The sequence below is a fragment of the Colias croceus genome, chromosome 28 (assembly GCF_905220415.1).
Source record: "Colias croceus chromosome 28, ilColCroc2.1".
Classification (NCBI taxonomy): domain Eukaryota; kingdom Metazoa; phylum Arthropoda; class Insecta; order Lepidoptera; family Pieridae; genus Colias; species Colias croceus.
Window position 1 is genome coordinate 2,188,031 of NC_059564.1, and position 72,089 is coordinate 2,260,119.

A 72,089-nucleotide genomic window follows, 5' to 3' on the forward strand; every position below is an offset into this window, starting at 1 on the left:
GGCATTAGCCTCCCAAATGACATCGCGGCTTGCATTATTATTTGATAGCCATAAAATGAGAACAATGGATCATTATTGGCATTACCGCGTTGATGAATGAATTATTCGCATCGAATTATAGTTCTCTTTGAGCTGTGTGATAATTGTTTTTGTATTGTGAATACGTAATGTTGTGGAATATTTTTATGTTTCCGTGAAGAATATGAGGAAATAATTTCAAAAAATGATTTCTTATGAATAATACCTACTAAACTTAAAAAAATGCGTGTGTGCCGAGCACACGTGTCAGAAGTGAAACTTTGGCAAGATTCAAACATTCCATGACTAAACGCGCCTAAAGAAGTTTCACTTCAAAAAAATTTTGTGTAAATAATTTTATTTCCGTCATGGTTTATTCAATGTTAACTTGACGATTTTCGCACCGTAATGATAACAAAAAACAAAATAAATTAACTATAAACTCATTAAAGCAACGAATCATCAAAATGGAGCGAACAATTTACTTAACAAATCGGATTTCCAGCCATTAATCTCGGAATCGCATCGCACCATTACCGCACCCCCTCATAAATCCACCATAATAGAATATTATTCATAACAATGTTAATATGACCGTAAAATTAAATAAACACACTGTATATCGTACGAAATTTAATCGAATTATCTCATCCCGCTCTCGTTCAGAACTCGTGCAATACGAGAGAACGGGATGAATATAGTTTGTTTATGCGTTTCGAATTCACTCCAGTGAGTAATGTTTGTCGACACGCCCCGCAATCAAGACTCTCTACTCTGATTGGTGGACGTTAATAGGGCGCGAAGTTGTCAAAGTTTTTTTTTAATTTTCTTTCATTAGCGTCGAACATTCTGTATTCAGCCGAATGTCATTCCCGAAACGCTTATGATTCCCCAGCGAGCGACGCTAGAAATAATCTAGTTGTATTTGACACTCAACGTTCCCTTGTTTATCATCATCATATTTTATTCATGAACTAAATTGACCTCTAATGAAATTTTAGAACGCAATTTTATTTTATCTATGATATCTAAATTTGAAGATTTTATTTTTGTTTAAATGTTGTTTTTAGTTTAAACCTAGTGGATGTTATGTAAACTTCAAATTAATCATTTAGAATATTAAAATTTACACTGTAAGTGTAGTTACCATCTATTAAAATAATAAGAAAGCCTTTTTCATTAAATAGGTTCTGTAATCTTTTCAATGAATGTGTGATCTAACACACATTCCTTACTGATATTTAGGTATTACTAGCCTGGAATCTAGATAATTACCAATAGTTAGGTAATTAGTGTAGGTACATAATGTTACTATGTAAAAGCACATAATTTCTTATGAAAGGTAAAATACTTAGTACCTACCTATCTAACTAAGTAAATTATTATACGTTGTACCTACTTTGTAGTTGCCACACTTAGGTACGTGCTAACACGGACGGACGGTCAAAATTACATTTATTTTATGGTTGGTAATAATTCATATTATTTTTTATAAAACGTAAATTAATTCAAAGTAAGTATTCATAAACAATTGTATTACAAAACACAAATTCCCCACCCCCGTTTCAAAAGCACAAAGATCCATTATAAATTAGCATACAAAACATCAAAATCGCATCACTACATTATAACGAATGCTTCCGAATCAAAATTCACCCTCAAATCTCAACGTATCGAATTTAGCTGTCCAACACTACGCGAATGCGTCACTAATATCCGAACAAATTAAAAAGAAACCAATATTCTATTAACATAACACGTATTGCATTGAAACAAGGTTCAATTTCGCTTAACATAAATACTGTAGATGTAAACGTTAAATTTGTTGACGTGTAACAACAATTTATTTATAATAGTCGTTAATCTAAATTTGTCTTTATCATAACGGGATAAAGGTTAATTCAGCTAATAGTTATTGAAGTAGTAATTTAGATACGCTTGTCATAATCGCGCGCCACATTTTGAAAATGGAAGTAATTTGACGTTTTTGACAGTTCAGAAGAAGGGCGTGAAAATAAAACGGTAGATATTGTAGGACAAAAAAAGCAAACAGTTACTTTATACTACTTAAATCGGCTGATGTTTTTAACCGACTTCAAAAAAAGGAGGAGGTTATCAATTCGGCCGGTATATTTTTTTTTTTATGTATGTACACCGATTACTCCGAGGTTTCTGAACCGATTTACGTGATTCTTTTTTTGTTCGATGCGGGATGGTGTCGAATTGGTCCCATAAAAATTTCATTTGGATAGGCCCAGTAGTTTTTAATTTTTATTTTATGAGCATTTTGTCTGTAGGTATTTGTAAATTTTGCAAGTGCAAGTTTGAAGTCGGTTGTTTTTAACGCAGTTATCACTTGTAAAATACTTAGGTGATAGGTCATCTTGACTGACCGGTTGGCTTGGTACTTGGTAGTCATGGCCCTACCTTCCAAGCCAGAGGTCGAGGGTTTGATTCCCACCCAGAATAATTAATATTTCTGTGATGAATATAGATGTTTGGTCTGTGTCTAGGTGTTATTTATCTATATAAGTATTTATTTAAAATTATATATTAGGTATGTATGTTTATCAGCCATCTGGTTTCCATAACACAAGCTACCTAAAGCTTCGTATGGAATTAGATCGTGCAGTGTATGCAATATATCCTGAAATATTTATCTATTTATCTGATGTTAGGTAAGTAAACATCTAGCCTCTAGGTACTTAAATGCGCTCGTCAGGGCGCTTACGAGTTTGATGAAATTGTACTACCTACTACCTAGATACCTACGCGTTAATACTTATATGACAATATGTTTACTCATGTGATTTTGAATGAATGAATGAATGAATGAATGAATGAATGAAACATTAATTGACAACAAAGTATACAAGCCGCACAGAAACAGAAAAAAAGTAAGAACAAAAACATGGTGAAAAAAAAAACAAACTTAAAAACTAAAACAATATACCTATTACACAATCAAAAACTTACAACCTAAAAATTAGATAAGTACTGTGCGGCAACGTCTGTTGTCAAAAGGGGCTTCTCAGTATACAGCTGCAGTGACTTTTGAGTCAACTAGCAACACTGATTTTCAGAAACCCCTATTGACAGTCGGAGTTACAGCCTGTGTGATGTGTGTGCGTGAGTGAGTGAATGTGTGAGTGTGTATGTGTGTGTGTGTGAGTGTGAGTGTGTGTATGAGTGGGTGTGTGTGGGTGGGACGGTGCGTAGGTATATAAGAAAATAAAAATAAAAATAAACGTAAACATATAAATAAGTGAGAACTATATAGCATTCAATAGGACAGGAAATTAAAAATACAAATAAATACATATTAACTATAAATACTTAGGTACTATACTTACAATATTATCAGAAATATGGTGACAGACACTACAACGCGGGTACTAAGGCTGATTCGTAGAACTTAGAAGGTAGTTTCGATACTTAAAACGAAAACTACTTATATTAAAAAACTACGTATATTTTAATACCTACTTATATTAAAAAGTAAATAGTATAGACATAAACAACCGATACAATACCGATAGGTAGTAAATATGTAGTACAGACCAAAATGACCCTGAAATATTTATTTACTAGCTGCGCTCCGCGGTTTTACCCGCAGTGCTGTTGGTCTTAGCGAGCATCGAGATTATATACCTACTATAATTATAGCCTATAGCACATAATATAATCTCGCTAAGACCAACAGGACCCACACTGAAAGAATTTTTCAAATCAGACCAGAGTAGTTCGTGAGGTTAGCGCGTTCAAACAAACTCTTCAACTTTATAATATTAGTACTTACAGATTAAAGCCTCTTAAGAACTTGGTCGAGGTCGTGTCATGGCAATACCGTCACATAATGGAGTAAAGCAACGATTTTGGTATCTTTGAATCTTGCCAAAAAGTTTCACTTCTGAAACTTTTTATTCACTTGTTGAAATTCAAAATCGACTCCCTATAAAAAAATTAATTGTGACAAGATTTTTGCGCGCTGTCACATTTAAGAGGAAGGGGCGTGGCTTCCGGCCGCGTTCCGTTCCACGCAAATTGACGAGATCCATTAACTTACACTGTTATATTAAGTCTCCGTACAACGAAAATAAGTTAACAATTTGTGATGTGGTTGTAGCAACAATGCAAATATTTCGAATTTTATAATAGGGTTGTTTTAACATATTCATTTTATAAGCCTTTTGTAAACGGTAAAGTTTCAAAATCAACATACCATATTTTTACAAACCTATAAACGTGGATATATTTGGCGAGTTACATTAGTTTATCTGTGAATATTGAGAAGTTCTTTTAATATTATATTTGTATTATACATGATATACTTATTTTTTTCCAAGTCCATCAACAAAAATATACTAGAATTTCAATCCTGACAAAACTTACCTACATTATAAAAACTAACAGTTTTCCAAATAAAATCGATGAAAACTAACAATAGATAGAGGGGTTGCGACCCCTTATTCGATGCCCAAGTAACGTAACCACGAATTATCGAATTATATGTTTGTTACCATAGAGTTAGTTAAATATAGACAATCAAGTTATTTATAAATTTAAGCTTAGGATATTAAATTATTTTTTTTGAGCTATACAGTATACTCGATAATAATTATCGAGTATAGCTCAAATGAAATGAATATGAATTAAAATGAATATGAAATATGAATTATTCATACAATTTGTTAACGCAAATATAGGCATGACATAAAGCTTTATTATTTCTTTACTAGCCCTACAGTCTGTAGTCGCGTGGTCTACACTTGTAATCCAGTGATACAAAATTTCAAATTTGTAAAAATATAATAGCTCAAATTATATCATCCCTCGTGTACTCTAAGTTGAATAATTGCCGCATGCACTCAGTGCAGCGTGGATAGTCGGGTGCGCGTGGTTGTGCAACTGGAGCTCCGTAAAATTCGCGGTCTACGTACGTGTACCATGCAAAAGCCATGCAAACGCCATGCAAATACCATGCAAAAGCCATGCAAATGCCATGCAAAAGCCATGCAAATGACATGCAAAAGCCATGCAAATGACACGCAAATGCCATGCAATCGCCATCCAAACGCCATGCACGCATGCATGTTGTAGTTGTTTTTTCTAATCATAAAAGATATGGTTGCATGTTGTGTTGATTATTTTAAATAGAAAATATATAGTAATGAGATTTTATAAATAAACTTTTTATTTTATTTGTGTACTTTTCTTGTTTTAAAAATGGTATACCCTTGTAGACCACGCGACCTAACACGTCACTTTTAGATACGTGACTACTGTAGGGTTAAATGTTTTTTCTATGCCATTCAGTTAGGCGACAATTTTGATATCTTTGAATCTTGCCAAAGAAGTTTCACTTATGACACGTGTGCTTCGCACATATGCTCTTTTTTATTCAGTAGGTATATACATAGGTCTCTGGTACAAATTCGGCTCGAAGGACCAGTAAATGTACAAGCTATTTACATTTCAATTATCGGTGCTGAGCAGGAATAGATGAACAGTGAAACAATTACAACACAACTCAATTACTATTGATAAATATTTAAGTCGTAGCAAATCTAATGAAGATTAGCAAAAATTACAATTTCAAGCACGTTTCAAGAACAGTTACTTAGAAATAGTGACACGTGGTAGATTGTTTTAAAATTAAACATCATTTCAAATAGATCTAGAATCTAGATGGAGGATCATGAAAATGAATATGTATATTTTATTATCATACTTACCTAATACCTACTTTGTATTTAAAATACAGTAATAAAAAAAAATACACTAACTCGTTATTTCTACTACCTTATTTGAGAATTGAATATTGCTCCTTCTAAATATAAGTAACTCTATGGTTAACAAAAGCAAACATTCAATTAAATTTGTTTGTAATCGCCAATAACCAGCCATTAGGAGCAATAGGTACTGCTTATTAGGTGTTATAGTTATACCACAGATTATTTACGAAATAATTAATTACTTCGTAAGTAATTACACTTGCACAATATCAATTGGTGTCAGAAGTGAAATTTCTTTAGCAAGATTCAAAGATACCAAAATCGTCGCCTTACTCCATGACGTGAGGATATTGCCATACGACCTTGTAATTTTACTCTCAACGCACCTAAAGAAGTTTCACTTTTGTCAAGTGTGCTCGGTACACGCTCTTTTTTTAACCGACTTCAAAAAAAAGGAGGAGGTTATCAATTCGGCCGGTATATTTTTTTTTTTTTTTTTTTTATGTATGTACACCGATTACTCCGAGGTTTCTGAACCGATTTACGTGATTCTTTTTTTGTTCGATGCGGGATGGTGTCGAATTGGTCCCATAAAAATTTTATTCGGCTAGGCCTAGTAGTTTTTATTTTATAAGCATTTTTGTCTGTACTCGATGACTTAATTTCAATGTAGCAAGTAACTTTGATTCACTTCCCGGTAACCGATTGAGCTGAAATTTTGTATACGAATGTAAATTGGATAGCGATGAAACATTATCATGACATGGAGCTGATCTGATGATGGAATCGGAAGGTGGCCATAGGAACTCAGTAATATATTGACTCAACTTTATCGAGTTTGGGCTCGTTTGATTCGTGTTGAAAAATACACTAAAAAGTATTAAATAAAAATAACTGCGTTAAAAACAACCGACTTCAAAAACGGAAAAGTAAGAAATAAAAAAGATTTGATATTATTAATTACTACATATAATTTTTATGTGCTATTTATTAAATAGGTTTGAAGTCGGTGCCAAACACTAAGCACTTAGTATTAAGCCCATGCACCGACATCAAACCTTTTTAGTAAATAGCACATAAAAATAATATGTAGTAATTAATAATATCAAATCTTTTTTATTTCTTACTTTTCCGTTTTTGAAGTCGGTTGTTTTTAACGCAGTTATTTTTATTTTCTTTGTCTGCATCGGGAATCGAACCACTCGTTCACGTGTTAACCACTGTACCAGATTGTAAGTATGTAGGTACTATTTCAAACTCAAACATTTATTTATTCAATTAGACTTCTTATAAAAACACTTTTGAATGGACATCAAACTTTGAAATATTTTTTATGTACCTAATACGGCGAAAGAGATTGAGCCCCACAACACAGGGAATCCTAGTGTGGGGTTCAATGCAGCACATGTAACTATATTATGTAACATTTCTTGTAACTAATAAAGAAATTTTTCATTTTTCATTTTCACATAACATTTTTACAATTTACCTAAGTACCACTTCGGAAAGCAGTAGGTAGATATCTATGGAGAAGAACCAGAAGCATTATAATATTATTATTGATAAAATAATAACACGCCATACAATAAATAATAATTGGCCAAACTTATGGCCAAACATTTGTCATTGAATGAATATTCATTTGATAATGACACACCAATTACGAAGTATTGGCCCTCTAATTCGTGTATTTTGAAAATTATAGCCCGTTACAAAATTGCCAGTTATCAAAATTACCTCTAAATTATGGGGTCTTCAAACATTATTTCTTTAATCGATTTGGAATTATCGAGAACAATAAATATTGTCAAATATGTAAGTCCGTTCTTTGAATTATCTAATTTATCAATAACGTCAAATGATCGTCAACAATTATTTTTCTGACATTTGGATTAGGTAAAAACAAGTAAAAATGAAAATATCTAATTTTTATAACAATATTTTGATAAGTACCTATATAAGCATTAGGTATAGGTACTTATTACTAATAAGTTATTAGTTATAAGTTATAAGCACAATATACAGATACATACAGCATACAGTAAGGAAACTTCATACAAAATGTTCGAAATGGCTCCCCCCCCCCATCAAGCGTGTTTTCGAGGGTATTGAGGGGGATCGATAGTAGCGGGTGACACATCCACAGATTTTGAATATAGTATGGAAAAAAGTTTAAAGTGATGTCATTTCACATTAAATAAATATCGATTGTTTCAGTTTGTAGCCCTTTCAATAAATATATATCTGTATCGTATCTGACTACAAGTTAAAAAGAGACTATTTTTTAATTTCTATAGATATGGCAGTATGAGTTTTAAATTATGTTGACATATTTTCTACCAAAATGATAGCTACAAATAGTACCTATTAGGAGTCCAGTCTGTTTAAAGACCGCATCTATTTTTTACGCAATCTAGAAGAGCACGAAAATCTAAAAAATGGAAACCTTAAAAAATCTTGTTTAAATTTATGTGCATAATTACGTAAATATTAGGGAAGAAAAAGATAGATATTATAATAATTATTGTATTTTTATCGATACGTGACTTTACCACTTTGTCAAGCACTAAGCCTGTCAAACTATTTTCTTTTTCATCCTAAAACAAAAAGGTTATATAAATAGGAGGTTCTATGTTCGTATAATAATAATAATTTTAATTTATTTTTGAATATTTTGTGTTTTTAAAAATAATTTAGTAGGTATACCTACATACAAGTATTGTTAATTCTGGTTTTAAATAATTATTGAATACTTATATGTATCATACAAATATCAAGCATTATAAATAATAATTTAGGTAGGTACCTTTTTTTTTTTTTTTTTTTTTTTTTTTTTTTTTTTTTTTTTTTTTTTTAAGTGGGGAAATCTTGCATAGATACCCACGGCGTCCGGGGAAAGGGCCGCGGGTTATGTCGGATTCCTACCGACCAAAACCCCACTGTGTTCCGTCAAGCCACATAAACGACGGGGCCACGGGTATAGGTAGAATTCTTCCGTGACCCCATCAGCAGCTGCCCGTCTCCAGGCCGACACAAACTATGAGCCCGCCAGCTCTTACCTCATAGGGCGGCGTGAACGGAGCACGTCTCACGCCGCCTCATCTCACCGGACGATGGACTAAATCCCCGCTCCATCGCCCGGCGCCCCTCGGTACCTACATTAAAATAGCCTTCGGCGTCCAAAAAAGACAAGATTTCGAAATATAGCACTGAAAAAAACGTACCTATTTACTTTTACAAGGTATATATTTTATTGAGATTGTTTCTTCTTGTAAATTCATATTTAGGCTACACCATTTTTTAATTTTAACGGGTTTTAATCTCAAAATTACCACAAAGTCAACTGTGAAAAAAAGCAAACAGAAATATACAGGCCGAATTGATAACCTCCTCCATTTTTGAAGTCGGTTAAATATCAAAAAGGTAACAGCCCTATAGCTATACGTCATAATTTCATCGCAGGGGCTTAGTTTCCTAACTGTATGTACGTAGTATATAGGTATCTGTCAACTGTGTTATAAGTCTATCTGCTCCTAAATGAATAATAAAAAATATATAGGTATCTACAGTTAATTAACAATTAATTTCATTTTTAATTTCATCGCTAAACAAGAATATGATAACAAGTTTATATATTTTTTTTAATTTCGAACGATTTCGGAGCCCGGGCATGGTAAATGAATCGAAAATCTTTAAATGCAGTTCTTTATAAAAATAAAGGAAAGTTTCCTTTCAGCATTTTTTTATCTCCAGTATGTTAAGTAGGTATTTTCCCTCCAGCTAGCATATATCAATTTTGACTGGGACTTACAGATATAATTACATTGTCAATCCTTAACTGCAATAGCCATAGAATCTATATAATTAAATGCAACGACAACACACTGAACTTTAAAGCTAATATTAATTATTCACGCGTCTATTTGTCGGTATGTTAACACGAATTCTTGGCTGTACGGATGTGGGCCGCGCGCCTCGCATTCGTACCGTGAAAAACAAATGATTGTCTCTGGTTTGAAAAAAATGGGCGCTAAATTTGAAAAGAGAATGTCGATTGGAAAAAAGCGCGGGAAACTTCGAACGAGGCGGGAGCGAGTTTTAAATTTTAATTTTAAATTAAACTTAATTTTATGATCAGAGGAGTAATTTGTTGTAAATATTATAGTATTTAATGTAAATAGTTATAGTTTTTATATTATATTGGTAAGTTTTATTGTTAATATTATTTTTAATAGGTACCTATGTAAATTGTATATTTCAATTGAGTCTCCTTCATAGAAATCTATGAAGGATCCTCCTGATCCTTTGAATGAGGGATCAGGTCTGGGACCTGGTCCCTCCGTCGCTAGCTATGTAACAATATGTAGCAATGATGATAATTTCGATAAAGATCTACTTGATTGGGAACAAGAAGGTAATAGAAAAAGGAAGCGTGGTAAAAATATAAATACTATTAATAGCCTAGAGAATTTAGATAGTGGTCGCCAGAGTGTTAACTCTAATAGCAACTCTATATCAGCTAAGGAAAATGTTTCAATTGATTTACAGTCTAATTCTTTAATTAGAAATATATATACTGAACATGACTCTTATCCATTTGTTGTTCATGTACAAAGATGTGAATCATCACCTGGTGATGGTTCTACGTTGCATCCAATTACATTTGGCAATTTTTTGAAAAAAAATAGTTTTAAAAATATTGTAGCAGGCAGTGTCAAAAGAATAGGCAGGAATAGATGCGTTGTTGCTTTTTCAACTGCTCATGATGCTAACACATTTATTAATAATAAAGCCTTAGAAACATTCAATCTAAGAGCAAAAATACCATCCTTCCATGTTTCTCGGATAGGCTTAGTAAGAGGCATTCCATCAGAATGGTCTCCGGAAGAAATTAAAGAAAATATAGTTGTTCCTAATGGATGTGGCTCTATAATAAAAGTACGCAGAATTAATTATAAAGTTATTATTGATGGTACAGTTACATGGAAGCCTTCACAATCTGTAATATTAACTTTTGATGGGCAAACACTCCCGTCAAGAATATTTATTTGTTATAATTCTTTACCTGTAGAGCTATATATATTTCCAACCATTCAGTGTTATAATTGCTGTAGGTATGGTCACACAAAATCAATTTGTAGATCCAAGCCCCGTTGCTATAAATGCGGGCAAGATCATAGTGGTGAAACTTGCAATGTTGAAGAGGATGGTGCATCATGTATAATGTGTTCTGGTTTACATTTTGCAAATAATAAAAACTGTCCTGAATATAATCGTCAGAAACTAATTAAACTTACTATGGCTCAGAAGAACTTGTCATATGGAGAGGCACTTAAATTACACCCACAGGTAAAAAAACCTTATGCCGAAGTGCTTAACAATTCAACATTGCAAGTCTCACCAAAGCATAGTTTACAAAATTCAAATATAAATACATCTCATAAAAAGACTGTTTTTAAAAAACAACGTTCGCCACCAAAAAGTAGCCAAGGCTATGATAGAGCTGCTCATGAAGCTTTAATTAAAGAATGTCAAATGCCTACACCTGACAATGGGTGTGCCTACAAGATATCTCCATCTAATGATACTCAAAATGGTGCTATAATGGAAATTTTACTCGCTTTAATCAATTTATTACAACAAAGTAAGACATTAAGACCGTCCAACGTTGCTTTACTTAATAAAATTATTAATAACACAATAAAAAACAATGGCTTCGAACATAATACATTGGAATTGCAGGAGCATTCTTCCTAAAAAATCTGAATTAATTCATATCATTAATAAATATACTCCATTAGTAATCTCACTAAACGAGACTTGGTTAAAATCATATTTAAATTTTCGTATTCCCGGTTACATTTGTTTGAGGGATGATAGAACTGACGGATACGGCGGTGTTGCAATTTTAGTTAAAAATACCCTTACTTTCAAAAAATTACAACTTTTCCAACATACCGATAAAAGTTTCAATATTGTCGGAATAAGACTTAATAATACGATTTCCATTGTTTCCATTTATATTCCTCAGTTTTCGAATTTAATTAAGCATGATATACAACATATTTTTTCCACACTTGAAGAACCCTATATTATCTTAGGTGATTTTAATTGCCATCACCAATCTTGGGGATGTAGTATATCGAATTCAAATGGAGTACAATTACTAGAGCTGATCGACAATAACAATTTATGTGTAATAAATTCAGGGGAGCCGACACGACGCACTCATGTGAATGAGAACTTGAGTGCAGTAGATCTAACAATTTGTACATCGGATGTAGCTTCATGTTCATCTTGGAGTCCCTTACCGTATACGTTTGGTAGTGACCATTTTCCTATTTTAATTACTTTGCCGTTCAAAAATAATCGAAATTATAAACAAAGTTCACGTTTCAAATATAGACTGCAAAATGTAGATTGGGACAAATATAAAAATACAATTGAAAATGAAGTAAGGAAACTTCCTGATGTAAATATCACTAATGGAATAAAATGCTCGGAAGCGTTGGCAAAAACGATTTTGCAAGTTGCTGAGGAGTTATTCCCCGTTAAATCGACCTCAAACACGCTCATGTCTTCTCCACCTTGGTGGGATAAGGATTGTACAGAAGCGATAAAGAAACGAAAACTGGAAGAAAAGAGATATGCTGAGAATATGTCCACGGAGAATTACAATAATCTGATTGCTACAATAAAGACAACACGATCACTACTCAAGAGAAAAAAACAAGAAGGGTGGAAATCTTTTTGCACATCCATTTCACCGAATACTTGTCCCTCTCAAGTGTGGAAAAATTTAAAACGCTTCAGGTCAGCATTTGCTGAGCAACCATATAGATTTCCAGAGTCATTGGCTCATGATTTTATGCAAAATATAGCTCCCAATACAGTTCCAGAGAATAATATATTACCCGTGACTTCTGTTTCATTTGATCACAACTACTTTCGCATTGATTCCTTTTTTTCTCTATATGAGTTGAAAGGAGTACTGTCAAATGTAAAGGATTCCACCCCCGGCCTGGATGGTATACCTTATTCTTTCTTAAAAAACCTCGGAGATACTGCATTACAATACTATCTTGACATAATAAATAATATAATGATTTCCGGAAATATTCCATCCGAGTGGAAGACACAAGAAATTATACCTATACTCAAACCAAATAAACCAGCTGACGAGCTCTCATCCTATAGACCGGTAGCTTTGTCATGCGTTTTATTAAAGGTAGCAGAACATTTGGTGAAAAATCGTTTAGAGTGGCACATCGAGCATCACGATTACCTATCAAACAGTCAGTTTGGTTTTAGAAAAGCAAAAAGTACAATAGACAGCATAGGCATTCTCACAACAGACATACGTTTAGCCTTCTCGAACAACAAGTACTTAGTAGCTACTTTTCTTGATATTTCATCTGCCTATGATAATGTAATTATATCTATCCTCAATCAAAAACTTTTTAAATTAAATGTTCCTTGTATACTAATCAATTTCATAATAAACTCATTAGTGGACAGAACTATATGTTTAAATTTAAATGAATCAGAAAACATTTCACGTAAGATTCACAAAGGACTTCCGCAAGGTTCTGTACTTAGTCCTCTGCTGTATAACATTTATACTTATGATTTGGAAAAGTCACTGAATGATACTGTAAAAATTCTGCAATATGCCGATGATATTGTTATGTATAGTGTAAATAATAGCTTAGAAGAAGCATGCAATTGTTTAAATAACAATCTAAACCAACTTAGTATGTGGCTTAAAGATAATGGTCTTGACTTGTCAGTAGAAAAAAGCTCTGTTGTAGTTTTTTCTCGAAAGAGGTCTTTGCCTCAAGTAGATGTAAGCTATAATGGTAGTATTTTTCCCATTAAAAATGAAGCAAAATTTTTAGGAATAACATTAGATAGTAAATTAACAGGAATACCTCACATTGATTTTGTATCGGCTAAATGTGAGCGTATTTTAAATATAATAAGGTGCTTATCTGGCGTGTGGTGGGGGGCACACCCTTTTTGTCTCAAACTAATTTACAATGCTCTATTAAGAAGCAGTCTAGATTACGGAATGTTTTTGTTGGAAGGTGGTAACGTTAGTGCCTTTAGAAAACTTGATAAGATTCAAGCGAAGGCCATTCGAATAGTTGTTGGAGCTATGAAATCTAGTCCCAATAACGCACTTCAAGTTGAGTGTTGTGACGCTCCGCTTCATCTAAGACGACAGTTTTTATCCGATAGATTTCTTTTCCGAGCGCTGCAATTTTCCAACCATCCCTTATTTCATAAATTGAAGGACTTGAATGAATATATATTAACATCTACGTATTGGCGCTCTAAAAAAGTTCCATGTCTGATCGAAAGTTTCCGTAGAGTCACATCCATTACAACACGTATACATCGATCTCCACGCTTATCATTGTTTAGTCACAGTTATGATAATTTGTTAACATATCCAGACATTAAGTACGATATAGGAATCATCAAGAATGATCCTCTAGCCAATCTTAATTTTAATACAAAAGTAAATAAGGAATGGAAAGATTGGAACCTCATTTTTACTGATGCATCTAAGACGTCTTTGTCTGGGTGCACTGGAATAGGCATATACCATACACAATACAAAATTATTCAAAAAATAAAATTACCACCTCAAGCATCAGTATTTACTGGTGAATGTTTGGGCATTTTGAAAGCAATTGAATATATATTATTAGCGAAGTTAGCACGAACTGTTATTTTTACTGATTCTAAAAGTTCTTTACAAAGTCTTGAAAAATATCCATTTCATAATAAGCCATTTTACCCTTTCATTTTTGAAATTAGAAACAAATTAACACTTTGTAAAAATAAAAATTTAACAATAGTTTTTGCATGGATACCCAGTCACACCGGTATAAAAGGCAATGAAAAGGCAGACGCCTTAGCAAAAGATGCCATAGATAGTGGTGATATGTTTCCATATATCAATTATTGCCACGATCTTGGTAACCTTCCTAAAGTTTACCTCCATGATACCTGGACTAAACTTTGGGAAAGTAGCGGAATGCAAAAGGGAAAACGTTTCTATTCTCTTCAACCACGGATTCCAATGAAGCCTTGGTTTAATAAAACCAAAGGAAGTAAATTAGCTACAAGTATAATCATTCGTATGCGACTTGGACATGTTTGTACTCCTCAACATCTTACTAAAATTGGCGTATTAGATAATGAAATGTGTGAGTGTACTCTAGATGTGGGCAACCTGAATCACTTATTTTTTGCTTGCCCACTGTACGACCATTCCTCTTTGTATTTATCTCTTGAATCACTTGGTGTACCCTTTCCTATTTCTATTAATTGTCTCTTGCTCAATCCTGCCAAATATTTTGAAGCCATTGCCAAATTTATCACTCGAAATAATATAAAGTTGTAAATATTTTTCATTTTTTTATCTTTTTATTTCAGTAAGAATGCAGTATGTTTATTTTTAAAATAGAATTGTTTAGTTTTTGACTTAATTATAATTTTTATTTAATAGATTAGTGTTATTTAATATATCTAGATTAGTATTTTAGATTGTATATTGATAAGGTATATTGCTACTTCTCTGATTATGCGCGTGCGTGAATTTTCTGTAATAATTGTAAAAATTTATGTTTCCCTACCTTTTAAAACTTGACACTGGCAAATAGTTTAGTCTTGTTGCCATGATAAACGAAAAAAAAAAAAAAAAAAAAAAAAAGAGAATGTCTTGTTTGTTGTGTGATTGCAATTTGTATCGTGAGGTAAGGAGAGTCATATTATGGTAGATTATTATTTAATCATTAAAAAGATGTCCAGCTGTAGGGTGATCCAAATCCTTCCTGACGTTGTTGAAAACAAACCACTTGCGTAGTAATACACATAGATACTTACGTGAAAGTTTAGTTTGTAATAACTGCCCTAATCGATTAATTTATGGGTTACTACAATTTTCTTCGGTCCACAAGTAAAGTAAATTGAAATGCTAAAAAAACGGTATGCTTAAAATTATTATGAATAATGTTTAATAACACTCAACACCTTATATTCGTCACAAAATCCCTAATTTATTGGCACACATCCAAATAAACAATTAACAAAGTCATCAATGCCTAACGAGCGATCGTGTTTGTATTTCTGAACGCTGACTCGCGCTGTCAACTTGACAGATTGAAGTGGGCGGGCTCGCTGACGTTGTTTTGCGCGGCAAATCGATGACGCATTTTCCAAAGTGACGTTGGTTTTTTTGTGCAATTAAATGCAGTTTTTTTTATCACTATAGCTTCACCTTGATTTTGACCCTCTGACAAATTTAATTCAAACTTTATACACTTTTCAAGGATCGTTGACAATAGGTACTTTAACTTCATATTTCTAAATTAGCTGAGCAATAGGTTAAACAGCCGGATTTTTGTAGGCATAAATAAGCGTTCTAAGATAAAATAGTATGGAATATATTATTAGCATTATTAGAATAATAACTACTAGTATTAATATCATACCTCTCCAATACACTGGTGCAATTTCAGGAAAATAAATCCAACCTTTCCACTTTTTCCACTTATGCTTATAATGTATTGCACTTCTTGCTTTACAATTCGCGCATAGTATCAGCCAAATTATAGTTCACCTATTAATAGAAGACTGCACCTATTATAAAGCGGCACTGATGTATATCTCAATCTCCATTACCATAGATATCACTTTTTAACCGACTTCTTATAATCTACCTTCAGTTAGTTTACTTAAACAAAAGAAGTAGGTACTACCTTACTTTTCAAATAAAACTCATGAAGATAGCGATACATTTTTTTTAAAGTTCTTAGGTAGTTACCAATATAATAATGTCAATTTCCAGAAAAAAAAAAAAATTATTCCTGAATTTTGTTTTGCAACATAATCCGCAATATTGTCGTTTATTTCTGAATTTCAAAGAATAAGTTAATAGCAAGACTCAAGAGTACAAATTATTCATAAGTACTTACACCATTTTTTTCTTTCTTAAACTTTATTTTGTATTCAACCCTTTGGGGATTTAGAACACGACGACCTCACGCATTTTTATAACTGCTGTGATTTGTAGAAAACATAAACAGTACTGTCTGCACGCATTCGCGCGCATCGCACAGCTGTCAGTCAGCCATATTTAGCTCAAAAGGCGCGAAACCGTCACAGCATTTCGCGGCTCATTTCAATTTTAGAACGCAATTTTCGGTTTCGTTTTCAAAGAGAAGCTAAAATGTTGCCAGTGCTATAAAACACGGGAAGCCGAGCGTGGTGTTGTCAGCGTTTGGTAACAAATTGGTTAATTGCTTTTAGTTTATTTATAACTTCGTTTGGATGTGTTGAGTGAAATCTCATTAGCTATATGTTGACGTGTAGTTAGAATGACAAATAATCGATACGTGAAGGAAATGTGGCACTGAAATGTATTTTAATGTGCTCGTTATTATTGTTTAATAGATGATTCGTTTCATCTCTTTTTTTTTTGCTAAGTAGGTACCCAGAACCATGTTAATACAGATACATGTCTTAATTATACATTATACTACTTAATTAATTCATTAAATATCTGTAAGAATCTGTAATCTAGGTACATTATATCTATAGAGTAGAGTACTGTTATGTTACGGATGTCTTTCATTAAATTATGTTTGGAAATTAGACTATAAGAATTATTGTAGAAGTAGAAAAAGAAGGGATTTTATATACCTCCGTACTCTGAAAAAATAATAGCATTCTTAATAATGAAAAAAATTAAAAAGCTATGTGTGTGCAATATTAAATAAATTTAAGTATTTATTTAACATTATTGTAATTAACACGAACATCATTATTTCTTTACCTTCCAGTATTATAATTGCATACGTCGGGACTCAAACTTGCAAAATCTATCTGACTCTAACCACAAAACCAACGCATCTTCACTTATTATCTTATGACAAATTCAATGCTACAGATATTATTTTATATTCCCCTCTAACCATAGAGGGTAGAGCGAGGGAGGTAATGTGTCGCCATTTGTCAAACATTCAATAGCCAGCTAATGGACATTTAGAATATTTACTTCCGTTTCCGTATCATTATCTGTGGTTAAGTACGTATTAAAAAAAATGTGTGCGTGTACTAGTGTACACACGTAAAGAAGTGAAACTTCTTTATGACCTTATTTTTCAAAAAAATAATTTACTAGTATATGTTTATGCAACTTTACAGAAATACGTCGAATCACGCGTGGTAGGGATAAGAAAAAGATGGCGTGTAACGGAAAAATGTCACGCGTAACGAAAAAATTTTACACTCAATTTTTTTCCAACCCCGATAAAGAAGTTTCACTTCAAAAAGTCAACTGCGAGTTACACTAGTGACATTAAGGGTTCCGTATAAATAAGCTTAAAATGCAATTGCAATGAATTGGTTACCCATCCAATGTTTATCCCTAAAAAACATCAAGTTTTGTTAAAAATTAAAATGCCAATAAAAACTATCCTGTAGGTGAAATAGCAGTTGAATTATCATCAATATTGAGTATTTTTATGTTAAAATTTATCAATACCTATATTCAATTCCACAAAAGACCACACCCACACATATGAACAGAGGCAAGCTATAATAATTGGACTATTAGAAAAACTTTTAAAGGTAAGAAAAATTTAGTAGGTACCTATAGTTACTTTCTCTTGTAGAAACTAAGAAGAAGGAAGTCAAAAAAGGTGACTATCTTACAAATTATGTTCTTTTGGGAGATAATAATTACATCTACTAGCCCTTTGATAAAGTACATCCATTCAAAAAAATAGACACGAATAAGGGTTGCTTGTTAGTTGTTGTGTGTCGACGAAATGGATTATGAAACTGATTATTAATCCTATACTAGTAATTAGAAATTTTATTTGTGGAAAATTCCTTGTTAATAATAAAATTTGTGAACTATTTCGAAAAACTACAGAAATTATTTTTGAGTGAAAATTAACTATATTTATGTATTTTTTCAGCAAAGTACTAGTAAATTAATTGTTAATGGGGCTGCCCCGTTATTGCAGCGCATCAGGATGTTTGCAGAAGCTCGTATAGACTGTTTTTACGCTACAATGCGAAAGAGATGCACATCCCTGCCCCCCTAGCCAAGTGGCTTTCTGTTAGCGTAGCGTTCAATAGAATAGACTACGAATGTATGAGATTGACGTAAGCTGTAGATAAATCATGCGCTGTATAGCGAGTCGGCTCGACTGCTGGTATGTAAACCACTGCTGCAAACTGTGTGCTTCCTTGCAAGCGCGGATCCAGGGGGGGGGTCATGGGGTCATGACCCCCCCCTGGGCTAGGTCCACGACCTAAGTGGACCACTAATTTAATATTATCTTTTTTAAATTTACAACTTAATACTGTTCAAAATGATGTTTTTATTGACTTTTGAGACATAAAAGTAATATAAAACAATTACTTAGGTAAATCAATTACAAACGGAAGAGAATATAACAATAATTAGAGGAAAAGTTAATTAGGGTTGACCTGTGGTCGTGATTCAAGGGCAAAAAACAGGTTTATCGATTTTTGAAAAAACCTATAACTGTGGAATAAAGTAGGTTATTAATTTTTTTACTACAACTTTTGCACACTTTTCACACAACCTCAAATATCGAAATATCCCAGTTCGTGGATAAGACATAAAATAGCATTTTTTTTAAATAAACAATAGAAAATTACGACAAAAAATCGGCCAAGTGTGAGTCGGACTCGCGCACCGAGGGCTCCGAGCAAACCTATTTTTTTAATAGGTTGTATCTTACATTTTTATTTAAAGGATTTTTTTCTTTATTTTGTGCTATTAGTCGTTGCTTTTATCCAAATTTCAAGACTGTGTTCACGGGAAGTACCTTGTAGGTTTTGATTCCATTGCAAGTAGTTGCGAGTTACAGAATATGAGGCTCTATTTGCTTTTTCTTCAGATTGCGATGACATAGAATTTGAATTAAATAACAGATTTAAGTTATTATAGACCTGAGTTCTGATGTGAATATCAATTTAATACATGTAGACGTTCATGCGTAAAGGGATTGTAAGTTTAAAATTATTTTAAAAAATATATTTTTATTTAATTTAATTAAATAATTAGGGTTTTTGCAGTTATTCCTACATCTGTGCTATAAGACGATACTTTTTAACTCAATTTCAAGACTTTGTGCTTACGGGACAGGGTGCTCCCTGCAGGTATTGACTCCTTTTCTAATGTCAAAATCCTACGGTCTACGGTCCCTTGATGCTGTGAAAAATTCAAACGTATAAGCCAATGCAATCAAAGGATGCAGCTGTAAATGCTGAAATTTTTCGCAAAATTCGACACTCCCTAGGAAATCAAAGCCTACAGGGTAGTTCCCGAGTACACAGAGTCATGAAATGTAGTACAATGTACCATCTTATAACGCAGACTAGCTAGCCCGCGGCTTCGCCCGCTTTGTCTAAAACCTTATAAATTATATACTATTCCTCTTGAATCACTCTATCTTTAAAAAAACCGCATAAAAATTCGTTGCGTAGTTTTAAAGATTTAATCATACAAAGGGACATAGGCACAGAGAAAACGACTTTGTTTAATTGCGAAAAACATGAATTTTTACTTAGATTATTATAAAAAAAATATTAAAAAAAAATTAAAACTTACAACCCTGGTTACTCATGAACGCTTACATGTATTAAATTGATATTCATGCCAAAAATTCAAGTCTATGATACCTTTAAGCTATAATAAAATCAAACTTCTACGTCAACGAATCAGAAGATACAGCCGTAAAAGCCGAAAAATTTCCTCAAAACCTACAGGGTACTTTCCGTAAACTCAGAATCTTGAAATTCGGTACGAAGTAACATCTTATAGTACAGATACAGGAATAATTGCAAAAAAATAATTATTTTTTTATTAAATATATCTTGAACAAATTTCAAGTTTGTCTGCCTGTCAAGACCCTTTTTCTCAGGAACGCGTGGAGGTATCAATCTGAAATTTATACCGAATAATCAAATCTACGGTTCCTTAAAGCTGTGAAAAAATCAAACTTATAAGCCAACGCAATCAAAAGATGCAGCCGTTTATGCTGAAAATTATCGCAAATTTCGACATTATTGGCAAGGTCAAGAATCAAAACCAATATTGTACTACTTCCCGTGAGCACGAGTCTTGAAATTTGGTTAAAAGCAATGTCAGCACAGATGGATGAAAAATTGCTAAATAAATAATAAATAAATAATAATAAATAAAATTCATTTAATTCAGGCCACATACCCCATAAAGTGTGGCCACATAGCTAAAACATACATTTCATTCTTATCAACATTCTCAAGTGTCGCCAGGAATCAAAACCTACAGGGTACTTCCCGTGAACACAGAATCTTGATATTTTGTAGAAAGTTACGTCTTATAACACAGATAAAGGAAAATTAGCAAAAAGCATAAATTTAAAATTAAAAATGTTTGTACGGAACTCTTAGTTCGCGAATCCGACTCGCACTTGACCGTTTTTTTTAATCTACGTATTAATTAAATTATCAAAATATAGCTTTTGTAAATTGACCACGACTATGTGACCCCCCCCTGGCACTAAAGCTGGATCCGCCCTTGCTTCCTTGATAGCTTTGTAGCGGTGGAGTGCATTTCTAGTAGTTATTATAAATTGTATTTTTACTAACATAATTTTTAAGTTATTAATAATTGTTACTAACAAGATGAGTCCTGGTTACTTGAATAAATGAATGAATAATTTAATCGGTTCATTGAAATATAACGTTAAAACAGACGGGACTCTATCTGGCGGCTGCGTAAAGCTTCGACCATGAATTCAAAAATGGCCTGTGAAAAATCCTTTTTAATGGGCAAGGCTTTTTAATACACTAAATGTAGAATGTTTTTCAGCCAGGAAACAAATTATGAAGTGGCAAATAATAATCTACACTAAATATTATAAAGAGGAAATCTTTGTTTGTTTGTTTGACTGTAATGAATAGGCTCATAAACTACTGGACCGATTTTAAAAATTCTTATGCTACATTATCTACGAGTAATATAGGCTAGGTTTTATCCCGGAAATCCCACGGGAACGGGAACTATGCGGGTTTTTCTTTGAAAACGCGGGCGAAGCCGCAGACGGAAAGCTAGTATATTCAAAATATAATTACTAAAAACTGAATAAGTCATGTTTTTTCGTACTTCTGAAATCAGCGTTTACGACTATAATCAGATTCTAGGGCATGAACGCTGAATAGATAGTAGGTATTATGTATCTACCCATAAAGATGGTTGGTTAGGTAAACGCGCTAATTTCAAGAACATAATGCGGTATATTATTTGTTATATTCATTTATCCAGCATCATATATTTTCCGTAAGGCATAGCTAGATAGTATTGTAATGGAATATATAGTAGTACTTAACAAAAAAAAAAAGAAATAAGAAGGTAGGTACATCGTTGTGACTTATGACAATAAAACATAGACTTTGTTATTAATAATTATTATGCTCAATCAGAATATTGTTCGTTTTAAAATGTTACTTTTTGTTTATAACCATGTTATGTACTTATTTAAATTGTCAGCTCCATATCTCATCAAATAATATTAAAATGAATACATTGTTATAAAAATAAACTATGATTCCTTACAACGCATATAACATAACGACATCTAGTGCCGAATAGCTAAAAACATATTTAGCAAGGTCTAGGTTCAAGGTCACTTTGAAACCAGAGACAATATATTAAATTTCAATAATAAACGAGTTGATTCATATTGTTCGTTTTTTAATATTATATTTGTAAAGTTTAAATTATATAATATAAATAAAACGTTATGTAAAAAATAACAATAAAATCAATGCACAGAAGAAATAAAAATGAAACACGTCACTTCTGTCAAAATTTGTTGTGTCATGTCTTCATGTAATATTTTTGTCTCACAATAACAAAAGAAATTGCGAAAGGTAATATTAAAATAAAGTGAAAATCTTTATAACTGTGTTTGAAAACTGAAGCTGAACAATCCCTCATAATGCATTGGTTCGGTGGGACGATTGCCGAAGCGGTAACACTATCAAAACAAAAAAATGCTATTTTCGTCGTTTTCGTTGAAGGTAAATATATTTTTTCATAAAAGATACATTAAAACGATGCCTTTTTGTGTTTTCTGTTGATTCCGATATGAGTTTTCTTGTATTTATTTGAAAATGAGGTTACTGTTTCGATTATACAATGTTAACCTTTTCTAGAATATTTACATAAGATCAATTGTTTAATCGAGTAATTAAGTTTACTCGAATCGTAATTACTCGATTAAGTCCAACAAAATCTCTCGTTTAACCTTCTATTTCCCAAAGATGTATTCGAAAGTACCAGTATTCGTTTTACAAAAATGGAATGATGATTCATTCGAATTTTTGTCTGTGCTGTTTCTCGTAGATTTTCAATGTTTTTTTTTAAGTATTTTAGCTAGTTTCCAATAGTTTCTGATTTAGATACTTAATCCAATTTTCAATCTTCAAGTGTAATTTTTTTGTTGTTTATTCTCATATTGTTATCATTGGTAGTTTTAATTAATTAATTTAATAATATATATTCAAAAAGAAATTGTTATGCACATGTCATATAAAGTGAAACATATTTTATTCAGTAATTACCAATTCTCTAATCTCTTATTGGTCTAGTGTGTCACATATTTTACTAAAGATAAGCCACATTCTTCACATATCCATAGCTTACAACCGTAATACTTCATAAAACTATGAATTCAACTATTTTCATGTCACATGTTATTAAAATCTGTATTCTGTGTGAATTCTTTCACCATTAAGTCACAGCTGATGTTGGCCTGTTCTTGTTGTTCGATACTAGCGAAAGCATAATTAAAATGCGAACCGACCTTATCCTCTCCAATATTATTTGAGGATTTGTCTTTCTTTCAAGTAGCAAGAAGCAATTTGTAATATGTCTAGATATTGTGAATTTTCCTTGATTTTGCAGGTCAAAAGATAATTACAATTATGAACTGCACAATAAAATACAAAATTATTCATAGCTCAATAATTATAATAAAAATAGTTCTAACATAATTCATAAATTATCAATATTATGGTAATTAAATATATTACATACTTAAATAATTTACAATGGCAAGAACTGTTGTCAATGCTGTGTACATCTTTTATTGATAAATGCATAATATTAAATTAATGTGCCTCTGGAAAACATACAGCATTGTTATGAAGAAGCAATGTATACTCAACCATAGATACGGAATGATTTCCATAGACTACATACAAACTCTAGTTCCAATTTATTCCGCTAGAGGTCGTCGCTGTCACCAGCAAGGTGATGGGGGAACCAAATTCATTTTTCGAATCATAGCGTTGTGTACTCTCGCCATAGGCGGTCGTTTCAATAAGCATTACTAGTGTACAAGTGTTCAAAAGTTTAAAGTGCTAGTGTGTGAATAATTTAATAATTTTTCAAAGTCAACCGTTACTGTTCGTAATGAATTCGCCACCTAACGACGACTTCGAGGAGCCTTCTGGGGCCCCTAGGGGCTCAGAAGGTCATTGTTCTGCTGCTTCGCCCTCGTCAGCGAGCCGGAGCGACAACAAACGGAAGAAATGTACTTCAAGTTCGAGTGACAGAGACTCGGACCCGGAGGTCGACGTGCCGACGACCAAGAAACAAAAATCGAGTACTGAGGTAACCGCCGATCCTCGGATCGACGTACTATATGCCCAGGTCAGTTTTCTTACAAATTATTTAATGCAGCAACAAAGTGCTCAAAATATAAAAGAGTCTAATAATAATGTTGAAGTACCCGCAACCGAAAATATCGAATTTTTGTCGAATCCATCAACGAGTACAAGCAAATCAATAGATTTAGGAGTTTGTAAAACGGTTTTTGACGAGAGAAAAGTTCTTAAACCCGCGAATGAAAAATTATTACGTCAATTAATCGAGCTTCAACAATTTAATTCGCCAACGTGGCCTCATATTCGCTATTCCAAAGCATTAACGGACATGCTAGCCGCGCCAGGGTTTTGTAGTTTAAAAATTAACGACGAAATGTGTTCTTTAAACAAAGGTAAAGATTTCTTAGCATCAACCGAAGAAATTATGGCCGCGGTTACAAATGCATTATTACAACAAAGGGAATTATTACAATCGGGCTTACAGGAGCTCATTAATTGGGCCCACAATTGTCAATCAGAACTTAATCCAGATAATCTTTTTAAAAAAATTTCTGACGCGTTTGGTACTTCATCTCCGTCATATAAGCTATCGGAACAAACATTACAAATTGTGTGCGGTAAAAGAGCCGAGTGTATCGAAATTAGGAGAAAAAGATTATTAGACGGAATTATGGATAAAAATATTCAAAGCGCGCTTAGGAATATCCCTCCAAGCGAAGAACATTTATTTAATAAGACTAAACTCTTAACGTTTATACAATCGCTAGGCGGCCCTCACTTTTGGTTACTGCCCTCACAATCACAAATTTATAAAAAAACGGAACCACTTAAAAAGAAGTACAAGGATTTGATACCTTCTACTTCCAAGGCTCAATACCGTTCGAATAAAAACGTTACTCGAGATACATTTAAAAATTCGCAAAGTAATTTTAAAAAGACAAATAATTTTAAACAAACTAAAAATAATTCCTTTCGAAACAAAGAAGATAGGAAGTGACTATCCGACACACTTCAGGGGGGGTTGTTTAAAAGCTTTCAAGAGCCGTTGGCAAGCATTGGGCGCGAACAAGTTTATAATTTCGGCAATAACACACTTTCGATTATCCCTGGTAAAAAAACCACCATTAATAATGCCAACAAAGGAAATTATGAAACAATATTCAACAACCCCGTCCCCTGCAATGTCTCAATCAATACAGGAGCTTCTGGATCAAGGTGTACTGAAGATCGTCACCAAAAGAACTCCCAGTTTTATTTCAAAGCTTTTTCTGAGGAAGAAAAGCGACGGCACTATGCGTCCGATATTCGACCTGCGGGAACTGAACAAATTTATAAATGCAAAGCATTTTCGCCTGATTTCGCACTCCACGGTTCCCGAGTTTCTCCAGCCAGGGGACTGGATGGTAAAGCTAGACATCTCGTCAGCCTATTTTCACCTGGCCTGCGCCAAGTCTCACCGGCCTTTTATGAGAATAAGTTACCAGCTCCAACTTTACGAAATGACGTGCCTACCCTTTGGCCTAGCGTCAGCGCCGTACCTTTTCTCTTCAGTAACATGTTGGGTCGCGGAGACCCTGCGTGCAAAAGGTTGTCGAGTTCTAGTGTATCTAGACGACTACCTTCTGGTCAATCAGGACCAGTCCAAGTTATGTCGTCAGGCTGCGGAAGCCGTGCGGCACTTGGAATATCTGGGATGGCAGATAAACTACCAAAAATCGGTTTTGACCCCCACTCAAGACTTGGAATATTTAGGCATACGATGGCAGACTGCAAAAAATGTTATGTCACTACCAGAGAAAAGGAGGGACAAGCTGGACAACGCCATAGCTCAGGTTCTGAAGAAACAACAGGTAAACCTTCGAGAACTACAATGCCTTTTGGGTCAACTGAACTTTGCGAATTTCGTTATCCCGCGGGGCCGATTACATTGTCGCAGAATGCAGATCTTTCTGCGTCGCTTCAACAAGAAGAGATCGCGACAGAAACTGCCAGTCCCAGCCATTGTGGCACAAGAGATGACGTGGTGGCGCGGAGCTACCCGGCACAGCATGCCAATACACAAAAAACCTGCCACCCATTTCCTGGCGACGGATGCTTCGGACTTTGGTTGGGGAGCCCAATTGAATGGGAAGACTATGTCAGGAGTCTGGTCAGTCCGTCAGAGAAGGTGGCATTGCAACAAAAAAGAGCTATACGCCGTAGTAACGGCTATAGAGAAGAATGTAGAACTGTTGCGCAATGCACACGTTCTAATTCAGTCAGACAACAGGACACTGATTGCTTATATTCGAAAAGAAGGGGGGACGAGATCGATAGCCTTGTTAACACTAACTTCCAGGTTGTTACAGATAGTGGACCGCTACAAGATAACGGTGAGCGCATATTACCTACCGGGACGGTACAATATAATAGCGGACAGGCTATCACGAGGAAAACGTCCAGCAGAGTGGCATCTATTACCAAGAGCAACAGCGAAAGTGTTCCAGAAGTGGGGACAACCCCAGATCGACCTGTTTGCTACAAGAAAGTCTGCAGTAGTACAGGAATACGTGTCGATAGACTGCAGAGATCTATCAGCAAGTTATATAGACGCCTTCAGCAGGCCATGGAAGTATCAGCTAGCATGGGTATTCCCACCGCCTAGCCTCATACCACGGGTGCTAGCACATCTAAACAGTGCAACGGGAACGTATCTTGTAGTAGTCCCAGAATGGCCGAAGGCGTTTTGGCTCCAGGGCCTGAAGGTCAGAGCCCTGGAACACCCGTACCAGATCATGAACCTGCCAGAAGTGCTGATAGATGTAACGACACTGTTACCCCCACCACAAGTGCAGACATTAACCCTGAAAGTTTGGAGGATTGGGGGTGGGGCGAACTAATAAAAGATTGGTCAGAGCAGGAAAAGAACCTGTTAAAGAGAAGCTGGCGAGTTTCCACATTATCAACGTATACGCCAGCCCTCAGAAGATGGCTATCCTGGTGTGTCAATTGTTCAGTAAATCCAAAGTGTCCAAAGCCAGCAGATATCGCCCGTTTTTTAATACATCTTAACGTAAATGAAAAATTATCATACAGCACGATACTGGTCCATAAATCAGCTATTTTAACATTCTGCGGTCCTCATATAGAAAAAGAGTCATTTTCAAATTTTATTATTAAACACACCCTTAAAGCAATTGGCGCCTGTAACCCTAAGGCTGTTAGACCGTTGATTATATGGGATCCGAGAACTGTTCTTGAGTGGCTCTCGTCTAACCCGCTAAAGGATACCCTATTTGATATTTCTCGTAGAGCAGCTACGATATTATTACTAGCTTCAGGACGACGGGTTCATGATCTTACTTTGTTAAATATATCGGATAATAGTTTCTTTGATAATGGTGAAAACATCTACCTAATACCAGCTTTTGGTTCAAAAACAGATACTCATAGTTCTCGTCAATCAGCTTGGAAACTTACGAAACATCCAGATAAAAACATCTGTCCAGTCACTTTTGTACGGCTTTTAATACAAAAGAGTTATTCAAAACGTAGTGAAGCTAATAATTTAAAAAACCTATTCATAACATTCGGTAACAAAACTAAAGCTGCTTCCCGTACAGTGATTGGGAATTGGGTACGCTCTGTACTCAGAGACAGCGGAATAAATGCTTCTCCAGGCAGCTGTCGATCGGCGGTAGCATCATTAGGATGGCTGGAGAATCAGCCTATAGATGAAATATTATCACGAGGAAATTGGAAATCCTCCAATACATTTTTTAAACATTATTGTCGTGAAATTGAGCTATCTAATGAAAATAATCGAAATTTGATTTTTAATACTTTTACATTATCATAGAATATATATTTTTAACGTTAATATTTTTATATTGATTGAATATTGATTAAAAGTTAAAGGCTACTTAAAATAGTATATTATTTTAATTTGGTCTAAACATAAAATATTGTGCATATTAATTATGTGAAATGATTTAATGATTACAAGTAAGGAAATATGAAAAATGCTATAATAAATTGTTTGAATATTATATATGACTTTTATTTTGTATATTTTATATTCATCATAGCGTTGTGTCTTTTTATTTCACCAGCAGATAACAAACACGTCTTCATAACACATTATTATTCAGGCACATTAATATAACGGTTTTACATTACAATAAAACCGATATTATGTGCCGAAAAGGAAAACATACAGCATTGCAGGAAGTCCTTCCTGGTGAAGACTATGATTCGAAAAATGAATTTGGTTCCCCCATCACCTTGCTGGTGACAGCGACGACCTCTAGCGGAATAAATTGGAACTAGAGTTTGTATGTAGTCTATGGAAATCATTCCGTATCTATGGTTGAGTATACATTGCTTCTTCATAACAATGCTGTATGTTTTCCTTTTCGGCACATAATATCGGTTTTATTGTAATGTAAAACCGTTATATTATTATTTATTTTATGAATGTCTAATATTTTATTGTTGGCAAATAAAACCAGCTTAATACTCATGTACCTGCCGCAGAGGATGTTCCAATATTGCCCCTGCGGCAGGTGCCTGAGTAGCTACTAGCTGGTGTTAGATAGATAGATAGATGATTCTTTATTGCACACACACGAGATTTACAATACACACAGAAAAAGACAAATAGAGGCAAGTATGTACAAATGGCGGCCTTATCGCTAGGCAGCGATCTTTACCTTGTTTTTATTATTTTTATATAAGCGTCACCACACTAATTCTTCATTGTCACAGATTCCACAATGTAATAAATTCTTGAATGTCATAAAATTGTTTCACCGTTAACCATTTCGTCAGTTTCGAGGGCTTTAAATAAAAAATAATACATACTTTAAAATTACAGGTGACAATGATCAATCCAAAGAGTTGGCTGCAACAATAGACGATCCAGCTGTGTTGAAACACTTGGCCAATGAAAACAACTTCCTCGCTATCAAGTTGACGAGTGGATCGGAGAATTACACATACTTTGCACAGATCTGTATCCTTTTTGATAAATATTTACAAAACAATGAACATTTTACATCAAATTTTTACAATCGTCAATTTATACATCAAATCTTTACATTTTTAACTATTAGAGAAAGGTTTTAATTAAAACTAGATGTCCGCCCGCGGCTTCGCCCGCGTTTGCAAAGGAAAACCCGCATAGTTCCCGTTCCCGTGGGATTTCCGGGATAAAAACTATCCTATGTGTTAATCCAAGTTACCCTCTATATGTGTGCTAAATTTCATTGTAATCGGTTCAGTAGTTTTTACGTGAAAGAGTAACAAACATCCATACATCCATACAAACTTTCGCATTTATAATATTAGTAGGATTACATTGAAAAATACAACACAGCTATTGTTTTGAGAGACTGCTTTCTAAATAAGTGGAAAATTCCTAACTAGGTATAATTACATTTACATAATGTTTCTGTATGGAGTCTAGGGCCCGTTGCAGAGCTTGACCGACCGTCAGTGCGTACCGTCGGTCCTGACGATACGCATCAACAATTGTATGACTATGACACTAATGCGCATGACAATACGCGTGCGTATGGTCGGTCTACCTATGAACGGTTTTATGAATTTCCATACATATGACAAGCACGACTGATGTACGCACTGATGGTCGGTCAAGCTCTGCAACCAGCCTAGTAACAAACAAATGTTTCAGCGTGGTTTCATTAAAAAAGCATGATCAATTTTCTTCATAATAGGTTAACTTGTTTTTCCTAATTACATAATATTTAAATTTGCACTAGTCTTTTAAGAATTTTACAACTTCAATTTTTAAAATGCCATTTATAATGACTTCTAACAACAATATAACATAATATTAAGTATTTTATTGACTTAACACAAAACTCAGATCAATTCGTACCTGTACCATCGCTATTCTTCATTGGACGTAACGGTACACCCTTGGAGGTTGTGTGCGCTGGGGTACAGGCAACGAACCTTGCTGAGAGGATCGATCGGATACTTGAGGAGCATTGTAAGTATAACGGTACATTTAGTTTTGTTGCTATTGTTTAAGAAACCATAGTTTTAATTGCCTTTCTTTTATATCTAAGATTAAATTACGAATTTTAAATATTAATTTATTGCAGTACGCTTTAGATAACTGTAAGCTGTATCCCATTGTAGTTAATTGTACACATTTTGTTAGGTTGCGATCTGCTCGTGAAATTGATGTGGCGCCTATGGACCCGGCAAGATCGTGACCTGTCATGTGTATTTAATTTTAAATAAATAAATTTACATTAAACAAGCGAATGCTCATTCTAACCCCATTATGTCAAATTATTTTAGTAATCAGCCGTCAAGCATTATTTCGTTGTTTTTAGTGCGTTCGAAGAGATTCTATGCAATGTTCTAATACTGAATAACACTGAATATGAGTTCGTTTACTAAAAGAACACGAAATATTGCTCTAGCTCTATGTTCGTTTGATGTAAATGCACCGTAATATAAATGTTTATTTGCATACTGTGAAATGTGAATTATAATTATGTATTTATTAATCATTGATCATGGACTGACTAGCTGCATGTTTCACTGGTCTCTACTGTCATATTCTTAAACTGTTAATTTTTTAGTTATACTTATCCATATCTATTTACATATAATAAATCTGTAGAAGGGTCATTTCTGAACATTGAAAATATTGAAAAAATAAATAGCAGGGGGTGTTACTGGATCGATACCAAACCCAAATATGTGATTAAAAAAATTTTTGTCTGTCTGTCTGTCTGTCTGTCTGTCTGTCTGTCTGTATGTATGTGAAGGCATCACGTGAAAACTAACGGTTCGATTTCGATGAAACTTGGTATAATTATACCTGGGCGTAAAATAGGATACTTTTTATCCTAGAAAAATACGTAGAAAAAAATTAATTTTAACTTTTCAGTTTTATAGACGTTGTTCTGTAGAACCGCGAACACACGTTGCGTATTATTAAAGGCTTAGCCGTATTTGGGTCCAATAGATATTTATAAGATATCATTGTCAGAGTTACTCAAAATGGAGAAATAAACCATCCACGCGAAGACCGACATCCGCGCGGACGGAGTCGCGGGCGGAAGCTAGTTTATAAAATAATACTTTCTATTAATATGTATTTCTGGCAACTATTGTTGTTGTATTTATCTACTTTATTCAAGTGTATCTATCTACGTTTTAAAAGATAGATCACGTGCGGGTGGAAAAGTTAGGGGAGTTGCTGGTTAGAGGTGTACACAAAGAGTTTTAAGAATTCATCTATTTGAAAAAAAATGCATCTGGATTTTTTTAAGTATTTTTTACGAACTCGGCGGCGTATGCAAAACTATAGCCTCCTTTGAGCTTAGTATACCAACGGTGGGACACCCTGTATCTATACTAATATTATAAAGCTGAAGAGTTTGTTTGTTTGTTTGAACGCGCTAATCTCGGGAACTACTGGTCCGATTTCAAAAATTCTTTCGGTTTTAGATAGCCCATTTATCGAGGAAGGCTATAGGCTATATATCATCGCGCTACGACTAACAGGAGTGGGGCCACGGGGGTGAAACCGCGCGGAGCAGCTAGTAGTTAATATTCATAATACAAAATTCTACTCACATTTCAACTAACTACTACTTAATACAACTATTCATATTTATACTAAATAATACAAAATATATTTTCAGACAAAGGCACAAAAACAACGGTCCAACCGTCCACCTCGGGCCAGAATATAAAGCAACAAACAACAAGCCTGTTGCAATCTGAAGCAGCAGTGACTGTTGCTACCAAACCTGAAGCATCTTCATCATCAGAAAGTGTTAAGAGTCCAGAAGTACTGTCGCATGAGAAACCAGGTATTTTATACAATAGAATATTATTTTTTTGGCTGTTTTTAAGAATAATAGTGAAGTTGTGATTTGTAAATTTATAAAATACTAGATTCCCCCCCACGGCTTCGCCCGCGTTATAATAACTCAGCCCCCGGAATCACAGACACAATAGAAAATCTATTGTGTCGTGGTCCGATCGGGCCGCTCGGGGCTCAATAGGTTAAAGGAAAACCCGCATAGTTCCCGTTCCAGTGGGATTTCCGGGATAAAACCTATCCTATGTGTTAATCCAAGTAACCCTCTATATGTGTGTTAAATTTCATTGTAATCGGTTCAGTGGTATTTGCGTTAAAGAGTATCAAACATACACACACACATCCTCACAAACTTTCGCATTTATAATATTAGTAGGATATTATTTTATTTGGAGCAGAGACAATTCGACAAAAAATGAAAATCGTTAAAATCTGTTCAATGGTTAGAACCACTCAAGAGAGTGGTGAAACTTACATGATTTTATTTATGTTTGATTTTGGAAATAATATACTCTCTTAATAAAACTTAACATTCTAAGTAAACATTTATTGTAATATACATAATTTGTTATCTGTGCAAGGTAATCTATGATTTTGATATAATATGTATATCATAGTGCCTTTATCCTTTCATAAAACATTGATTTTAAACGAATTTTAACAACAAAATTGCAAATCTATAATATAAAAATGAATCCCAAAGTGTGTTGGTAAGCGCATAACTTTAGAACAGCTGAACCGATTTCTTTAATTCATTTTTTATTTTATTCCTTGAAGTACGAGGATGGTTCTTATGTAGAGAAAACGTGAATATGTACCACGGGCGAAGCCGGGGCGGACCGCTAGTTTGCAATAAAATATAATTAGTTTTCTCTATTTTTAATACCGTTAGTATTTTTAAAGTTTAAACACCGTAATGGCTACAATTTATATTTAATTACCAGCATAGTCGATCGGACTGAGTGAATGTGTATTTAATCTAAATGTAAGAATGTTATGTATTTTTAAGTTAGAGATTAATAAATTTACTTTCATTTCATTTTCACATTAAAATAAAATATATTAAGCTATTGCATAGCTTCTATCGCGGGCCTTGAGCGCGGGGACCGAATCGAGAAATTCCGTAACGAAAAAACCTCACGCTCCCCACGGGGACGGGCGGAGGTGTGGCTTGAAGGCATAGCATGCAATAGCGCAACCGCCCTAGTCCCCGAGTGACACGTCGTTTTTTTTAATATTTCTTCTCTCATCCAGAAACATCAGAACCTCCCCCAAAGGTGCCAAAAACGACCCACCACGAAGTGACTCGCTCGGGGGCGGAATATGACGTTGTGTGTGATGGGGATGTTTGTACAAGGGTGCCGAAGGACAATGCTAATGCACCGGGACCTAGCGGGGTTGATGCAAATGTAAGTATTTATTCTTTTTTTTACTACCTGCGTCCCGCGGTTTCACCCGCGTGGCTGCGTTTCTATTGGTCTGAGCCTATATATATAGCCTTCATAGATGAGCTATCTAACACCGAAAGAAATTTTCAAATCGGACCAGTAGTTCCTGAGATTAGCGCGTTCAAACAAATTAAACATACTCTTCAGTTTTATAATCTTTAATATATATAAATCTCGTGTCACAATGTTTGTCCTCAATGGACTCCTAAACCACTTAACCGATTATAATAAAATTCGCACACCATGTGCAGTTCGTTTCAACTTGAGAGATAGGATAGGTTTTATCCCGGAAATCCATCGGGAACGGGAACTATGCGGGTTTTTCTTTGAAAACGCGGGCGAAGCCGCGGGCGGAAAGCTAGTATTAATATAAATATAGATCTAGAGGGGTACCAAAAATAGCTAATTTTGAAGTTACTCCGAGAAGCGTTGTTTCAGTTTGTTTATTGTTTATTGATGATAAAAGAAACATAGTTATGAATTGTAAATTTAAGTAACTGCTATTGCAAGAAAATACTACACATATTTTAATCTATATCTATACATATTATAAAGAGGAAAGGTTTGTAATTATGTATATATGTATGTATGGTTTTCACGCATAAACTACTGGACCGATTTTGATGAAATTTGGCACAGACAATCTTTAGACCCTGAGAAAGAACATAGGCTACCTTTTATTGCGAATTATGTACCACGGGCGAAGCCGGGGCGTGGTGTTTTATATTAAATTAAATCCAAATATATTTCATGTAACTGTTCAATCGTTGAGTTTTATCTTCTCTTTCCAGAAGACAGTAGAAACGTCGTCAAGTGACATTAGCGCAGAAGAGAAGATGGAAAGAGCGAAAGAGCTGATCGAAGCGAGACGGAGAGAGAAGGCGGAGAAAGAGAAAGAGGTATTTTTTAAACTATCCTACTTCCTACTTAAAATTACAAATGCGAATGTTTGTGAGAATGGATGTGTGTGTGTTTCTTACTCTTTCACGCAAAAACTACTGAACCGGTTTCTAATAAATAAATCGGAATATAGAGGGTAACTTGGATTAACACAGGATAGATTTTATCCCGGAAATTCCACGGGAACTATGCGGGTTTTTCTTTGAAAACGCGGAAAGCTCGTAAGTGTATATTCTAAAAAGGAAATATTCGTTTTCTACAATAAACAGATTTAAAGATATCAAAATCGTCGCATTCCTCCATGACGAACTAACTACATTTATTTGTAAAATATGTATACATATAATAACTATGAATAACTAGTGCTATATGGTTAGAATAGAATAGTTTCACATCATAGATCCTTGAAAAAGATATCTATTTAAATGAAATATGTCCTTTATCTGAAGGTTGCCTGGCAGAGATTGCTAAAAGCTATAAGGCAGTCATTTGTACATTTAAATCAATTAAGATATTTATAAAATAAGATAAAACCCAATATACAATCTATACTAATATTATAAATGCGAAAGTAACTCTGTCTGTCTGTCTGTCTGTTACTCAATCACGACTAAACTACTGAACCAATTTGCATGAAATTTGGTATGGAGATATTTTGATACCCGAGAAAGGACATAGGCTACCTTTTATTGCGAAATATGCACCACGGGCGAAGCCGGGGCGGACCACTAGTAAAGAATAAATCTATACTTATAATATAATAATATAATAAAGCTGAAGAGTTTGTTTGTTTGAACGCGCTAATCTCGGGAACTACTGGTCCGATTTGAAAAATTCTTTCGGTGTGAGATAGCCCATGTATCGAGGAAGGCTATAGGCTATATATCATCACGCTAAGACCAACAAGAGTGGGGTCACGTGGGTGAAACCGCGCGGCACAGCTAGTAAAAAAAATAAAATAAGCTTTTATGACCAACAAAGTGTTAAAATATTATTGTTCTTTTTTCAGTTAGAAAAGCAGAAAGAGTTAGAGAGGCGGGCCACTGGGCAAGGGGTCGCGGAGTTGAAGAGATGGCAGGCGGATCAGGAGATGAAACAAATACAGGTATATAAGAAAAAAATAAAAAGAGTGTGTGTACTTATGTACACGCGTTAGAAGTTATACTTCTTTGGCGTATGGAAAAAAAAATACTAGAATATACAACTTGAACATAGTTATCAATTTTCATAGCACCTAGAACTAACTTCATGCTGTTAAATTTAGGTGTCGGTGTGCGCGCGCATCGTACAAATTCACTCTCATCATTTTTCTCCATCGCGCCAAAAGAATTATAACTTCAAAAATATATGTTAGGATTTTTTTTTGTATTTCTCGTTTCTTTTTTAAAAAGTAACTGATTTAGGTGTAGTACTTTTGATATCAGTAGTTTTTGATATCTGTTATAGTTACGGAATGATCGCCTGTGCAGTGTGCACACTTAACGACACCATGTATAGTATATTAGCTTCATATAGTTTCCGTACACGGCTTTGGACAGATTATTATTTATTATTGATGGAGTAAGAGGGATTTTATTTTATAAAGATTGAAGAGATTTTCAATTTGACTTTTAATTGATTTAATTATGATAATAATATTAATTCTAATGGATTTAGAACAAAAAGATGTGTAACTTACACATCAAAATCGGTTTATTTGATTTCAAATGAATTTTGGTTTGTTGTATCGGCTTTGTAATTTTTAATGATAATAACTGTTATAAATGACTAACTGCGCCCCGCGGTTTCACCCGCATTGCTCCGCTCCTGTTGGTCTTAGCGTGATGACATACAGCATATAGCCTTCCTCGATAAGTGGGCTATCTAACACCGAATGAATTTTTCAAATCGGACCAGTAGTTCCCGAGATTAGCGCGTTCAAACAAACAAACTCTTCAGCTTTATAATATTATAGTATAGATTAACCTACTCTACCTAATAGGGAGAACTATGTACATAACGCAAAATAAGAAAAGGTTTCATTATACAAATAACCTAATTAAAATTTAATCAAGTGTACCTTTGAATTTCAGGAGGAACGTAAACGCGAGAAACTCGAGAACGATCTAGCGAGGCAGCGTATATTGGAGCAGATTGCACAGGACAGGGCCGAGCGGAGGGCCAGGGACTTGCCCCAACCGCCGCCGGTGCAACAAGTGCCCCATGCTAGTGAGTTTGCCCCTAAATAAAAAAAAAATATTTGCTAAAAAAATGCTACAGAGAGATGTCAAAATATTAGCCAGCAAGTGCCCCATGCGAGTGAGTGCCCCATGCCCCTAGTGTGTATGTAAACCACCTGTAAGTTAACAGCATGTAAGTGAGTGTATGAAAAGTGTGTTAGTGAGTGTATAAACCGCATGTATGAGTGTATAAACCGCATGTAAGTGAGTGTATAAACCGCATGTGAGTGTAAATAGCACGTAAGTGAATGTGTAAATAGCATGTTAGTGAGTGTGTGAACAGCCACTAATTGTCAATAATTAAATAGCTATAATACGCGCCGGTAACACAGCTTGCAAATACTGTCCCTGATAGCCAGCTATTTATTATTTTAGACGGATATTTTCATGCATATTATAATTTATAACTGACACACAAAGCAATAGACCCCATATTGACAACTAAAATCGTCTAAAATAGACGCAAATGATAACTGACACATAATAAATCTATTTATTTTAATATTTTTTGTCTTCTCTAGCGGTTGGTGACGGAACTACCCGCGCTCGAGTACAATTCAAGTTAAGTGACGGCGGTTCGCACACCGTACACTTTGACACTAACACCACACTTGCCGAAGTGCACCGGTATGTGGCGGATAACTTGCAGGTGAGGCAAAAAATAAAAATTTTAAATAAAAAAGAGCCTACGCGTCCCTAAAAGGCCGGCAAAACAATCGCAAAGTCACCTAACGTTGCAATTGCTATGGGCGGCGGTGATCACCCTCATCAGTACACCGCCCGCTCCTTTGCCGGTTTTAGTATAAAAAAAAAAAAAAAATATTTATAAAAAATAAATAAAAATTACAGTAATATCCGGTCATACGTTTACCTATTTTACGCGAATTTGGAACTGTTTTTTTTACCAATAAAACCTCCCTCCCTTCCCCTTCCCGATCTCAGAAAATTATTTTTTGTTTAATTTTTACAATATTTTCCCAGTTTTCCGATTGGTTTCATCCTTCTACTATTATTAATTATCATTTAATTTTTTTGAAGTTATACTTCTTTTGGCGCGATGGAGAAAAATGAATGATGAGAGTGAATTTGTACGATGCGCGCGCACACCGACACCTAAATTTAACAGCATGAAGTTAGTTCTAGGTGGTGTGAAAATCGATAACTATGTTCAAGTTGTATATTCTAGTATTTTGTCCATACGCCATAGAAGTATAACTTCTAACGAGTATACATAAGTACACACACTCTTTTTAACCGACTTCAAAAAAAGGAGGAGGTTATCAATTCGGCCGGTATTTTTTTTTTATGTAAGTACACCGATTACTCCGAGGTTTCTGAACCGATTTACGTGATTCTTTTTTTTGTTCGATGCGGGCTGATGTCGAATTGGTCCCATAAAAATTTTATTCGGATAGACCTAGTAGTTTTTATTTTATGAGCATTTTTGTCTGTATTTGTAAATGTTGCAAGTGCAAGTTTGAAGTCGGTTGTTTTTAACGCAGTTATTTACATTTGCAACCGATTACCATTTTCAAGACGAAGAAAGTTTAAAGAGATTGCGGTCAAGCGCTTCCCTATTCTCAATAAAAAAAAAATCCCGCGTCGTAATAGATTTTTTTTAATTTCTCAAATGTATATTCCAGGTTTAAATGTGTTGATTTTGGCGACAGCGGTTTTCATACTGATTATGACATTATAGCAGTTCTAGTGTCTTGTTATTTAGATTTCTATGGTATATTCTAAATTATTTTTTTTGTCTTCACAACAGATGTCGCCAACCTCCTTCTCCCTATGGACGGCATTCCCTCGCCAAGAGCTAACCGCCGATACAGCAACTTTGAGAGAACTACAACTAGTCCCATCGGCCGCACTATTAGTATTGCCGAGACGTAGTCCACCGCCCGCTAACAGACCGGCACCGGTCGCGTCGCTCATATGTGAGTATGCACATACATACACACAAAACTTACATACATATGCCAAAAAATCATATAGACACTCCCGTAACTTATATAAATATTCCATATACAGGGTGTCCCACTGTTGGTATACTAAGCGCAAAGGGGACGTGTAGTTTTGCATACACTGATAACGTAAAAAATACTTAAACAAAAAAGTTAGGTTAAGTTACTTTCATATATATACAAACTGCAAAACTTACATACATATAAGTTCAACACACAGACAAAATGTATCATGAATACATGCACGCATATATATACACTTATAAACGCACACAAAAGCAGTCATAATCGTAAGCGAAAACACATAGAGAAATACACAAACATTCAATAAATACAAGCACGTGCATTCATCAAATAAAAGTACGTATTCATATAAAAAACATTTTTAACAAACAACTTTACAAACACACACACACACACTCCAAACAATTCAATATAAAACTATATACGTTGATGATTGTAAATTGTAATTTTTAAGCTGATTTTGATGGTATCTATACATAATATAATAAATCTGTAGAAGGGTCAATTCTGTACATTGAAAATATTGAAAAAATAAATAGCAGGGGGTGTTACTGGATCGATACCAAACCCAAATATGTGATTAAAAAAATTTTTGTCTGTCTGCCTGTCTGTCTGTCTGTCTGTATGTGAAGACATCACGTGAAAACTACCGGTTCGATTTCGATGAAACTTGGTATAATTATACCTTATTATCCTGGGCGTAAAATAGGATACTTTTTATCCTGGAAAAATAAGTAGAAAAATTAATCTTAATTTTTCAGTTATCCATAGACGTTGTTCTGTAGAACCGCGAACACACGTTGCGTATTATTAAAGGCTTAGCCGTATTTGGGTCCAATAGATATTTATAAGATATCATTGTCAGAGTTACTCAAAATGGAGAAATAAACCATCCACGCGAAGACCGACATCCGCGCGGACGGAGTCGCGGAAGCTAGTAAAATATAAATAATATTTTATTCTTAATCTTTATTCCCTTCCAGCATTCTTCACGCAACTGTTTACATCGCTAATCCTCGATCCATCATACCAAATATACACTTGGTTGCGTGGTCGTCTCTTCGCCACACCACGAGTGCGTGGCCCAAGCGTTGGCCCAACCAGCCCCACTACACCAACCGGTACAGGCCCTAGTGGCTCCAACGTTGGCAATATTGGGCCAAATGGTATTAGACGCAGGGGCAATATACACAGGCTCACCGGTGATAGACCCGGTGATGATGATAATAACACGTGGAACGGGAATTCTACGCAGCAAATGTGAGGTGGGTGGTTTGAATTTGAATTTGAATTCAAATGTAAATTCAATTCAAATGTGAATAAAAAATTCAAATGCACATGCAAGTTCAAATTGAATGCAAATTAAATTCAAATCAAATGCAAATTCAATTTTTATGTTCATTAAAAAAATACTAAATTAAAAAATAATGTTTTAATTCTCAGGAAAGTATAAGTATATTAAGGACGCGTTTACGAATCTGACAAAAATAAGCAGTTTTTCGATGCATTTTGCGGCAAAATAATACAAAACCAAATTTGACTAATAATTACCATAGATAGATTACTCCTTAATCTTTAAATGGTAGGAATTATTTAATCGAAAATTTTGGTTTATAATATTGTAAAAAATAATTTCCGTTGCCTCTTCACACAAAATTGACAATATCGTGATGAATATAGAAGCATTTTTCTATTATTTAATAAAATAAATTTACTTATTTAAAAATATTTTAAGTAAGCAGACATGTCCAACTCAAAAAGGTAGGAACTAAAACTATCAAAATGTTACAAATAAGCTGAGAAAAAAATTAAAATCAAATCTTATTTTTTCGCATATTTAACTGTAACGCGTGATACTTATTGCATGGAAATAAGGGTTATTTTATTTGACACCATCTTGATTTATTGTACAAAAATTTGTAATGAAATATTTTAGTAATTTAGTCGGCGCTCGGACGCCTTTGTGAGTAGACGCTGTGACGCTTGTAGGCAGCTCCTCGTTTACGAAAAGATCGCTGTACGTATACAAAATATTTGACCTAATAAACTTGATCATTGACGCATTCTGCACCGACAACCAAGGCACACCAAGGAAAGATTTTATTTATAGTTTTTCATACTTATGGGATTATAAATTTCATATTTAGTTTCTGACTTGATGGAGTGACCTGCATGTGTACTTCGAAGACTGCTACTGGAACTAATAGACGAGTAGAGCTAGGTGTGCCGAGTTTGGGCTCGTTTTGTTAGTTATGTTGAGACCTTACCTCCGGACTTGATGGAGTGACCTGCAGGTGTACTTCGAAGACTGCTACTGGAACTAAAAGACGAGTAGAGCTAGGTGTGCCGAGTTTGGGCTCGTTTTATTAGTTATGTTGAGACCTTACCTCCGGACTTGATGGAATGACCTGCAGGTGTACTTCGAAGACTGCTACTGGAACTAAAAGATGGTTAGAGCTAGGTGTGCCGAGTTTGGGCTCATTTTGTTAGTTATGTTGAGACCTTACCTCCGGACTTGATGGAGTGACCTGCAGGTGCATTTACAAAATATGTTTTATTAATTAATGTAATAATATAGTGTCGACTTATAAAAATACTACAGGTTTGCCGGCAGCTTCGCCTGCATCATTTTTAAATTTAACCCAATTGACCGATTTCGTTCAAAATCGATATCTGAGGATCCTTAGGATCACAAAGCAGGAAACTGTTACCAAAATTGAAAAAAAGTCAACGCCATTTTGAAATTTTCTGTTATTGTACCGATTTCGTTCAAAATCGATATCTGAGGCTCCCTGGGATCGCAAAACAGGAAACTGGTACCAAAATTTTAAAAAGTCAGCGCCATTTTGAAATTCTTTGTTATTGTACCGATTTCGTTCAAAATCGATATCTGTGGCTCCCTGGGATCGCAAAACAGGAAACTGGTACCAAAATTTTAAAAAGTCAGCGCCATTTTGAAATTCTTTGTTATTGTACCGATTTCGTTCAAAATCGATATCTGAGGCTCCCTGGGATCGCAAAACAGGAAACTGGTACCAAAATTTTTAAAAGTCAGCGCCATTTTGAAATTCTTTGTTATTGTACCGATTTCGTTCAAAATCGATATCTGAGGATCCTTAGGATCACAAAACAGGAAACTGTTACCAAAATTGAAAAAAAGTCAACGCCATTTTGAAATTTTCTGTTATTGTACCGATTTCGTTCAAAATCGATATCTGAGGCTCCCTGGGATCGCAAAACAGGAAACTGGTACCAAAATTTTAAAAAGTCAGCGCCATTTTGAAATTCTTTGTTATTGTACCGATTTCGTTCAAAATCGATATCTGAGGCTCCCTGGGATCGCAAAACAGGAAACTGGTACCAAAACTTTTAAAAGTCAGCGCCATTTTGAAATTCTTTGTTATTGTACCGGTTTCGTTCAAAATCGATATCTGAGGCTCCCTGGGATCGCAAAACAGGAAACTGGTACCAAAATTTTAAAAAGTCAGCGCCATTTTGAAATTCTTTGTTATTGTACCGATTTCGTTCAAAATCGATATCTGAGGATCCTTAGGATCACAAAACAGGAAACTGTTACCAAAATTGAAAAAAAGTCAACGCCATTTTGAAATTTTCTGTTATTGTACCGATTTCGTTCAAAATCGATATCTGAGGCTCCCTGGGATCGCAAAACAGGAAACTGGTACCAAAATTTTAAAAAGTCAGCGCCATTTTGAAATTCTTTGTTATTGTACCGATTTCGTTCAAAATCGATATCTGAGGCTCCCTGGGATCGCAAAACAGGAAACTGGTACCAAAATTTTTAAAAGTCAGCGCCATTTTGAAATTCTTTGTTATTGTACCGATTTCGTTCAAAATCGATATCTGAGGATCCTTAGGATCACAAAACAGGAAACTGTTACCAAAATTGAAAAAAAGTCAACGCCATTTTGAAATTTTCTGTTATTGTACCGATTTCGTTCAAAATCGATATCTGAGGCTCCCTGGGATCGCAAAACAGGAAACTGGTACCAAAATTTTAAAAAGTCAGCGCCATTTTGAAATTCTTTGTTATTGTACCGATTTCGTTCAAAATCGATATCTGAGGCTCCCTGGGATCGCAAAACAGGAAACTGGTACCAAAACTTTTAAAAGTCAGCGCCATTTTGAAATTCTTTGTTATTGTACCGGTTTCGTTCAAAATCGATATCTGAGGCTCCCTGGGATCGCAAAACAGGAAACTGGTACCAAAATTTTAAAAAGTCAGCGCCATTTTGAAATTCTTTGTTATTGTACCGATTTCGTTCAAAATCGATATCTGAGGATCCTTAGGATCACAAAACAGGAAACTGTTACCAAAATTGAAAAAAAGTCAACGCCATTTTGAAATTTTCTGTTATTGTACCGATTTCGTTCAAAATCGATATCTGAGGCTCCCTGGGATCGCAAAACAGGAAACTGGTACCAAAATTTTTAAAAGTCAGCGCCATTTTGAAATTCTTTGTTATTGTAGCGATTTCGTTCCAAATCGATATCTGAGGATCCTTAGGATCACAAAACAGGAAACTGTTACCAAAATTGAAAAAAAGTCAACGCCATTTTGAAATTTTCTGTTATTGTACCGATTTCGTTCAAAATCGATATCTGAGGCTCCCTGGGATCACAAAACAGGAAAATGGTACCGAAATTAAAAAAGTCAACGCCATTTTGATTTTTTTGTTATTGTACCGATTTCGTTCAAAATCGATATCTGAGGATCCTTAGGATCACAAAACAGGAAACTGTTACTAAAATAAAAAAAGTCAACGCCATTTTGAAATTTTTGTTATTGTAGTGATTTCGTTCAAAATCGATATCTAAACATCTCTAGGATCACAAAACCGGAAACTGGTACCAAAATTTTAAAAAATCAGCGCCATTTTGAAATTCTTTGTTGTACCGATTTCCTTCAAAATCGATATCTGAGGATCTTCGATCGCAAAATAGGAAACTGGTACCAAAATTTAATAAATTCAGCTGGTAAAGAAGCAAAATACGGTACAATAACAGAAAATTTGAAAATGGCGCTGACTTTTTAAAATTTTGGTACCAGTTTCCTGTTTTGCGATCCCAGGGAGCCTCAGATATCGATTTTGAACGAAATCGGTACAATAACAGAAAATTTCAAAATGGCGTTGACTTTTTTTCAATTTTGGTAACAGTTTCCTGTTTTGTGATCCTAAGGATCCTCAGATATCGATTTGGAACGAAACTTTTTAACTTAACTTTTTAGAAAAAAATATTCTCAATACACTGACTTCGGATCACTGTGGCCAGAAAGTAGTTTTTGAATGGGATTGCATACCTACATTTAAAAGAATTAATGTTAGGCCTATAACTAAAAAAGGCATTCATAAATTTAGAGATAATATTAATAATAAATTGCCTGGCCTGAATGATCAATCCTTTCATAATAATCCTTGTGAAATGTTTACAAATCTTTTTAATTTAATTCATAATGAGTTTGAAAAAATCTTTAAAGTTAAATCTTTAAGTATTACCAAGGATTTACCATTTAGCCAATGGGCAACACCTAGTATACACAGATGCAGGAATGTTTTATATGAGTTATATGGCATGAAGCAATATAACAAAGACATGTCATTTCTTAGTTATGTTAGAAATTATTCAAAAACTTTTAAAAAAGTTTGTTTCACTGCCAAGTGCTTGTATGTCAGAGATAAAATACGCAACTCTGATAACAAAGTTAAAACGGTTTGGTCAATTATTAATGGTGAAATGGGCAAAAGCCAATCAAATAGTACCATAAAACTTGTTAATGCTGGTAGGGTCATTGACAAAAGTGCTGATGTTGCGCTTGCTTTTGAAGATTTTTTTAGTAGTGTCCCTGTTAGTATTACCGAAAAATTAAATTCGTCATCAGCGCTTGCGGAGTCCTACTTGAGGGACCATGTTGCTGAGTGTAATGTATTATTTGAATTGCGACATGTGACTGCAGAGGAAATTGTTAAAACTTTTAAAACATTAAACTTAAAAAAAACATGTGATCTCTGGGGAATGTCTGTAAATTTAGTAAATAATATTATAGAAAACATTGCCAACCACTTAGCGTTTATATTTAATCAATGTTGTGACTGTGGTATATTCCCTGATTTATTAAAGTTAAGTAAAGTAATTCCTTTATTTAAAAGTGGTGACCAGGAAGACTGTAATAACTATAGGCCAATTTCCATTTTACCAACTTTGAGCAAAGTCTTCGAGAAATTAATTTTAAACCAATTATGTAGTCATTTTGTATCAAATGGTTTACTGCACGCCAAACAGTTTGGTTTCACAAAGGGGCGCTCTACTACTGATGCTGGAATAGCTCTTTTGTCACATATATATAAAGCATGGGAAAATTCAAGGAATGCTTTAGGGATATTCTGTGACCTTTCTAAGGCTTTTGACTGTGTAGAACAGGGATGGGGAAACTACGGCCCGCGGGCCATCTCCGGCCCGCGAAGGCTTGAAATCCGGCCCGCGACCATCAAACAAAAATCAAGAGAATATTTCGTATTGTTAGTAATTTCATTCTCATTGGCAATGGCCAGCTTGCATAGAACAATCAATTGTTTGGTCAAATGGGTCGTGGCATGTGCTGTGCAATTGTGCATGTGCGGTCCGAACGTCGGACACCCCTCCCGCGCGCCCAGCCTCGGATTCCCGTATCCACGCCGCCCGCGCCGCACCGCCGGCCGCCGCAGTCCCAGAGTACATTTTTTATCCGCAGTCGGAGTTTTGTCTTAGTTCAGATCGCATGATTGTACGCCGTATATTCTTAATTACGAAACTACAACAGTCGCTTAACAGACGGTGAGTGGTGACATTTTTAAATCCACAAGGTAAGATGTTATCATGTTGTTTGTATGTAAATTCTGAAAACAGTTTGTTAATATAATAATATACAAGTAGCATAAATTTCATCACATTTTGTGTCTTAAAATGATTTAATTGTAAAATATGTTTGAGCGATGTAGTGATGTTGGTTTTCTTGTTTTGTTACAGCAGCAAAATGACGACCAAAAAACGGAAAGTTGATTCTGAGTGTCGAGTTTTTAAAGAAGAATGGTCATGGAAATATTTTTTCACAGAATTTAAAGACAAACCAGTTTGTCTCATTTGTAATGAAACAGTTGCAGTTTTTAAAGATTTTAATTTGTCTCGACACTTCTCAAAAAAACATGCAAATGCGAAATATTCGTCTATGACAGAGGCAGAGAGAAAGTCCTTTGTTGAAAGGCAAAAAGATAAGTTACGTGGACAGCAGAACATGTTCACGAAGCAATCTGATACTCAGAAAGCTGCAACACTGGCAAGTTATGTTGTAGCTTACAAAATCGCAAAAAGCAATAAAACTTTGTCGGATGGTGAGTTTGTAAAAGATTGCATGGTGGCTGTAAGCAACATTATTTGTCCAGAAAAAAGTAAAGAGTTTCAATCTTTAGCTTTATCACGGAGAACGATAACTGATCGAATTGACGCCATCGCTGCACAATTATCGTCACAGCTGGAACAGAACTGTAACGAATTTGAATACTTCTCTCTAACCATGGACGAGAGCACAGACGTGAGCGATACTGCCCAATTGCTGATTTTTATTCGAGGAATTGATTCAGAATTCAACATAACCGAAGAATTAGCATGCTTACAATCCTTGAAAGGAAAAACCACTGGAAAAAATATTTACGACTCTTGTTTTGAGGGTCTTTCAAAGTTTCACTTGCCTATGGACAAATTATGTAACATAACCACGGATGGAGCACCAAATATGGTGGGTAGCAATTTGGGGTTTATGGGTATATTTTGCAAAGAATACCCTAATAATAACGTATTATTTCTGCACTGTTTCATACACCAAGATGTGTTGTGTAAAGCAGCTATTGACATACAACCCGTTTTGAGTGTGGTTGTTAAACTTATCAACACAATACGTTCACGGGGTTTGATGCATCGACAATTCCAAGCATTTCTAAAATCCACCGAAAGCGAGTTTTCTGATCTCCTCTACCATACTAAAGTGAGATGGTTAAGCTGTGGCAATGCATTTGGGAGAGTGTGGAACTTAAGAAAGGAGATTCAAGACTTTCTGACGGTGCAAGGCAAATGGGACGACTTTAAGATCATGTCTGACGAAAATTGGCTTGCTGATTTCGCATTTTTCACAGATTTGCTGTCGCACTTAAACAAATTGAATACAAAGCTTCAGGGCAAGAATCAATTCTTAGATGAGCTTTGGGGACATTTAAAAGCCTTCAAATTGCAGCTTAAATTGTTTTGCTGTTGTATAGAGAAAAATGAACTTACCCATTTTCCCAATCTGAGCAGTATATCACCTGTCTCAAACAACAAATTAAAAAGGTTCGCTCAACAGCTAATGAAACTGCACGAAGAATTTGAGAAGAGATTTCAAGATTTTATGACAATTGAGCCTTCACTAAATATTTTTTCGATGCCTTTTAATGTCAACATCGATGAAACACCCGCCAACCTCCAACTTGAACTAATTGAGATGCAATGCAATACCCATTTGAAGCAACTGTTTCTTAACACCAGCAAATTGGAATTTTAGAAGTCCATACCTAGGACACAATACCCAAATATAGTTGCCCACGCCCAAAAAATAATGGCTATGTTTGGTACAAGCTATTTGTGCGAACAAACTCTTTCAATAATGAAATTAAGAAAAAATTGTCATCGTAATAGGCTTTCGGATGACCACCTTTATTCACTACTAAAATGTTCAGCATCACAAATGGAGCCGGTTTATGATGAAATCATGCAAAAACAAAAACAGTTCCACATGTCACATGTCCCCACAAAGACCAGCGCTCCTCAACCTTCTACTTCGCAGCTAACTTAAAAGTTTAATTTAATTACAATTTCCAATTTCTTTTTTATTCCAATAATTATTTTGTTATATTGCACAATAAATTAGTGTTTCAAAAATACATATCAATATTTTTATTTCGGTGATTAACATAGCCAAAAATGAAACAACTTGGCCCGCCATATATTTCGTTAGTATTATATTGGCACGCCAAGGAAAAAGTTTCCCCATCCCTGGTGTAGAACATACCACTCTATTACGGAAACTAAATTTTTATGGTATTAAAGGTTTATCTCAGGACCTCATAGCTTCATATCTTCAGAACAGGGTACAAACCGTTGTTGTTAATGGAGAGAAATCTTGCGGTGCGCCGATTAACATAGGTGTTCCGCAGGGATCTATCTTAGGACCGTTTTTGTTCTTAGTATATATTAATGACCTACCTTATTATTTGCAGGATATGTGTGAAATAGTACTGTTTGCAGATGATACCTCATTAATATTTAATGTGGATAGACATGACTCAAACGTTGACGAAGTAAACTCTGCTCTTTTACGCATATCCAATTGGTTCACTGCTAATAATTTATTATTAAATGCAAAAAAAACAAATTGTGTAGAATTTATCCTTCCAAATGTAAAAAAGGTAAAAAGGGATATTATTTTAAACGGGGAGGTATTATACCCTGTGGATTCTACTGTTTTTCTTGGATTGACACTAGATGAGAAGTTACAATGGGGGGCCCATGTTGCCGCCACCGCTGCTAAGCTTAGTTCAGCTGCATATGCAGTTCGAAGAATAAGGCATCTCACCGATGTAGACACGGCTAGATTGGTTTATTTTAGCTACTTTCATAGCATTATGTCCTATGGAATTCTTCTATGGGGCAGGGCTGCAGATATTGAAACTATATTTATATTACAGAAAAGAGCCATACGCTCTATATATAATTTACGTGCTAGGGACTCACTAAGAGATCTCTTTAAGAATACTGGTATCCTCACTGTACCATCACAGTATATATTTAATAATATTTTATATGTACACAAAAACGCAGACTTACACACAAGAGTAGGAGATAGACACTGTTATGGCACAAGGAACAGAAATAAAATTGAAATGCCATTTTACCGGTTAGCTAAAGTTAAAAATTCATTTATGGGTCAAGGTATACTTTTTTACAACAAAATTCCTCATAGTATTAAAGAGTTTAGTAGTGCTAAATTTAAGAATTATGTAAAAAACGTCTTAGTTCAGAGAGCCTATTACAGCATTAAGGAATATATGGAAGATAAAAACCCATGGAGGGTTGTCGCGTGAGAACCGCAGGACAGTTCTTTGGCATATTATGATAATATATACGTACGGTTACTTACATATTTTGTAAAATTAAATTGTAATACTGAAATGATTTAAAAGAGCAACTATGGAGTTTCTTGCCGATTCTTCTCCATAGATACTGCTTTCCGAATCGGTGGTAAATGATAAAAATATGTATTGACGTTTCAAAAGTGCTTCTCGAAGAAGTCTAATTGAATAAATAAATGTTTGAGTTTGAGTTTGAGTTTGAAATCGCTACAATAACAAAAAAATTCAAAATGGCGCTGACTTTTTAAAATTTTGGTACCAGTTTCCTGTTTTGCGATCCCAGGGAGCCTCAGATATCGATTTTGAACGAAATCGGTACAATAACAAAGAATTTCAAAATGGCGCTGACTTTTAAAAATTTTGGTACCAGTTTCCTGTTTTGCGATCCCAGGGAGCCTCAGATATCGATTTTGAACGAAATCGGTACAATAACAAAGAATTTCAAAATGGCGCTGACTTTTTAAAATTTTGGTACCAGTTTCCTGTTTTGCGATCCCAGGGAGCCTCAGATATCGATTTTGAACGAAATCGGTACAATAACAGAAAATTTCAAAATGGCGTTGACTTTTTTTCAATTTTGGTAACAGTTTCCTGTTTTGTGATCCTAAGGATCCTCAGATATCGATTTTGAACGAAATCGGTACAATAACAAAGAATTTCAAAATGGCGCTGACTTTTTAAAATTTTGGTACCAGTTTCCTGTTTTGCGATCCCAGGGAGCCTCAGATATCGATTTTGAACGAAATCGGTCAATTAACAAAGAATTTCAAAATGGCGCCGAATTTGGGTTAAATTTAAAAATGATGCAGGCGAAGCTGCCGGCAAACCTGTAGTATTTTTATAAGTCGACACTATATTATTACATTAATTAATAAAACATATTTTGTAAATGCACCTGCAGGTCACTCCATCAAGTCCGGAGGTAAGGTCTCAACATAACTAACAAAATGAGCCCAAACTCGGCACACCTAGCTCTAACCATCTTTTAGTTCCAGTAGCAGTCTTCGAAGTACACCTGCAGGTCATTCCATCAAGTCCGGAGGTAAGGTCTCAACATAACTAATAAAACGAGCCCAAACTCGGCACACCTAGCTCTACTCGTCTTTTAGTTCCAGTAGCAGTCTTCGAAGTACACCTGCAGGTCACTCCATCAAGTCCGGAGGTAAGGTCTCAACATAACTAACAAAACGAGCCCAAACTCGGCACACCTAGCTCTACTCGTCTATTAGTTCCAGTAGCAGTCTTCGAAGTACACCTGCAGGTCATTCCATCAAGTCCGGAGGTAAGGTCTCAACATTACTAACAAAACGAGCCCAAACTCGGCACACCTAGCTCCACTCGTCTATGAGTTCCAGTACCAGTCTTCGAAGTACACTTCGGCAAGTACTTGTTTACCAAACAATCACTGTCCAATGAAATTAGATAAATGGTATCTACTTTTGTGACCATTCAACGTTACAAACTTTACAAATCAAAGTAAAGTTAAAAAAAACATAGCAATAAAAATAAGCTCAATTATCAAGTCGTGTCAGTTTACTCATAATTTCGCCGCTTCGCGCATTTCGATGTGTGTGTGAGCCGTGCACGTGTAGTAGTAAGACTCAATACCTAAAATTGATGCGCGTCAATTTGTAAATACGTCCTTAAGAAGAGCTGGAACGTCAACACATTTACACATTGCACATGTTAGGCCGGGAGATACTGACACAAAATTTCGGGTCATTGGTAACAGGATGGCGGTCTAGAGGGGTCTTACTTATCCGACGAGTGTGACTTACGCCCACGCGACTAGTCCGCCGGTACCAGCGTTCTGACCATCATTTTTCTTTTTGTCATTGCGTAATAAGACCTCTGTAGAACCGCCATTCTGTTACAAATGACCCGAAATTTTGTGTCAGTATCTCCCGGCCTATGTATGTGTCATATTTTGCAATTGTTTATAAATACAGGGTGATGTAATTGGTGTAGTACGAATATCTAAAAATCTATGAAGAATTTTGTGATACAGTAAATGGAAGAATTATATACTATTTTACAGTATTGAATAAAATCATTTAATTTTTTGTTCATTTTCATTAGAAATGTCAATTTTTCTCACCAAGGTGGAAATTGGGATGATAAGGATCTTGTTAGAAAAATATAAATTTTGACTAAAATCGGCATTTTTTTTTTCAAAAATCAAATTACTAATTAATAATCAAAGTTATCCACATTATTAAAAAAATAAGCCAAACTATACACAATTTTTACGTGATGCAATCCTCAAAGATCATGGACATAGTGTATTGCGCCTCCGTACCATCCAGAACTCAACCCAATAAAGTTACTATGGGGCATAATTAAAGGGAAAGTAGCATCACAAAATGTGAACTTTAACTTTGCCAAAACCCAGTTGATTAAATGTAGTTTTATTTTAACATTAATTGATTATATGTGTATTTTTTACCTAATATGCAGTTAGCTGCAGACTGTGTGTCTTAGATTTGGATTTAATGTTGTATTTTTTAGTGGTGGTTGCCTATAATTGTGACAGCACTATGTCTACGATTGTAATTACTTTAATGCTTTCATCTATGTATCAGTGTATATCATTTGCATATATTTATCTACAACGCACCCATTTTACAATTCAAGTCTAAAATGAAACTAGAGTCGCATTTATTTTTGAACATACTGTAAGTGAAATTGCATAAGTGTGAGTACTGTGAACATGCCAGCTTTCCTTAATTGACCGATAGTTATAACACATTGAGATAATATTACTACGTATGGAGGAGACACCACCAACAAAATCTGTGCGCCATTTTTTTTCTCTAACTATGCTTTAAAAATTATTATCTAGTTAGGTACTTACCGATGAAAGTTATTCCTTTGCACTTTTCCGTATTATTAGTGCAATATCGTAACACACACGAAGGCATATTTGATGCGTTTCACTTTAAAACAAATAAAAAATGAGCGTGCAGTTACACCATATGGCTTATGTTGACCGGAACATAAGTAATGTAGGCGGTGTCGTCTCCATATCTTAATGTTATAACAAGAAAATTTTTTTTACACTTTAAATATGTTAAAAATATTTTTATTACAGGTAAAACCGCCAGTGCTGCCATGTATGTGAAGATAGCTTAATCGAAATTTCAATTTGTTATTTAGGGCAAGGATGTTATTTAAAAATTAGTTTAAAAATAAAAAATTGTTCACCATATTGTATTTTTTTCCTATGTCACGATATCAGTGTTATAATAATTTAAATGCATTTCACTGTATATAATATTATGTATTAAACTAAAATATTATCTGTATATTGAAAAATATATTTCTTGTAAATATTAAGGTTGTTTTTATTTTATAGAACCCTATATTTTATTTTGAACAGATTGAAACATGTTTTTGTTGTATTTTGACAAAATAATATTCAGTTTCTTCACTTAATTTAACAGTTAATTTATTTACTTTTTAATAGATTTTTATCATTTTTCCCCATTTCTACAGTCTAAATACTTACAAAGAATAAAACGAACATTCGTATGTCGACATTTCAGACTGATCATGTGTCTTACAAAAAATCATTTTTTTTTTATAGTGCTCGAGAAAAATTGATCAGATTATATCGTTTTTCGTCTTAAATTTCACAAAGAGAACACACAAAAAAGTTTGAAATACAAGTATAATATTATGATAAAACTTATAGTTTGATGATGAAATACTTACAAATTATTTTTCCCGAAGTCAATTCTCATCGAATGAAAAATTATCTATCGAATTCGGTTTTCATTGTAACCATGTCTCAACTTTGACGCCTCCTTGGTACAGTGGTTGACGCGTGAGCGTAGAACCGAGAGATCCTGGGTTCGATTCCCGGTGGAGACGAAGAAAAAAAAATGTCTCGGTCTGGTAGGACACAGAAGGCTGATCAAGTGATCACCTACTTATCCCTAAAGAAAATTGATCAGTGAAACAGATGTATGCATAATGCATCTGCCCCTTACCCCACTACGGGGACACGGGACTTCACTTCACTTATGTCTCAACTTTCACGTAAACTTCTCGGTGAACCGAAGATAGTTAAATGATTTTGTCATATTATGACATATTTTTAATTTTCACACAATCATGTCGCCTTGTCGCAATTCCACATACATCTATACTAATATTAAAAAGCTGAGGAGATTGTTTGTTTGTTTCAACGCGCTAATCTCAGGAAGGTCCGATTTGAAAAACTATTTCGTTGTTAGATAGCCCATTTATCGAGGAAGGTTATAGGCATAGGGTTTCAGGAAAAGTCGACCTAGATCCGTTAAGGGCGTGTAGTACACATCATTTCTGAATGATTTCACTATGGAACCCTCCATTCGAGATATTCGAGCTTTAATTTTTTTTATGAAAATGCCCAATTTTTTGGCTAAGTATACAATTGAATATTTTGATTTTTTTTTACTCTTATGATTATTTTTTTTTTTGGTTTTTTACATGAAGAATGAGATGCTGACTAAAATTGCACGTAAGTTAACTAAATAGGTCATTGTAGACGATCGAAACTTAAGAAAGTAAGTACAAATTATAAAAAAATATTTTTCTTTTCTGGATAGGTATCTCAAAAAAATATTATGGCACAGTTTGCTCTGCAGATGTGCTTAACCTCCTGAGACCCAGGATTTTTTTCTCTTTCTTTTGTAATAAAAATTAGCTGTATCTGTTCTAATGCAATTATAGATATTCAAAAAAATGGTAAAAAAAATCTTTCGTGGAAAACTTGGATTTTCTTTATGTCATGTATATATTACAGGGGGTCCCAGTTCCAAGTGTAATAAGTTTATGAAAATGAAGAAAAACTACATGTTTTTTTAGTTATTATATATTTTTAAACTTGAATCTAAATAGTTATTATTCTATCCATTGTTCTGTGTCTATTTTTTGTACCTTGGATCATAGATAGGTATTTTTAAGGGTGAGAAACGACCAGTTCATGTATTTTGCACCGGCGTGGTGGTGTATTTATATTGTCACGTCCACCCCTAGGTCTTATTTCTAATCCATCCTCTCGGTCAGCCTCCCCATAAGCTTGGTCCACGTCATGTGCGTCCCCGAGATGGTCTGCCAACAACTGAAGATGACATACATAGTGACGATTCTGTTCTGAAATGACTCATACTCATTGGACGAATGGAAGAAGAATCATGTTCTGGTATTTGGGCGGCTTCATCGGTATCATTTGGGGTATTACCTTCATCTCAAACATTTATTTATTCAATTAGACTTCTTCTAAAAGCAATTTTGAATCGTCACAACAGTATTAACATTTACCACCGATTCGGAAAGCAGTATCTATGGAGAAGAACCGGCAAGAAACTCCATAGGTCCATCATATAGGTCAATATTTGACTCATCCAGGTGTTGGTAGATCTCAGTATCTTATAATCCTTGGAAATTATAATAAAATCTGTAACATAAACTAAAGAATGTCATGTAGGTAATACATGGGGCTCTAGTAACCAATACCAATTTGGCAAGAATTGAGACCAAATGTCTTACCAGTATGACATAAAAGAAAACATTAATATTTTTCACAAGTTTTAGATTTATCTTACAAAATAACTATTGCAGTTGCAGAAATAATATCTATTATCATTAGATATACAAAGATATACTGCAATATACGAATGGTTCCACTAGAAATATAAGATTACTGACCACGTGTTTGCCGTCGCACAGCCACCGTCAACTTCGAAATGAGAATACTTCAAATCACTGTCACTTATAAAACCAAAAACCGTTTAGTATAGTGGATGACATACCACTACATCGATTTGAGGTATTATTCGCGCATATACGCAAAAGATGGCGTTGAAATATTTTTTTATTGTTTATGTAATATATATATGACCGCAGGCCCCAGGAGGTTAAAAACATCTACATTTTATCAGCTATCCAATATTTAAACTCATAGAAAAAAACATAGTTGAAAAGGTTTAGGTAGTAGGTCTAACGGGTCCCTCGGCTATAGTCCTTCAAGTTAATCCGGTGCGTGTGAGCGAGACAACTTACGATTTATGCAGGTAAGAGTGAGAAAAATAATGTGCAAAAACAAGTTTGGGGATACAACATGCCCATTGCTTTGTATTTGGTCGTTTGTTTGCTTGCCATCCATTTTAGTCTGCTCATGCGATTCGTCCATGGTAGATGCGAATTATTGTGTTTTCGGATTTCCACACGACTTGGCTTTGTTTCTAGACTGATTTTTCTAACTGTGACTACTGTGCTTGTTTACTGGACTCTGATTTGTGCTTGTGATATTGGACTGTTGAAAATGGCAACATACTCGAACGAAGAATATGCGGATATGCTTATGTGCTACGGATACTGCAATTGCGTGTCCGCACAAGCTCGGACTGAGTACATACGACGCTATCCCGACCGTCGAGTACCTAATGAGAGCGTTTTCGACGGAGTTTACCGACGACTTCGTGAAACTGGCTCTGTTTCGCGACGACGTACGGACTTAGGAAGACCACATGTCATTGATGACGACGAGGAACAAGATCATCACGCTAAGACCAACAGGAGCGGAGCCACGCGGGCGAAACTGCGGAGCGCAGCTAGTATAAATGACACACACAAAAAGTAAAACAAGAACCTGAAACATAAATTTAGAAAAAAAAAATACTCTTTACCTGGGAATTATGAATAGAAACGACAGAAACGACGACACATTCAGATGAAAATAATATTAAACATTTATAATAATTTAACTGTCGAACCTTGCTTCTACTTTTCAAGATCCATCTTCCTTTTTTTGGCGAGAGATTAAAGGGTAAAAATTTAGAATATGGACCGTCGATGCGGGGGTGGGGAGGGGTGGGGGAGGGGAGGGGGGGTCGGGGGGAACTCCTCGGTACCACTCCCCCCCCGCGCAGACCAGTAGTTCCTGAGATATTCAAGGTCAAAGTTTGAGGTTATAATTGGGCCGAAAGTGACAAATAATGGAGGGGAGGATAAACCTTTCCCTTCCCTCAATTCCCAAACTCCCTCCATAACCAAATTGTTGCACTATATTGCTTCTGCTTCTGCTCCAGCGCTGCGGGAAGTGCAGCCCTATCACCCTTGCGTATCTAAGTACAGGCACCTAGCTCGCCTACGCAGCTTCGGCTGTTTGGTCGCCTTCGGCGACCAGCCTCAGCCGCTTCTGCTTGTACGGTGCCTGCACTTAGCTACAGCGGGCGAGGGCTGCTCTCCCTCCGCGCTTCCGGATTTTTTAATACACTCTAGGGGTAAGAGCGGAAGGACCACGTGGAGTCGGGGTTGACAGATTTGGTTATGTGACTGCTCATCTTTTGTGTAATGGATTTATGTGGGTTACATTTTACCCATAATTGTATTATTATTATTAGAATTATTTACTTTTGTATAAATTAAATTATAACTAAACATAATTGAACTGAATTATTAATTAATAGTCGAGCAGCTACATTGCTGATGTGGCTATATGTAAACTAGTGTTTTGTGTAATTTCTTTATCTTTACTAAAATACTTTAGTTAACTTTGTGCATTGTTATTATTATCCAATATGTTTATATTTTAGAGGAAATATAATAAAACATACTTCTTTTATATACAATAACACTATAATAACTAAAATTATGTATTTTATAAAGTATTATTGTGATAAAAATATCACTAAAAAGCTGTATGAGTGAATCATTTGCTAGTGACAAGCATCTGTCAACGTCAAAATTACGAAAAGTAGTACAAATTAAACAAATTTGTTTATTTTATTATAAAAAAAATACGCGGCTGCGCAACTTGAAACTTCGTAAAATTACTTCTCAGAGTCTTATCTTATCGCTATAAAATCGCCGATATCCAACTCGACGGTCCATATTCTAAATTTTATCCGATTAAAGTTTTCGTCATTACTCATCGTCAATAGCCGGGTCCACACCGGACGATCCATCGCGATCCAAAGATGCAGGCGGTGTGGACGTGCCGCGCACGTATTGGAGCGCGCGCGCTCCCTACCTCGTGCGATCCGTGTGCGGTCGGTTTTTGTGCCCGCTTCAAAGGTGCCTCAGATGCGTGATGCGCGCGGTGTGGACGGTTGTGTTGGATCGCGCGATCCACCTCACCATGGACATCTTAGAAAGTTGCCGTCTGATATCGCTTTTAAAGAATTTAAATGTTTATGGGACCCCAAAGATTCTAATTAAACCAATAGAGGTATTAGAGATGATGCTTGGCGTCAGATTTCTCGTGAAATGGGGAATAAGTCGATCGAGAACCTAAAGAAAAAAAACTCTGCGTACAGCTGAGTCCCAGATTCCAAGCGATTTTTGTAAATTTGTTTCACCCAAAACCGTCGTTTTCTTTTTTGTGATTTTATGCGCAAACATTTAAGCAAAATAAAAGTTATTGCTGCAACGGCAAGACGCCGCCGTTGTACGTATGACTCCATATCGTACAAGAGTTAGACTGGCTGAATCACGGATCGCCTTAGGATCGCTTGGAGCGCATATTTCAGATCGCAAGTTTCCAAAAGTGGATCGGCCTAACACGATCCACGCCCCGCGATCCTGGATCGCGGATCGCGGGATCGATGGATCGTTTGGTGTGGACCCGGCTAATACAAATAAAAAAATGTATTTATAATCGGTAGTTATAGAAGCAACTAAAAATATACAATTAGTTAGTTAAAAAAATGTATATTTTGTTTGAATGAATAACCCTAAGCTAACCCTGCTGTACCTATCTACTAGGAGAATCTTGCTTCTTTGCGGCATCGCTTTTTTAATGACTTTTTTTATGTGTATGTAACTATAATGTATGTATGGAATTATGAAAAAAGATTTAGCCCGGCGAGGCCAAATATTTTTATAGTTTATTTCAAAACCCTCTATTATTGAACTTGTTAAGAATTTGTTACATAGTTTCACTGATCGTATAACAATGAAGTATTATGTATAGTTCGTAACGTTCCGTTTTTGATGATTTCACTTTCACAGTTACAATTAGATTCGTTTGGGGTTCAGTGATTAGATACATTTTTACCAGCTGTGCCGCGCGGTGCCGATGCCGCGGGCAAAAGCATTATTTCTACAACATGTTTGTATAGCTCTACAGACTAAGTATCATACATTCTTACAAAATTTCACGTTTATATTATTATCTTATACAGGATGTCCCACTGTTGGTATACCTACTAAGCTCAAAGGAGGTTATAGTTTTGCATACGCTGAGTACGTAAAAAATACTTATAAAATTCCAGACGCATTTTTTTTTTCAAATAGATGAATTCTTAAAACTCTATGTGTACACCCATAGCAAGCAACCCGGCACCCGCCCAACTTTGCCACCAGCACGTGAGCTATCGTTAAAGATCATATTTTCATAGACAAAATGCTCACATTAGAGAAGCGGTATATGCCGGCTGCGCTGCCGAAGCTAGAGAAGAAAACATGAATTTTCAGGAAAAATTTAGCAAAATATTTGTGACGTAATTTTGTTGTTGTATTTTTTACGTGATCAGTGAATGCAAAACTACAAGCCCCTACGCGCTTAGTATGGCAATAGTGGGACACCCTGTATAATTAAAAATGTTAATACAGGTAGTAGTAGAAAGCTAAAATTATTCCTCAGCGGCGTTAGCTACTTAGGTATTTTTTTATTCTCTTAGTTCATAGAAATAGCAATGAACGACCAAACGACTAACTGTAGGTACCTATCAGGTACATCCTTGTGTACATCAAATCTTTTGAGATGTCTATGTGTGTCGTGTAGGCAGCAATGCACATTACGAAACATTTTTGGCCGTCCCGTGCAATTTTTATGAGTTTTTCTCCGCTTGCATTGAGGACATATGAAACAAACTAAAAATCGGATTTTGTGTTAAAAGTATTAGTAGGTATTAATCGACGATCTTTTCATAATATTTGCTGCTTGGTCGGGCTCTGCCCCTCCCCTGAGTATATATTATGTTCTGTGCTCTGCCCAGTACTATATTGTAGATGACATACAGAATATATAGATAACTAGCTTTCCACCCGCGGCATCGCCCGCGCAGTCAAAGAAAAACCCGCATAGTTCCCGTTCCCGTGGGATTTCCGGGATAAAACCTATCCTATGTCCTTTCTCGGGTATCAAAATATTTATACCAAATTTCATGCAAATTGGTTCAGTAGTTAAGGCGTGATTGAGTAACAGACAGACAGAGTTACTTTCGCATAATTATAATTATAATAGGTACGGAACCACTCAAATTTATTCGCCGATCGTACTCTCTAAACTGTATCAAACAATTGCCGCATTCCATTGATTGACGGTCCACTGTACCACGCGATGTTTACTTTCGTTCCGTGTTCACTGTTCAGTCTGATGTAATTGTAAAAACTAATTAAAATAACTTTCTTTGAAGGTTTTTTATTTTATCTGTACCTAAACTAGCTGTGCTTGGCGGTTTCACCCGCGATCCGATCCTGTGGGTTTTTAGCGTAATGATAGCCTTCTCGATAAATGGGCTATGTACCTACCTAACACCGAAATAATTTATCAAATCGGACCAGTAGTTCCTGAGATTAGCGCGTTCAAACAAACAAACTCTTCAGCCTTATAATATTAGTAGTTATAGTCTAGGTATAGATTATGTAATATTGTTTTTCGATTTGAAACTTCTTTCAGCGCGTTGAAAGTTAAATTTCAAGGTCCCGTCATAGCAATACCGTCATGGAGTACGGCGACGATTTTGGTATCTTTGGGCGTATTCAGAAAGAAAGCTTGAAACTTATAAGCGCTTATCGGCGCTTGTCAATGCTCAAACCAGCTTGTCAAAACCAGCATTGACAAGCTTGTCAAAACCAGCATTGACAAGCACCGATAAGCGCTTATTTAAGTTTCAAGCTTTCTTTCTGAATACACCCTTTGAATCTTGCCAAAGAAGTTTCACTTCTGACACGTACTCGGCACACACGCTCTTTTTTTATTAACGACAAGGTTTTTAGGCGCTGACTGTACCGGAATAATAAGAAGCCTATGTTTAGCACATAAGAATAAGATATTTGATATTATATTATTATAGTTAATTTTGAAGACAAGAAATTATCAAAAATGCATAGTTACTTTCAATTAAACTAATAGGGAAGGCAATTGTTCTTTATAATTTATGAGAATGTGATGATACATAACAGTATAAAGACGGGTATACATAGTATTTGTGCTAAAAACTCGTCTCGAGATATATAATTATATGTGTACTACTTATACTTAGCTAACTATCGTGGAATTATAATAAATAAAAATCGTTTAATTAGGAACAATTAGGAAACAATCCTACTAATATGTCTTATAAATGCGAAAGTTTATATGGATGTATGGATATTTGTTACTCTTTCACGTAAAAACTACTGAACCGATTACAATGAAATTTAGCACACATATAGAGGGTAACTTGGATTAACACATAGGATAGTTTTTATCCCGGAAATCCCACGGGAACGGGAACTATGCGGGTTTTCCTTTGCAAACGCGGGCGAAGCCGCGGGCGGAAATCTAGTACATAAATAAAAAAGAATTTAGACACGACGATCATCTCAACTAGGAAATTAGGAATACACCTGTAAGTGTAACTAGATATGGAAGCACTATAATTTAATTTTTCGATTTTTTCGTTTTCGATTAATTCCGTTGGCTTATCTTACTAGTATTTTTACTAATATTATCTATGAACGTTTGTGAGGTGTGTACTTGTGTAGGTGTGTTATTAAATATTATAATATACGCGCAATCCACTGAACGGATTTTGATGATACTCGGCAATATTGTAGCTTTTGTACCAGAATAACACATATGATGTACAGATATGTATTATGTACCTTCTTTCTGAAGATTTTTGATTTGTGAACCACATATGTGTGTGTGGGGAGATTGTCAATACATATAAATTATATTTTTACATTATTTGCCTTTTCCTTTTCACTAACATGTTAAAATTGTGTAATATTTAGGTAAATACAGTAAATACCTCAGAAGAATAGTCAATAAATAAATTCTGAGAGTCAGTTCATGTTTTTGATTTTATTTTGAGTGTCATGTTTTTAATTTTATTGGATTTGTAATTGTGTATAATAAAGTGTGAAGCTTATGCTTAATACCGTTAAGGTTATTTTACAAACAGTACAACTTACCTACTTTTATATTATTATGTATTGCTAATATTTTAAATATATATATGTATTATTATTTATTTGTAATATATCAATAAAATACATGATCTAGTGAACTTGAAAACAATTACGGACCGGAAATAATTCTACTAGTACTTGTAGAATAGCAAGAAATTTCGATTCGAAATTTCGATTTTTTCTATTCATTATAAATTTATAAGAAATTTCGAATTATGAATGAATGGTTATTTTTCTTTCACGTAAAAACAGCTGGTCGAATTAGATACCTAGGCGATTAGTTATTACGCTACTTTTACCCAAGAAACACGCGAGTGATGCCTCAATTTACCTGAAACATAAACTATATTCCTAATATAACATCTATTCCAAAATCTCCGAGGCAACTAGATAATGTTAGCTCACCTACTTTTTATCCTATTACAATTATTACCCACTTATTTAATTTGGTGAATGAACTCCGTTGACCTGCAGAACAACGGTACTCATTCACATCACTAGGAATCTTGCTTGACGAGATATTCCTATTGGAATTATTAAATAAAAGGAAATGTGATAAATATTAATTACACCAAATATGTGTTATTAATGAAATACAATCTTCACGAAACTTTCTTCGTAACGATGATTGATAGGCAACTTTCAAATTTAGCTTAACAAAAAAATAAACCCAGCTCCCAACACTTAAATGCAAAATTATTCTTTTCGTTCGTTCGTTACGTAAAGAAAATTAAAGGGGACACTTTCGTCGTTTCCACAGTTTTCAAATCCGTTAACTTAGTTACGGATATTCTTTGCGCATTTGGATCACGTCACCGGGATGCATGCTAAAAAGCGAAAGTTAAAAATCGCAGTTCTGTGTTGTCTGTAATAGACCGTGTGTACTCGACACAAGTCGAGGTCAGAGAAAGAAGAAATGGCGGGAAATGGGAATGCCCTGTCAGTTTTGACACGGCGCCCGTAGCGAGATGACGTATGTGTCGTTGAGCACCCCACAATATTTGTGTTATAAAATCCCTTCTTAAATTCAACGATGGATATAAAAGATATTATAAAGTGGTTCATACCCTGTTTTCACGTTTTGCTACTAGCAGGTTCTAGAAAGATGAATTTGTGGTTGACTTTCCTTGGTTTGTTTTTACTTTTATGTCCCAGTTACGCGGCAAAATTAAATAGTGCAAGTGACGTAGGTTTAATTAATAGCTATTTGAATGCCAAAGTATTTAATATTAGTGAGAATAATTATAATTTAACGAGAACTAATTATGGGACGAATGAGGATAGATCCAGCATGCAGGATACCTCAGTTGGTAAGTAAATATTAAATAGTAAATGTTGCGATTTGCGAGCTCTATGGATTTTAAATAATAATGACATATAGTTGATATTAAACTATTTCTATAATTAATAATAGTAATAATGTTTCTATTATTATTATCTTAAATTAAAAAGGCTTTAAAATAAAATGACGACAATCTACAGATAGGTATTTCATTCGTAAGGTGACTCATGAAAACGAAAGTTGCAAAAATCTGTTATATTAATATTCTACGAAATTAGAAATCTTAAAATAGGGAAAAAGAGAAAAGAGGAAGGTATTAAATTTCTGATATTCATAATTTAAAGATTTTAATTTATCGCGTTTCATATTATATTGTATCGACTATCGACTAGATCGATTCTAAGTGTAAGATATTATCGAAAAGTGAAATAACTATCTTAACAGTTAACTGTCTTTCATGCTAAGTCTTTGCTAAGTAGTTGAACAAATAAAATAGGTATATTTGAGTTAAAATACATATTACCTATGTAACAATATTTTCGTCTGCAGAGAGAATCGTTTACGAATTTTATTTAATTTTCGCTTTTCATACAGATAAAAAATAGAATCAATTGATTTACCTAAATTATATTTAATAGAATCAATTAATTCACATTATATTTTTATATTTTACATTATATTTATATTGTATTCCGAGGGTTTTGATTAATTCACCACCGCGGTGGCCAAGTGCGGACTGCGGGTTGGTAGATGTCACACTCACATGTCGATCTTTTTGTTCTGAAATTTTAGTTTCCTTATGATGCTCTTCCTTCACGATAAATTGATAATAAAAAAGACTTTTTTGAAAGTCTTGTAAGGTCGATCTTTCGATTAAAATCGAATCAGTGTTACTCTCAACTTTAGAAGCTAGCACTACACTATAAGACGGGTTAAAATTAATTTAGAAAGAAAGAAAAAATAATTTTATGAATTTGTAAGAAAAATTATTTTATGATTTAAATTTCGCGTTGTATTTCCTTTAAAAACCGCAAGACCTACTTGAATTTTTCTTCGGTATCGAACATTAAATTAGTGGTATTTTCGCTCTGATAAATTCAAATTGTTATTAGAAAAGTCCAATTACAGGAACTTAATTTTTTTAAGAAATGAGAATGCGTTTATTTTCTTGTCTGTGTACGAAAGCATTAAGTAATTTATTATAAATCACTATATAGTATAAAACAAAGTCGCTTTCCCTATGTCCCTATGTATGCTTAAATCTTTAAAACTACGCAATGGATTTTGATGCGGTTTTGTTAAATAGATAGAGTGATACTCTAGGAAGGTTTTAGTATATAATTTATTAGGTTTTAGACAAAGCGGGCGAAGCCGCGGGCGGAAAGCTAGTCAAATATATTTTATTATTACGACCAATTGCAATTATTGATTAGACCAATACAGCAATTACGAAAAATATTCCTTTTGAGTCCAGACGAAGTTGCGTGTGAAAATAAATATACATCACACATACACATCATAAATTAATTAGTTTTTATCTATACATATAATAAATCTGTAGAAGGGTCAATTCTGTACATTGAAAATATTGAAAAAATAAATAGCAGGGGGTGTTACTGGATCGATACCAAACCCAAATATGTAATTATAAAAATTTTTGTCTGTCTGTCTGTCTGTCTGTCTGTCTGTCTGTATGTGCAGGCATCACGTGAAAACTAACGGTTCGATTTCGATGAAACTTGGTATAATTATACCTTATTATCCTGGGCGTAAAATAGGATACTTTTTATCCTGGAAAAATACGCAGAAAAAAATTTAATCTTAATTTTTTAGTTTTATCCATAGACGTTGTTCTGTAGAACCGCGAACACACGTTGCGTATTATTATAGGCCTAGCCGTATTTGGGTCCAATAGATATTTATAAGATGTCATTGTCAGAGTTACTCAAAATGGAGAAATAAACCATCCACGCGAAGACCGACATCCGCGCGGACGGAGTCGCGGGCGGAAGCTAGTTATAAAATAAATAAATATAAAGTTAATTGATGTTATATACCTATATACTTACCTAGGTAGTAACTCGAAAAATAGTTGAACAAAAGCAGATCGTATTCTAGCCTCTAGGAGTTGGGACAGCTAATGTTATGTAACAAATCATAATAAATATGGATATAGGTACATCTATACTAATCTATACTAATATTATAAAGCTGAGGAGTTTGTTTGTTTGAACGCGCTAATCTCAGGAACTACTGGTCCGATTTGAAAAATTCTCTCGGTGTTAGAAAGCCCAATTATCGAGGAAGGCTATAAGCTATATATCATCACGCTAAGACCAACAGGAGCTGAGCAATTCGGATGAAACCGCCGGGAACAGCTAGTTAAAAATAGAAAAATAATAAAAACTGTTCTGAAAATCGTTTCGGAAAAGCTTCGGCAGCAACACCGTGACACTACACAGCTGTACATGACGTAAACAATGAACAATTTTATAAGACTTTATAAAAAAGTAATAACTTTGACAATTGAGTTTTTCCCTCAATAAGAAAATATCAATATGTAATTAGGGTCTCTCGATGCCCTAGATTTCTATTAATCTGCTTGAGAGAAATTCGATCGTGTGCACCATTATAGAAAATTATATGTAAAAAGTCCAATCGGAATTTGTTTCGCAATTTTGTAGTGAATTATTCAAATACATACGCACAGAATAGTTAATAGTTGACATGCGTTTATGTAAGTACTTAGTAACTATGACAATTACCAACCCCCACTTGGCCAGCGTGCTAGGTTTATGAACTAATAATTCCAAAATGAAACAAGATCCACTGAAAATAAACAACTACTTACTTAGCTATACTTATAATTTATATTTATAAAGCTGAAGAGTTTGTTTGAACGCGCTAATGTCAGGAACTACTGGTCCGATTTGAAAAATTCTTTCAGTGTTAGATAGCCCATTTATCGAGGGAGGCTATAGGCTATATATCGTCACGCTAAGACCAACAGGAGCGGTCAGCGGAGCAATGCGGGTGAAACCGCGTAGCATAGCTAGTTGAAGATAATAATATAAACCAAACCATTAACTTGATTTGAATCAATTAAAATGAGAAAACAAAAATTAATTAATATTCTAATTAGTACAGCCTTGTTAGATTACTGTCATGGAAATTTTTTATCATTCTATACAACGACTCAAGAAAAAATAAAAGGAAAAACGTGGAAAAGCAGAAGTGCAGAACACGTGTATTTATAATTTATTTCAATACTTAAAATGATTAAAGAAACATTAAATATGTACTATTTTTGTGTATTTATTATTTACACATAACGTCTGTGAACTAAGCTAAAAAAATAATCTAGGGTAAACGCAGCTATCAACGACCCATCGAAAATCTGAAGGTATTACCGACCTATAAAAGTAATTCGAAATTTAAACGTTTCCAGAACTATTCTAGCTATAGGTAGGCAAAGTTATACACGAATGTATTAATTGAGCATCGTATACTTTAACGTTAGAGTGAGTAACTGAGCAAAAAAGAGTTAAAATGCGTAAGTTGCTGCGGGGTAGCGTGGAAGCAGGACGTATCGTACTGTTCCGTTGTTCCTTCGGGTAAGTACTGTGAGTATCTTTTTAAGACATTTACAAATAAATGACATTTATACTTTAATTTATATTACTAAATGTCAATGCATTTAAGTGTCAACTTTTCATTTCTTACAACATTTTATTAATAAAAAGTAATTTGAAACGATAAAACTTAAAATTAAAATGGGACGGTGTTAGCTTCACCAGTTTAAGTCGTGGCAGGTATCAACGACCCGTAAGTCGGCAATGGCAGCAACGTAACTTTTTGTTTTATTTTCTTTTATGTTATTATATCACACTAACACAAGTGGTTTTATGGACCAGTTTAAATCTAAGCTATGAGTCTTCATAAAAATCTATTAGCGACTAAACTTTTTTGTCTAGTGTTGTGTCTTTTAGCGTTGTCAATTTATACAAAGTTATGATATTTTCGAGGATCCCTATCGAATAGTTACAGTAGTAAATCATTGTTTTTTTTTTGTTTAAACAATATGCATTTGTTCATATTTTGTATGACATTAATCAATTATAATCTATTTTATAGTCTGATGGTCAAATGAATTAAAATAACCATTTTTTTATGGGTCGGTAATACAATTTAGGTTTATACTTACATACTTTAATACCGACCCATGTGGGTCGGCAATAGCAACTATAGGAAGCTATTACCGATCGAATATAGATTGTTTAGTTTCTCATCTACAAATTCAAATTCAAATTGCTTTATTTGCAGAATGTAGAATAAAGATGTTTGTATATACAGATAATATTGATCCTTAAACATTCCGCTCCTAATTGAGCGTGCAAATATATTTTTATTACTTTTATGACATAATAGGTGCCTATTAAAAATTATATTTTTTTTAGGTTAAATTAACATAAAACATATAATTAGATATATTTTTTCCAGAAATATGGAGCCACGAAAGCGGCGAAAAGTATTCAGTGAAACACAACTCGCCGAAGCAATCAATCAAATAGCATAACGAAATATCCTAGAGTTTGAAATCCTTAATTTAATATATGTACATATATTAATAGTATTATGTTGATTAATTAAAAAATTATTAAGATTAAATTTTAAATTTTAAATTTTATTAAGATCGGTAATCATCATCATCACTAGCTTCTATACATTCCATTGCTGGAAAAAGGCTTCCTCACACATACGATCGGGAATAGCTGCATAAAAATCGTTAATAGCTTCACAGCCGTTTTTATGGGTCGGTAATAGCAACAATCGACTAAGTCACATTGTAAATTATTTTTTACAAGATAATCCTTTATTAGAATGTATTTGCTTCAATTAATACATTTTTTATACATAACACTAGCATATAAAATGAAATTATAAATCTTTAGAAGAACCAGTATACTTAAAAAATATGGTTGATTTTGAAATTGCCTTAGAGGGGTCGTTAATACCTGCGTTTACCTTATACCTAGTTTAAAGTTCACAGAATTCGTAGTTTGTATTTGCATCCTACTAATATTATAAATGCGAAAGTTTGTGAGGATGTGTGTGTGTGTGTGTGTTTGTTTAACAAACACACAAGAGTAGGTTGCTCTTTCACGCAAATACTACTGAACCTATTAACTACAATGAAATTTAGCACACATATAGAGGATAACTTGGATTAACAAATAGGATAGGTTTCATCCCGGAAATCCCACGGGAACGGGAACTATGCGGGTTTTCTCTCAAAACGTGGGCGAAGCCGCGGGCGGAAAGCTAGTAAGGTATGATTTTGATACAAAAATAATTAAAAAAATAAATTATATTATATTTTTTTTTCTGGGAGCTACTATTATAAAGTTTGAAAATCAGTGGGTCAATGGTTACAAAAATCTATTACAACTACTATTAACAACTAGCGGTCCGCCCCGGCTTCGTCCGTGGTACATATTTACGTTTTCTCTACATAAGAACCATCCTCGTACTTCAAGGAATATAATAAAAAAGAATTATCGAAATAGGTCTACCCGTTCACACGTGATGCCGTGACAACGCGAAACGGGTTTCATTTTTATAGGTATATCTAGATATGCAGTAGAGAGCTTTACCAGTTTACAATTACCTTACAGGTCGTACCTTCGGGCGTCCCTTCAAGAAAATGATCCAGGCGTTCATACCACTAGCTTTCCAAATGGGAGCCGCGTCTACGTGGGCGGTAGTGGCCGCTCTGGTGGGAGTTAAAACTTTGGCGGTAACGCTGTTCATATTGAAGCTGCTGTTGATCGCTGGCGCTGCTAAGGTATGTTTACAGGAGTTTATAATTTAGAATCTGTATTTCATGTAGATAATAATCATAGTCTTTACTTTATCGTGTCCTGTTTGACCCTAAGACTCCTTCATACCTTAAAAATAAATTTGACTTCCTGCACTGTGAAAGCTATTCCCTTCGTTCAGTGGATAGGCTTGTCCTGTGCACACCTTTCCATCGCACGCGCTTTTATGGTGATTCTTTTACGATTCCTTTTATGATTCCTTACCCATTCCCATAAGGCAAGCTCAAACTCTGTCTAAATTTAAGAGCCTCATACGTGACCACTTTTTAAATCTTGCGTTTGAATCGATATAGTTTTTTTGTATAATTGTAGTATATTTTATAGTATATTATGTTTATATTTTTATGATGTATTAATATATTATTATATTTATTTTATTTATAGCATTATAATTATTATTATGTATATATTGTATATATCTTTTGGTATGGTATATTACAGGGATGGGGAAACTACGGCCCGCGGGCCATCTCCGGCCCGCGAAGGCTTGAAATCCGGCCCGCGACCATCAAACAAAAATCAAGAGAATATTTCGTATTGTTAGTAATTTCATTCTCATTGGCAATGGCCAGCTTGCATAGAACAATCAATTGTTTGGTCAAATGGGTCGTGGCATGTGCTGTGCAATTGTGCATGTGCGGTCCGAACGTCGGACACCCCTCCCGCGCGCCCAGCCTCGGATTCCCGTATCCACGCCGCCCGCGCCGCACCGCCGGCCGCCGCAGTCCCAGAGTACATTTTTTATCCGCAGTCGGAGTTTTGTCTTAGTTCAGATCGCATGATTGTACGCCGTATATTCTTAATTACGAAACTACAACAGTCGCTTAACAGACGGTGAGTGGTGACATTTTTAAATCCACAAGGTAAGATGTTATCATGTTGTTTGTATGTAAATTCTGAAAACAGTTTGTTAATATAATAATATACAAGTAGCATAAATTTCATCACATTTTGTGTCTTAAAATGATTTAATTGTAAAATATGTTTGAGCGATGTAGTGATGTTGGTTTTCTTGTTTTGTTACAGCAGCAAAATGACGACCAAAAAACGGAAAGTTGATTCTGAGTGTCGAGTTTTTAAAGAAGAATGGTCATGGAAATATTTTTTCACAGAATTTAAAGACAAACCAGTTTGTCTCATTTGTAATGAAACAGTTGCAGTTTTTAAAGATTTTAATTTGTCTCGACACTTCTCAAAAAAACATGCAAATGCGAAATATTCGTCTATGACAGAGGCAGAGAGAAAGTCCTTTGTTGAAAGGCAAAAAGATAAGTTACGTGGACAGCAGAACATGTTCACGAAGCAATCTGATACTCAGAAAGCTGCAACACTGGCAAGTTATGTTGTAGCTTACAAAATCGCAAAAAGCAATAAAACTTTGTCGGATGGTGAGTTTGTAAAAGATTGCATGGTGGCTGTAAGCAACATTATTTGTCCAGAAAAAAGTAAAGAGTTTCAATCTTTAGCTTTATCACGGAGAACGATAACTGATCGAATTGACGCCATCGCTGCACAATTATCGTCACAGCTGGAACAGAACTGTAACGAATTTGAATACTTCTCTCTAACCATGGACGAGAGCACAGACGTGAGCGATACTGCCCAATTGCTGATTTTTATTCGAGGAATTGATTCAGAATTCAACATAACCGAAGAATTAGCATGCTTACAATCCTTGAAAGGAAAAACCACTGGAAAAAATATTTACGACTCTTGTTTTGAGGGTCTTTCAAAGTTTCACTTGCCTATGGACAAATTATGTAACATAACCACGGATGGAGCACCAAATATGGTGGGTAGCAATTTGGGGTTTATGGGTATATTTTGCAAAGAATACCCTAATAATAACGTATTATTTCTGCACTGTTTCATACACCAAGATGTGTTGTGTAAAGCAGCTATTGACATACAACCCGTTTTGAGTGTGGTTGTTAAACTTATCAACACAATACGTTCACGGGGTTTGATGCATCGACAATTCCAAGCATTTCTAAAATCCACCGAAAGCGAGTTTTCTGATCTCCTCTACCATACTAAAGTGAGATGGTTAAGCTGTGGCAATGCATTTGGGAGAGTGTGGAACTTAAGAAAGGAGATTCAAGACTTTCTGACGGTGCAAGGCAAATGGGACGACTTTAAGATCATGTCTGACGAAAATTGGCTTGCTGATTTCGCATTTTTCACAGATTTGCTGTCGCACTTAAACAAATTGAATACAAAGCTTCAGGGCAAGAATCAATTCTTAGATGAGCTTTGGGGACATTTAAAAGCCTTCAAATTGCAGCTTAAATTGTTTTGCTGTTGTATAGAGAAAAATGAACTTACCCATTTTCCCAATCTGAGCAGTATATCACCTGTCTCAAACAACAAATTAAAAAGGTTCGCTCAACAGCTAATGAAACTGCACGAAGAATTTGAGAAGAGATTTCAAGATTTTATGACAATTGAGCCTTCACTAAATATTTTTTCGATGCCTTTTAATGTCAACATCGATGAAACACCCGCCAACCTCCAACTTGAACTAATTGAGATGCAATGCAATACCCATTTGAAGCAACTGTTTCTTAACACCAGCAAATTGGAATTTTAGAAGTCCATACCTAGGACACAATACCCAAATATAGTTGCCCACGCCCAAAAAATAATGGCTATGTTTGGTACAAGCTATTTGTGCGAACAAACTCTTTCAATAATGAAATTAAGAAAAAATTGTCATCGTAATAGGCTTTCGGATGACCACCTTTATTCACTACTAAAATGTTCAGCATCACAAATGGAGCCGGTTTATGATGAAATCATGCAAAAACAAAAACAGTTCCACATGTCACATGTCCCCACAAAGACCAGCGCTCCTCAACCTTCTACTTCGCAGCTAACTTAAAAGTTTAATTTAATTACAATTTCCAATTTCTTTTTTATTCCAATAATTATTTTGTTATATTGCACAATAAATTAGTGTTTCAAAAATACATATCAATATTTTTATTTCGGTGATTAACATAGCCAAAAATGAAACAACTTGGCCCGCCATATATTTCGTTAGTATTATATTGGCACGCCAAGGAAAAAGTTTCCCCATCCCTGGTATATTATATCTTATTTTAGTGTGTATATTATGTATTTTTAATATCATCTATTTATGTTTATTTTTTTACCTACCTCCGCTGTAGTAATATTGTTTTTCACACAATCTGTTGGTTGCCTGGAAGAGATTACTTATTAGTAATAAGGCCGCCCTCTGTGTTGTTTGTACTAGTTTAAGTTCTATTGTACCTACTTTTGTTATGTTGGCAGCACAATAAAGTGTTTAAAATAAAAATAAAATAGTCTTACTAACTAATGACGGTCACTTGCAGTAGTAGAAATAGGTACGCAAACTCACAAATCTAAACAGTGAAGTCATGTGTAGTGGGGTAAAGGGGCAGATGCATTATGCATACATCTGTTTCACTCATGTTTCACTGATCGATTTTCTTTAGGGACAAGTGGGTGATCAGCCTGTGACCTGCCAGACCGATACATATTTTTCTTTGTTTTCACCGGGAATCGAAGACAAGTTTTCACCCTGCAAGATTTTCTTTAGGGACAAGTAGGTGAACAGCCTTATGTGTCCTGCCAGACCGATACATTTTTTTTTCTTCGTTTTCACTGGGAATCGAACCCTGCAAG

The 72,089-nt window shown here is 34.8% G+C and overlaps 3 protein-coding genes across 3 annotated transcripts in view; all 3 read left to right on the top strand.

Moving 5' to 3' along the window:
- The first annotated feature begins 22,645 nt into the window (after window positions 1-22,645).
- Window positions 22,646-52,296, top strand: LOC123703921 (UBX domain-containing protein 4). The gene is made up of 12 exons (XM_045652109.1): window positions 22,646-22,874; window positions 29,320-29,457; window positions 30,334-30,459; window positions 32,135-32,305; window positions 33,571-33,725; window positions 34,556-34,663; window positions 35,674-35,769; window positions 36,737-36,872; window positions 37,405-37,532; window positions 38,652-38,820; window positions 39,855-40,136; window positions 52,180-52,296. The coding sequence occupies exons 1-11, from the start codon at window positions 22,793-22,795 to the stop codon at window positions 40,133-40,135; spliced, it is 1,590 nt and encodes a 529-aa protein (XP_045508065.1). The 5' UTR covers window positions 22,646-22,792; the 3' UTR covers window position 40,136; window positions 52,180-52,296.
- Window positions 46,075-47,461, top strand: LOC123703939 (general transcription factor II-I repeat domain-containing protein 2-like). Its single transcript, XM_045652150.1, has one exon. The coding sequence runs from the start codon at window positions 46,097-46,099 to the stop codon at window positions 47,459-47,461; it is 1,365 nt and encodes a 454-aa protein (XP_045508106.1). The 5' UTR covers window positions 46,075-46,096.
- A 9,872-nt stretch (window positions 52,297-62,168) lies between the features above and the next one.
- Window positions 62,169-72,089, top strand: part of LOC123703922 — a 16,889-nt gene continuing 6,968 nt past the window's right edge. The window contains exons 1-2 of the mRNA XM_045652110.1: window positions 62,169-62,569; window positions 68,217-68,386. Of these exons, the coding sequence (XP_045508066.1) occupies window positions 62,293-62,569; window positions 68,217-68,386 (447 nt within the window). The 5' untranslated portion in view covers window positions 62,169-62,292. The remainder of the gene's footprint in view (window positions 62,570-68,216; window positions 68,387-72,089) is intronic.

Excerpts from the sequence above, each read along its gene's own strand:
- LOC123703921 (XM_045652109.1), top strand. The coding sequence starts at position 22,793 with ATGCATTGGTTCGGTGGGACGATTGCCGAAGCGGTAACACTATCAAAA. Across the intron at positions 32,306-33,570 it reads ACTGTCGCATGAGAAACCAG|AAACATCAGAACCTCCCCCA; the intron begins GTATTTTATACA and ends TCTCTCATCCAG. Across the intron at positions 33,726-34,555 it reads CTAGCGGGGTTGATGCAAAT|AAGACAGTAGAAACGTCGTC; the intron begins GTAAGTATTTAT and ends TTCTCTTTCCAG.
- LOC123703939 (XM_045652150.1), top strand. The coding sequence starts at position 46,097 with ATGACAGAGGCAGAGAGAAAGTCCTTTGTTGAAAGGCAAAAAGATAAG.